At 36.9% G+C, this 72,089-nt stretch overlaps 1 protein-coding gene across 1 annotated transcript; it reads right to left on the bottom strand.

Annotated features, from left to right (window-relative positions):
- Positions 1-43,827: 43,827 nt before the first annotated feature.
- On the bottom strand, positions 43,828-45,711 carry LOC138888450 (uncharacterized). Its single transcript, XM_070170314.1, has 3 exons — positions 45,514-45,711; positions 45,095-45,189; positions 43,828-44,050 (listed from the first exon to the last, which is right to left on the bottom strand). The coding sequence occupies exons 1-3, from the start codon at positions 45,709-45,711 to the stop codon at positions 43,828-43,830; spliced, it is 516 nt and encodes a 171-aa protein (XP_070026415.1).
- Positions 45,712-72,089: the final 26,378 nt, after the last annotated feature.

Here is a 72,089-nt window from a genome sequence, read left to right as displayed (position 1 = left end):
ATCGTCGTTCACCTCCAGCCCGCCATGGCCGCTGCTTCTTCTTCTTTGTCAGTCACTGCTCAACACACACACACAGAAAGTCCGTCGACCATCTCAAATAGCCCCACCCCTCCATTCCCGTCGACGAACCACCATAACCCAACGTCCAGCTCCACCATGACCATGTCCCTCTCCAAACCACCAGGCCTGAGCTTCGTCTTCAACACCCTCACGACCAGCAGCTCTGTCACACGCACACATACAGTCCGTCGATGAAACCAACTAGCCTCACCATCGTTACCACCCCAGCTCCCCCACGACCTGAAACAGTCACTTCCCAGGCCGTCTCCAAACACCAGCCATCCGAGGTCATGCTCAGTCATACGTCGAGGCAGTACGTCAAGGTTCCGTTCGAGTCCGTGTCTGTTAGTCAAGCGTCGAAACAGTGTTGCGAACGAAGTTGTGTTTCATCGAAAGTTCAACATTGTTCGACGTCGGATCGTTAGCATAAAGGTCAGCCATAGTTCGTTCACGGATTTTTATTTCTTTTTCTTTGGTTTTGTTTTAATATGTGGTTTCATTTTCGATAAAATTTTCGCATGATATTCCTACTGCCTATTCGTTGAAATTGTGTGTGTGCGCATTTTGACGACTTTCCTACTGTTTTGAGTTCGATTGATGCTCAAGTTTAGTGATTTGGATTTACTTGTTTGTTCTGCTAAGTTTGTTTGGATATGAATCTGGCTTTGTTGAATTGTCTTAATGTCATTGATTGGGAGTTAGTTTCATATGTTTAAATTAGTCAATTGTTAGGATTTCTCAATTAAGATTGGTTATAGCTGCTATAGTTTGGTTAATTGACTTAGGAGGATTGAATATAGCTGATGGGGTAGAATGGTAATTTCAGTAGTTTCATGGGCATTTTTGGGATTTTAAGTTTTAAAAAATGATTAATTTGAGTGCTCTGTCCACTAAGTACTAATAATATTAAAATAATACATTGTTTAATACATAGTGGGGGACAAGACATATGGTAGTGTGAAATAATACATTATTTAATACATAGTGGGGGACAAGACATGTGGTAGTAGGAACTAATACATTTGTTTAATATAGTGGGGAACAAGGCATGCAAGTGTGTGGAACAAAACATAATGGTATGAAAAGCTTAAAAAAGATTGATTAAAATATGTTGCCCATACCTGTTTTGGGTTATAAATAGGGTCATTTGCAGACAAAAAAATAGGCTGGTTTTTGGAGGAAGAAAATCGTTTCTTTTCCAGTTTTTTTTAGAGTCTAGGCTGAATTTTTAACATTTAAAAGTTCAGTAATTTAAGAGTAAAAAACAGGCTGGTTTTGGAGAGGAGAAAAAAGATTCTGAAAATCTTAAAAGAGTGCTGGAGAATTTAAAAAGAGGAAAACAAAAAGAAAGAAAAGGTTTTTCATTGCATCTGTAGGAGTAACTCGAATTCGGGATAGTGAACCTGATTCCTTTTTGAATGCTTAATTGGTTCAGTGGTCTACGAGTTCAGTTTTGGGTTTAATACACGCGTGGTTGAGTCTGTTTGTGATGATGTTGGTTGTTGTTGTTTAGTCTTTTACAAACTTTTGGGGCTGTTCTATCGAGCTTGTTTGGTTTTCTTCAAATTTTTCTGAGCTTCGAACTTGGGTGACTTGCTGCAGTTGAGTTGCTGTTGATTGCTGGAATTGTTACTCGTTGCTGACCTCCATCTCTTCTTCTTGTATTGCCATTTCCAGGTACACAACTGTAACCTTGGTCATTTGTAAGCCGAAAACATAAGCATGAATATACATGAAGATTTGAAGTTTTAAGTTTGATCTAGCTTTTCTACTGATTTGTATATTAGGATATCTCATTCATTAATATCATGTAAATGCCTGCGGGATGTATAACTGGACAGTTCTTGTAATGATCTAATTTGTGAACTTTCAAACGAACTTTATATCATGTGTCTGTTCTTGTCCATTTCGAATATATAGTTGTAGTCTATAATATTTGGTTTGCTCTAGCTTGATTAGTAGGTAGTGTATTTTGAATGCATGTCCGTTAGAATCCGGCCTAATAGACTATTTAATTAATACAACACTCTAATTGTAATATCAATGGCTTGAGTTTGAGATTAGGAATAGACATCTATATTAGCTTTTTCTAACTATTGTTCTTCTAAAACCTGTAGTAATATACTTAATTAGATAAAATCACTTCACCTTTATGCGTGGCAAATTATTGAATATGGGTAGATAACTTAAATAAGTTTCATTAAGTGTTTAGTTCATTTAAAAATCGAAAGAGTGACGTGTTTTGTCGAAAGAGATCGACTGCCCGTATTTAGGCGGATTGGGCCTCCGCACTTGAATAAGATGGCCCAGGTTGGTGAATAGCCATGCCCGTCGACGTACTTAGGTTCTGATTTTAACGGGTGGTGCTCATGACCCAATTATAAAAGCTCTTAAAACCAGATAATTAACCAGGACTCCTCCTTTCATTTTAGAAACAAACTAAGTAGAACACCATAGATTACTTTAGGTTTGGCCCTCTAAAGATAGTAAAAATGAGATGAGCCTCGCCGAATAAACACATAAATGGCGGGGCTCTCACGATTGTACATATTAATTACTTAGAACTCGGGATCAACCGCTTAGCGAATTTCACGGCCTTCTTCCCAAAATAACAATGCGTTAGTCGCTTTAGGCGCATATTTAATAATGTTATCTTCTTAAACTCGGGTGCACATTTATGTGATCCAAATCCAAATCTCAACAGAGTTGAAATGTGTCAATAACCACGGGTGCATTGATGTGACGTGGTTCGAGATGTATTTTCACGATGTTGCAATTCTCGATAAAAATAATAATAATAAAAGCGATACACAGTTAAAATTTGCACATAGATTCAACATGTATTAAAAATCAGATAAATAAGCCGAATATGACAGTTGAGCGACCGTGCTAGAACCACGGAACTCGGGAATGCCTAACACCTTCTCCCGGGTTAACAGAATTCCTTATCCGGATTTCTGGTGCGCAGACTGTTAAACAGAGTCATTCTTTTCCTCGATTCGGGATTCAACCGGTGACTTGGGACACCACAAATCTCTCAAGTGGCGACTCTGAATCTTTAAATAAAATCCCGTTTCGATTGTCCTTTAATTGGAAAAACTCCCTCTGCGCCCCTTTGCGGTGGCGCTGGTAAAAAGGAGGTGTGACACTCGTGACCTCAATCAAACATGCCAAAAAGTCACATACCACTATTCAAACTTTTTTCAACCATCGGAACACTCAGAACAACATCAAAATATCAAAACACCCTTGAATTCAAGCCTAAGGATTTCCAAAACTTCCGAATTCCGCAAACGATCAAAAAGTCTATCCAACCTCATCCGAATGACCTAAAATTTTGCACATACATCCCAAATGACACAACAGACCTACTCCAATTTTCGGAATTCCATTCCGACCCCGATATCAAAATTTCCACTACCAACCGAAAAAACGCCAAAATTCCAATTTCGCCAATTCAAGCCTAAGTCTACCACGAACCTCCAAAATACATTCCGATCACACTCCCAAGTCCCAAATCACCTCGCGAAGCTATCCGAACCATAAAAATCAAGTTCCGAGATCTTTTACTCATAAGTCAACTTCTGGTTGACTTCTCCAACTAAAAGACCAACTTAAGAGACTAAGTGTCTCATTTTTCTACAAAACCACTCTGAACCCAAACTAACCAACACGATGCAATGAAGTACAGCTGAACAACACATAAAGAAGAAGAAATGGGGAAAACAGAGCGGTAACTCATGAAACGACCGATCGGGTCGTTACAGTTACCTATTATTATTATTATTATTATTATTATTATTATTATTATTATTACTATTATTATTATTATTATTATTATTATTATTATTATTATTATTATTATTATTATTATTATTATTATAATAATAATAAAAAAAGTATAAGGTCTCTTATTAAACTTTGACTTTAATACATTAATTTATGGAGCCGCCCTTACAATTAGATATACATAGTCGTTGTCATTATTTATATCTATATATTATTAAAAGTAAGAAGCTCTTAAGTTGAAATTTATATTACAAAATTACTCTTGCCTTATTAATTTAAATTTTGAATTAAAAAAATAGAAAATGGTCATATATGTCCCTCTTGTATCAAATATTAATTATATTTATCCTCTGTTATACTATTCGAAGGTATTTACCTTTGCCGTTATCCTTTTTAATATTTCTACCCCTCCTTTTAACGGAAAACTTTGGCTCCAATCTAAATTGGCACATGCCAAAAATCTGTTGATAACCCAATTAAATAGCTAAACCATATCCAAAATTCGAATCTTTCCTTCCAAAATAAATCAAACTATGTACCATCTTTTCTAGTATCATCAAGAAGAAATTTAGTGTTATAATCATCTTCAACATCTCCTTCTATCCCTACTCCTTCCATCCCTACTCCTTCCATCCCTTCTTCCTCGCCCCTACCCAAATATTGATAAACCTTTATTATGAAACGCGTTGAATCTTGGTCAATTCCATTCAAAATCTTAGCACCTCCTTAACACAAATATATGCCACTTCTATTTTAAGTATCTTGCTGCTGGCAACCATGATAAAATTTTCATTGACCATTTCCCAAAAAGTAATACAAATTCGTACATAAAATATTTAATATTCACTGAAAGCAATGTAACCCAGAAACCCAAAATGGGAAGATCCAATTAAATTTTCTAAAAGTAATTTATAAATGTTTTTTTTATTCAAAATCATATTCTTCCATGAATCTCGAATTAGGGTAATCGAAGAGCCAAAAAAAAATTAATTTCAGATTTTTAAACCATTTGGGTACACTTGAAAATCAATCAGCGCTTGGTAGTTGGTAAAAGGAGAAGAAAGAGAACTGACATGAGAGATGGGAGAGGAAAAGTCGGTGCATTTAGCGGAAACTATGAACGCCCAGGTATGGGAAAGTGGGAATGAAAAATATATATATTTTTTGGATCGGGTAAATGGGTAGGCAATTTCGAATATGGGTTAGCTATTTAATTGGTTATTAATAGATTTTTGCCACGTGTCAATTTAGAATGAAGCCTGAGTTGTCCGTCAAAAGGAGGGGCAAAAATATTAAAAAGGATAATGACAAAGACAAATACCTTCACAGAGGATAGATATAACTAATATTTGATAGTAGAGGGACAACTATGACCCTTTTCGGCAAAAAAAAAAAAATTACCTCTTACGATTGCACCGTTTCACTAGGATCCAAGAGTTGCATTGTTTAATTTTCTTGTTTTTAAAAACCCCGTGGCAATTTTGCCTCACTCTTCCTCTTTCCTGTTAAAGCAGCAAATTTGACATCTGAACTCTCCTTCACCAATTTCTCTTTTCTGTGTTACGCTTTCTTCCATATTTTGCTGTGCTTTTGGTTTCATTTCAGAATTTCTCCAATTAGTTTCACTTTGTTAATGGGATATGTGATATTGAATTTTTAGTGATTCTTCCTTCTTCCTTTTTTACCAATTTATATGTTAGTTTTCATGTTCTTTTTGCGCTGATCTGTTGGCTGATTTTGTATGACAATGGAGAAGTGGACAAGTTTACTCGTTTTATGGAGTGTTCTAGAGAAGTGGTTGATGCCATACATGACAGTCCAAATATTTAGAGTTTTGGTACTTCGGTACCATAGTACATAAATTGGTCAAACACCATTGGTCTTATTTTAATCACGAATCAACAAAAAAAAAAAAAAAACTTTATTGCTCTGTTTTGTAAAAATACGGTCTCTTACGTGTTATTCAATCTTGTCTGTACAATTTTGTGAATTTCACATGAAACAAATATTATGGAGTTGGTTTATCCAATGCGGGTATATGAGTCAAAATTGAAAATATGGATTCCTTGATCCTTATTTATCAAGAAACTCTTCTTTTATTCATGGTGTTAATTTCTATCGTGGCTTGAAGTACGACACTTGACAAATCATATTTGAAGGAAAGAAGTATTAGCATACAATTATTTAGCCCTCCCATAAATAATGTTGCTCGGTGGGCCGGGCCTGAACCGGACCGGACCGGGCCCGCGGTCCTAACGGGCCTGGTGGGCCTGGTGGGCCGGTCTTGGTGGGCCTCCTGAGCCCGTCACGGGCTGGTCTCCATGGGTGAGCCCACGAGCCCGGGACCGTTTAGCCCAGGACCGGCAGGCGGGCCTGGGCCGGTCCTGGCGGGCCTGGCGGGCCCAACGACTATTTTTCAAAAAAAAAAAAAAAAAAAAACTGCAACGGCCATATTTAAAATCTAGCCGTTTGGGCTGAAAATATGACCGTTTTTTAAGTTAAAAAAATGGCCATTTGGCCCCCAAACTTTATTTTAACCCCAAACTTTATATAATTACACTTTTCCCCATTTCTCAACTATAAATACCCCCTCATTCTTTCATTTTTATTCACCAATTCATCAATATCTCTCAATATCTCTCAATCTCTCTACTACAATTACTTAATTTATTGTTGAAATTTCGTGAAAAATTGTGAAGTTGTTGAATTGAAGTTTTCAAGTGTTCAACGATTTTCAATTTTCAAGAAGTTGTTCGGCAATCCGGTAAACTCGTTTCAACTCTTACGTTTTTAGAATATATTTTTGTGTGGTTTAGTTTGCATAATTATAATTAATATGGCATTTACTTTGAAAAAAATGTTTGGTAAAGGAAAAGATAAAACCGGTGAAAGTAGTGGCCAACCAACTACCCTTCCCCCGGCTCCCCGACCTAGAAAAGATAAGCAAGTTGAAAGTAGTCGCCAACCTAGACGTCCTCCTCCTTCCGTAATTCTTGATAGTGATCACCCTTGTTTTCAATTTACCGATAGTGAATTTTATCATAATGTTGCACCAGGTGATAGATTAGATGATGAAATTATGAATGCTCTTTATCCTAATGAAACCATCTTAGAAAATAATGAGGAAAATGAGGATGATGATGAAACTCAAGCACCGGATTTAGATGATACACCTACTAGTCCTCTTAATAACCCAAGTGATGCACCGGTCGACCCACCTGTAGAAACTCCTACTTTTAATAGAGAACCTGCTAAACGCTTAGAAACATCATTAGTTTGGAATTTTTTTACTCAAGTAAGAGAAAAAAATAAGGCTAAGTGTAAAACTTGTGGGAAATTAATGTCGCATAAATATGTAGGAGACCGTAGCGGCACAGGTAGTTTGACTAGGCACATAAAAACACACCCTAGAGATAAGGCTAGATTTTTTCAAATGAAAGCGCATCTAGAGGGGACAAGTGTAGATTCTGCGATTAACCCTAGTACAGGTTCAAATCTAGTTCAACCAGGAATTAACACTGTCACTGGAGGTATTTTATATTACGATCCAAATAGAGATCGTGAAGAATTAGCAAAGATGATTACTGTTATGTGCTTACCTTATACTTTTGCTTCTAATCCTAATTGGGTTCATTATATTAGAAGAGTGTTTAATCCTACTTATAAAGGTTGGCCTCGCGCAACAGTTAAGAGTGATATTTATAAATTCAAACATGAATATGAACAATATTTGCGTTATTTATTTACTCATATACCTAATCGGATTTCTATTACTACTGATATTGGTAGAAGTGGTAATGATTGTGATTACCTAACTGTTACAAGTCATTGGATAGATGAAGAATGGATAATGCAAAAACGCATAATTGCATATAGAATAATTAATTCGCGTCACACAGGTAAATTTATAGCTAACACTGTTGCAGATATTTGTAGATATTTTTGCTTTAGCGATAAAATAATGGCAATTTCAATGGATAATGCTTCTAGTAACACCAGTGCTATAGGCATGCTTACAACAACACTAAATCCTGCATTTACTAATATTTTCCATGTTAGATGTATTTGTCATATTTATCATTTAATTGTCGGTGATGGTATGCGAATATTAAACATAGAAATTGAAAAGGTTAGAATGGCTCTTAATTGGCTTTTTTATTCAAACCGTAGAAGTAGACTTAGAGAGTATTTTAAAAAATGTGATGAATATGGCCTTAGAGAAAGAAAGGTTCCTAAACCTTGCCCGACTAGATGGAATTGTATGTACGAAAGTTTAGTAGTAGCATATGAATATAGAAACCCAATTAATGCAACGTTTAATTCTCGGGTAGGTGGTGAAGATGATGATGAAATGCTTACCACTCAAGATTGGACTAATGTTAAAATTCTTTTAGATTTTTTAGAACATTTTCAAATTGCAACAAATGCATTTTCTGGGCAATATTATCCTACTATTTCAAACTGTTTAGTTTATATTGCAGCACTATCTGATTTGTTTGTTGAATTTAGTGAGGGTGGGGATATTTATGAACTTGCTATAAATGAAATGAAACAAAAGTTTAAAAAATATTTTTTTCCTATCCCTCCTATTTATGGTCTTGCTGCAATGCTAAATCCTACAATGAAATTGGGAGGTCCTCATTTTTGGTATTCAAATATTTATAAGGCTTTAGATCTTTCAAATGATATGTCATTTTTTGGTAATAAAATTTATTGCTTCTACCCATGAGCTTCTTTTCGCAATATTTCTTTGTCTATACTTAGAATTATTTATAAGCTACAATATATACATAATATACAATATATATACTACAAGAAAATATATTTATAAGCTACAATATATACATAAGATACAATATATATACTACAAGAAAATATATAAGAGAATATATATACATAAGATACAATATAATATACTACAAGAAAATATATTATGCTACAATATATACATAATATACAATATATATACTACAAGAAAATATATTATGCGAACATATATACATAAGATACAATATATATACATAAGATACAATATATTATGCGAATATATATACATAAGATAACCAGAGACCTTTTTAGCAGCTCTTAGAGATGCTAGAAATCTGAATTTCAGACAGTCTCTAATGAGTTCGATAGAATCTACAGTGGCCTATGGTCTGGTATATTTTAATACTCAACCCAATCTGCAATTATCTCTTTCTGATGTTAATATTCTTGATGCTTTGACTTTAAATGTGAAAACGCATGGTTATAATTATGCGCCTGGTTCTGAACTTATATGTCTGTCCTATAGGATTTATTTCAAACTATTATCTACTTTGAATCCTAGATGTAAGTTATACGATACTTCGGATCAGACCATATTGGTCGAAACCAATTTTGCAAAGTCCAAGGTTACCACTAGGAGACCTATCAGGTGGGAGGAAATTAATTTTCCAACTACATGGACTTTAAATTCAGTCATATCCCCAAGTCAGATTACTAACGACTTGTCAAATACTGAATTTTCGCATGTTACTCAAAATCCAGATGGTAGGATTTGTATTCAATTTGATGATAAGTCTACTATTTATAATAGACATTCATTTTCTAATCATAGACTTCTACCTGCTATTCAACATATTTCCCCTGTTGAACCAGTTTACGGTCCAGCTCGCAATCGTGCGGCTTCTTTACACACTATTGCTAGTGATAAGCCTGATCAAAAGGTTAAAAGGGTTGAAAGGGTTAAGATTAACCCTCAAACAAATATTGTTCAAGATAATGACAATATTTCAGATAAGGATATTCCTTCTTTATCCGAGATGGATTTCGACCCCAATAATATTTAATGATTCCACACCAAATTGATTTTAGCCCCGGTTCTCGGGCCCGTATTTATATTCAAAAGGAATTTTTTAGTGAAAAATGGAACCAGTTTAAAACATGGTTTTTTGATACTTATAGTAAAGATGATTTAAATAATATATCTCAAGAATTTTATGAAGCTTGTGCCTTGCATAATCAAATTATGTATTTTGTTCCTTGGTTTATAACAACTTATTTACCTCTTTATATAAAGGTATTAGAAAGATCTTATAAAGACGGGAGTGGTAATATTACTAAAGCAATTTATCCTCCTCAGGCTCCCTTTATTTTACCTAATAATACTGGTATTACTTTCACTGCCTTTCAAAAATTTATTGATGATAATGTGGCAGCTATTAGTATTGCAGAAATTAATAAATTGATTTCTCAAAACAATTATTTGGGTTTATATGTTAAAATTTTAGGAGAACATATTGGTTCTCTTGATAAAAAACTTGATGATTTGACTATTTTAATAAAAGAAATGGGTATTAAGAAAGGACCAACTGATATTGCCTCCACTTCAGGAAATAAAACAGTTGATCAAAACATTCTTACTCATATTCAAAGACCTCCTGAGATTCAGGATTTTAAATTTAAATCTCTTGATGACTTAGCTCAGCTTTTAGATAAAAAGCTTTCTGGTTTAAATATTAGACCTATTGATTTATCAAAAAAATTTGCTGATAAAATGGAGACCGTTTCTGATTATAAAACTGAGACTTGGTCAGAGTTTAATAAACTCAAAGGGATTGTTAAACAAAATCATAGGTATGCTGATAAACCAAGAATGCAGACCTATTATTATCCTCGTCCTACTCCTCAAGATGTGTTGATTGAGGAACGAGACTGGAATCAGACTAATACGTCTTATAACGGTTCCGAAATTTATGAATGGAATCTTGATGGTCTAACTGATAGACAATTAACCATTCTCGTACACAGAATGCTTATGTATTCGACTATCTGTAAAAGTGTTAAAAATACAGATAGAACTATTTGCAAAATGATTATTGCAGGATTTACTGGCCAACTTCGTGGCTGGTGGGATAATCATTTATCTGTAGAGGAAAAGGCTTTCGTTATAAATGCTACTGCAACCGACGAAGGTGTTGATAACATAGGAATGGCTCTAGTAGTGGGTAGAGAAGATGCAGTTTATACCCTTATACTTACAATTTTAGAGCATTTCAATGGTAGATTTACCTCAAATCATCAGACCGTCCGAACTTTACTTAATGGACTTAGATGTAAGACCCTTAGTGAATTTAGATGGTATAAAGATACTTTTATGAGTAGAGTTATGGAACTACCCGAGAATAGATATGAACACTGGAAAGCCAAGTTTATAGACGGCCTCCCTTCCTTATTTGCTGAAAGAGTGAGGAATGTGTTAAAGGGTAGTTGCGGAGAGATTCTGTATAATAATTATACCTATGATAAGCTTATAGTTGTTTGTACATAAGAAGGTCTTAAATTATGTAATGAGCTAAGACTTTCTAGACAGCTTAAGATAGATAAGCTTAAAGAAAGGTCCCAAGTAGGTGACTTTTGTACCCAGTTTGGTTTACCCGGAACTTCCACTCAAAATAGGAAGAAGAAAACCAAATATCATAGGTACCCTAACCCGGATAGCCCGTATAAGAAAAAGAGGTCTAGATATAGGCCTAAGGAAGAACGTGATACTAGAAAAGCGAACAGGAAATCTACTCGATTTGCGAAGAATAGATCCAAACGTGATCTCGCTGATATTAAGTGTTATAAGTGTGGAAAGTTTGGTCATATTTCTCCAAACTGCAAGCTTCAAAAGCTAAAAACCTTAGAACTCGATGATGAGTTACACGATAAGGTTTATGGCTTGTTATACACTTCGGGATCAGAATCTGACTATTACTCAGAGACTGAATCTGAAGCTGAAGTTGAGTTAATTGATTTTTCTGATAATAATAAAAATGTAGATATTTCTTGCACTACATGCAAAAATGATATTTGTGCTTGTGATAGTGATGAATTTTATAAATTGAAATCACAATTTGATGATCTTAATATAAAAACTATTACATCTGACAATGTAATAGAACTTTTAAAAGAAGTTACTGATGAAAAACTTCGTGAAAAAATTATTACTTTAGCTGCAAGTTCAAGTTCTAGTAGTTCAAAATCTGTTGAAAAATACAAAAACGAATTTGAACACTTTGCACCATATTCTTTATCTGAAATAAATAGAAGACTTCAAAAGTCCACTACTCCTAGTCGAGATACTTCTTTTGATGATTTAAAAGAAGAAATAGAAAATTTGAAAAGAGATATTAAGTCTCTTAAGCAAAATCAAATGATTTGCGATCACCGTATTACTCAAATTGAGAAGAATAATTCTCTACCTGAATCTTCGACTAAAGGATTTTCTGATTTTTCTAATGATAAAGGAAAAGAAATTTCTGATGAAAAATCTGATTTATTTTTAGGTATGATGCAAATTATTACTGCACACAAATGGTATATTAAATGTACTATTTTGATTGATAATAATTTTTCTATAACTGATATAGCTATGATTGATAGTGGTGCAGATGTAAGCTGCATTCAGGAAGGATTGATTCCTACTAGATATTTTCAAAAGACTACTCATTTGGTGAAATCCGCTTCTGGTCATGCTTTAGATATAGAGTACAAATTGCCTAATACTCATATTTGCCAGAATAAAGTCTGTATTCCACATTTCTTCTTTTTGGTAAAAAACCAGTTATACCCTCCAATCATACTTGGAACACCTTTTATTAATGCTATTTATCCGTTTAATAATATAGATGAACATGGTTTTTCTGCTAATTATCAAGATAAAAGGATAAAGCTATTCCTTTGTTACAGATCCCGTAACTAGAGATATTAATGCCTTGATTAATATGAAACAAAGGCATGTTGATTCATTACAATTAGAAATTCTTAGTATGAATATATTCGATACTATACAATCTGCAAAAGTTCAGCAGAAGATTAAATTGATTGCTGAAAAAATGGCCGTTGATGTTTGCGCCGATCACCCTAGTGCCTTTTGGAACAGGAAAAGGCATATTGTAACTCTTCCATACGAAGAAACCTTCTCTGAGGATGATATTCCTACTAAATCTCGACCTTGCCAGATGAATGCTGAGCTAGTTGAATTCTGCAAAAACGAGATTGATAGTTTGTTACAAAAGGGTTTGATAAAACCCTCAAAATCTCCTTGGTCATGTTCTGCCTTTTATGTTAATAATGCGGCAGAAAAGGAACGAGGTATTCCTCGCTTAGTTATAAATTATAAACCATTAAATAAACATCTAAAATGGATTAGGTATCCTATCCCTAATAAAAGGGACTTGCTATCTAGGTTATATGACGCCAATATATTTTCAAAATTTGATTTAAAATCTGGTTATTGGCAAATTCAAATATTTAAAGAGCATACTTATAGAACTGCTTTCAATGTTCCATTTGGACAATATGAATGGAATGTTATGCCATTTGGTTTAAAAAATGCCCCTTCTGAATTTCAAAAAATTATGAATGATATTTTTAACCCATATTTGAATTTTATCATCGTTTATATTGACGACATATTAGTGTTTTCCAAAACTTTGGAAATGCATATCAAGCATCTTGATATTTTCAAGAAAATTGTTATACAAAACGGTTTAGTAATTTCTAAATCTAAGATGAGTCTATTCCAAACAAATGTTCGTTTTCTAGGTCATAATATTTGCCAGGGAAAAATTACCCCAATACAAAGATCTATTGATTTTGCCTCAAAATTTCCTGATGTTATCACTGACAGGACTCAATTACAAAGATTTTTGGGAAGTCTGAATTATATATCCCCTTTTTATAAAAGTTTGTCACGAGATCTAGCCCCTCTATACGATCGGCTGAAGAAAGATCATAAACACCCTTGGACTAACCAACATACTGAGTTAGTCAAAAGTATTAAAGGGCGTGTTAAATCTTTACCTTGTTTAACCCTTGCCAATCCTACTTGGCAAAAGATTATCGAGACAGATGCGTCTAATGTTGGATATGGAGGGATTTTGAAACAAGTAAATCCCAATAATAAGAGTGAATACTTAATAAGATTTCACTCTGGTAAATGGACCGAAGCCCAGAAGAAATACGCTACTGTGGCGCATGAAATGTTAACAATTGTTAAGTGTGTATTAAAATTTCAAGACGACTTATACAACCAAAAGTTTTTGATAAAAACTGATGCTCAATCTGTTAAATACATGTTTGACAAAGATTTTAAGCACGATGCTTCAAAATTAATATTTGCTAGATGGCAGGCTCAGCTAGCACCTTTCGATTTTGAAATACAATACAAAAAAGGAATTGATAATTCCCTTCCGGATTTTCTATCCCGGGAATATTTAGAATAGATTATGAATTATTATACCATGTTTTTGGATGATAAGGTACTGATCACTATTCTTAAAGTGATTAAATTAAATAGAGACTTACAAGAAGTTATACTTGATATTATTATGGCTAACATTATTAAAACAAGGGAAGAAGAACACTCTAATTTTCAAGAAGTTATTGATATTCTTCAGTTAATTGAAAATGTGTGTCCCTTCGGTCAAGATGATATCAGCACTAGAATTATGCTATCCTTTTTAATTAATAATGATTTGCAATCACTTTTTAATTAATAATGATTTGCAATTTCCGCAGAATGGACCCTTCATGGGTCACCAGGGGCAGAGGTAGGGGAAGATCTTCCCCTAGTAGGACTTATTCTCAGGGATCGTCATACGGATCCTCATCAAACTCTCCAGTAATACAAAGAGGAAAAAAGAGTTTGATAAACTCAAAGGTGCCGCATACAGGAGAATCCTCAGGACATTCTATACATCTGGAAGATATTCCAGAAGATAGTCCGTTATATGGACATCTGCAGGCTTATTTAGCATCCAAAAAGCAAAGTGATACTTTTGCTTCAATTGCTAAAGAGGAAGACAATGACGATATCAAGTCATATGAAAAGTTACCAAAGAGAGAAATGATATTTCTCCTTGAAAACTCTGAGATTCAGAGAAAAGAAGAACCGTGGAAAATATTTCAGAGATATCTGATTAATGGATTATACTATCCGGGTGAATCATATAAAACCCGCACCTATTATGAAACTATCCTGATCAGTACAGGTAGTGCAGAATTCCAGCACTTTTCGGGTTATAACACGAATGAAAATGTTTATAACTTTTCAAAAGTCATTATCAAACAGATTATATCTGTTGAAGAATGGGGTATTTCAACAATGAAAGAAAGGCAGATAAGCCTTAATAAATCACCTATGAATTTCACTTATTGGGATTATATTCAAGCATTTGATAGGGTGCTTTATTATAACAATGAGAGACATAAGCATACTTGGTTTATCAAAGTATGCGCAAAGGTATTTACAGGACCTATCCCTAACTGGTTTTTAAACTGGTGGTCATACCACGGTCCTACTACCAAGATTTTGCCCGAACCATTTCTAAAGTTATACAAAGAATGGACAAAAGCTTCGCCGTTCTTAACAGAGTTATACCACGCAGATCATATCTGCTACCTAGAAAAAATTGATCAAATCTACTTCTTTATTGAATTTTCAATCCCCTGGATCCATAAATGGACTCCGGAATTAGGTTATACGGAAGAACAAATCCCTTGTTTATATAGGGTATTCTACAATAATTTTTGGGACAAATTGATGAAGACTGATCCCAAAACAAAGACGTTATATGGACAAGAATTATTAGATTCTATTAAAACACAAGTCCATTTATATGTAACGGCCCCTCAAAAGAGGATAATAGAAGAAAGCACTGTTAAACATATTGCTCGGAGAATATCAATCCAAGACGGAGATAAAATTGATTTGATAAATCAATACTTAGAAGGATTGAAAAGAAATCTGCTCCAATCACTAGATCAGTGCGAAAAATCAGACACTTCGATGAGAAGTGAAACGAGTGGTGATGACCTCGTAGAAGATACACAACCTATACAGCCAGAAATGATATTATCTGACAGAGATATCGACAAGGTGGAAGAATTCCTCCAACAAATGCACAATTTGGACAAAAAGAAGACTTGACAGCTTATCAGCCGCCAGGACCCACTTAAACAGTAGATACACTGTTCATCCACAGTAGAAACACTGTTTATCTACAGTAAAAACACTGTGTAGGGACCCAGATGTGGGACCCATTTTACTATTCAAGATTCTTTTTTTTGTTATATAAGGATGCTTCTTCATTTGAAGAAGGAGAGCCGAAAAACCCCCCTCTCTCTCTACTTTCTCTCTCTCTCTCTCAACCAACCCCCTTTGTAAACACTTAGTTCATAGCTTAGTTTATAGTTTGTAAATCAAGTTCAAGAATTAATAAAAGTTTTGAAGTTCATCTTCAGGGCCTTGCTTCTCGGCCTACAAGGTACATATTTTTATTCTTCTTTTTAGTATTTTTAGTCTCTCTCCCTAGCCGTGACTATGTCCGGCTAAACGGATTCATATCTATGTTGAAGAACTAATTTCTCTTGCATATTAACCATGAAGAATCCAGACTCTTTCAAAATATAAAGAAATTTTAATATAGTTTCTTGATTTGGTTCCAAGATGGTGGTACAGTCGGTTCTGGTACTACTCTTATTGGCTTTGCCTTAGTGGCTACGTCTAGCCAGCTGTGACATTAAAGCCCGCTGAAGTTGTCAAAAGGGCTACCTCTTTCACAGTTAGAACTGCTAGACACATGGGCTCAGTAAGAGTATGTATCGGGCTTAGACAGGCCCCTTGCTTGGGTAAAAGGATATAGATCCTTCCATACAGTCATTAAACTATAATAGAATTTCCGTATATTTCGAATCCTTATTGGTCGTGCGGACTACCGCCAACCTTTAAAGTGTACTAAAGCAGCTAGATCTGGATGGCCGTGCGGACTACCGCCCGCCTACCTAGATCCTGGTGTTAAATGTAGATCCTGGTGTTAAATGCTGGGCTTAGACAGGCCCCTTGCTTGGGTAAATGGATATAGATCCTTCCATACAGTCATTAAACTATAATAGAATTTCCGTATATTTCGAATCCTTATTGGTCGTGCGGACTACCGCCAACCTTTAAAGTGTACTAAAGCAGCTAGATCTGGATGGCCGTGCGGACTACCGCCCGCCTACCTAGATCCTGGTGTTAAATGGTATCAGAGCCTAGGAATTTTCATGGTAAATGTGTAATAGATATGAAAGATTCAACATAGATATGAAGCTTTTGGAATGGATCTGGGAGAAACAAGTACTAAAAGTACTAGACTTGAAGAGGTAGATATACCTCAAAACCTTGATTTATTAAATAAATGGACAATTCCTAAAGTTTCTATAAAAACCATTTATGATTATGGTTGGTTTGATAAACTTTCTTCTAAACAATTGATAAAAACGACTGAACAGTCTTTAGCATTAAATTCGTCTGAACAGACTATTCGTTTGTTAAACAAGCATGATATAGATTTATATAAACATCATTACCATTATGTGCATATTGGTATGGTTCAAATTGCATTTAAACCTTTAACCCTTAAAGGATTACCAGAGACCTTTTTAGCAGCTCTTAGAGATGCTAGAAATCTGAATTTCAGACAGTCTCTAATGGGTTCGATAGAATCTACAGTGGCCTATGGTCCGGTATATTTTAATACTCAACCCAATCTGCAATTATCTCTTTCTGATGTTAATATTCTTGATGCTTTGACTTTAAATGTGAAAACGCATGGTTATAATTATGCGCCTGGTTCTGAACTTATATGTCTGTCCTATAGGATTTATTTCAAACTATTATCTACTTTGAATCCTAGATGTAAGTTATACGATACTTCGGATCAGACCATATTGGTCGAAACCAATTTTGCAAAGTCCAAGGTTACCACTAGGAGACCTATCAGGTGGGAGGAAATTAATTTTCCAACTACATGGACTTTAAATTCAGTCATATCCCCAAGTCAGATTACTAACGACTTGTCAAATACTGAATTTTCGCATGTTACTCAAAATCCAGATGGTAGGATTTGTATTCAATTTGATGATAAGTCTACTATTTATAATAGACATTCATTTTCTAATCATAGACTTCTACCTGCTATTCAACATATTTCCCCTGTTGAACCAGTTTACGGTCCAGCTCGCAATCGTGCGGCTTCTTTACACACTATTGCTAGTGATAAGCCTGATCAAAAGGTTAAAAGGGTTGAAAGGGTTAAGATTAACCCTCAAACAAATATTGTTCAAGATAATGACAATATTTCAGATAAGGATATTCCTTCTTTATCCGAGATGGATTTCGACCCCAATAATATTTAATGATTCCACACCAAATTGATTTTAGCCCCGGTTCTCGGGCCCGTATTTATATTCAAAAGGAATTTTTTAGTGAAAAATGGAACCAGTTTAAAACATGGTTTTTTGATACTTATAGTAAAGATGATTTAAATAATATATCTCAAGAATTTTATGAAGCTTGTGCCTTGCATAATCAAATTATGTATTTTGTTCCTTGGTTTATAACAACTTATTTACCTCTTTATATAAAGGTATTAGAAAGATCTTATAAAGACGGGAGTGGTAATATTACTAAAGCAATTTATCCTCCTCAGGCTCCCTTTATTTTACCTAATAATACTGGTATTACTTTCACTGTCTTTCAAAAATTTATTGATGATAATGTGGCAGCTATTAGTATTGCAGAAATTAATAAATTGATTTCTCAAAACAATTATTTGGGTTTATATGTTAAAATTTTAGGAGAACATATTGGTTCTCTTGATAAAAAACTTGATGATTTGACTATTTTAATAAAAGAAATGGGTATTAAGAAAGGACCAACTGATATTGCCTCCACTTCAGGAAATAAAACAGTTGATCAAAACATTCTTACTCATATTCAAAGACCTCCTGAGATTCAGGATTTTAAATTTAAATCTCTTGATGACTTAGCTCAGCTTTTAGATAAAAAGCTTTCTGGTTTAAATATTAGACCTATTGATTTATCAAAAAATTTTGCTGATAAAATGGAGACCGTTTCTGATTATAAAACTGAGACTTGGTCAGAGTTTAATAAACTCAAAGGGATTGTTAAACAAAATCATAGGTATGCTGATAAACCAAGAATGCAGACCTATTATTATCCTCGTCCTACTCCTCAAGATGTGTTGATTGAGGAACGAGACTGGAATCAGACTAATACGTCTTATAACGGTTCCGAAATTTATGAATGGAATCTTGATGGTCTAACTGATAGACAATTAACCATTCTCGTACACAGAATGCTTATGTATTCGACTATCTGTAAAAGTGTTAAAAATACAGATAGAACTATTTGCAAAATGATTATTGCAGGATTTACTGGCCAACTTCGTGGCTGGTGGGATAATCATTTATCTGTAGAGGAAAAGGCTTTCGTTATAAATGCTACTGCAACCGACGAAGGTGTTGATAACATAGGAATGGCTCTAGTAGTGGGTAGAGAAGATGCAGTTTATACCCTTATACTTACAATTTTAGAGCATTTCAATGGTAGATTTACCTCAAATCATCAGACCGTCCGAACTTTACTTAATGGACTTAGATGTAAGACCCTTAGTGAATTTAGATGGTATAAAGATACTTTTATGAGTAGAGTTATGGAACTACCCGAGAATAGATATGAACACTGGAAAGCCAAGTTTATAGACGGCCTCCCTTCCTTATTTGCTGAAAGAGTGAGGAATGTGTTAAAGGGTAGTTGCGGAGAGATTCTGTATAATAATTATACCTATGATAAGCTTATAGTTGTTTGTACATAAGAAGGTCTTAAATTATGTAATGAGCTAAGACTTTCTAGACAGCTTAAGATAGATAAGCTTAAAGAAAGGTCCCAAGTAGGTGACTTTTGTACCCAGTTTGGTTTACCCGGAACTTCCACTCAAAATAGGAAGAAGAAAACCAAATATCATAGGTACCCTAACCCGGATAGCCCGTATAAGAAAAAGAGGTCTAGATATAGGCCTAAGGAAGAACGTGATACTAGAAAAGCGAACAGGAAATCTACTCGATTTGCGAAGAATAGATCCAAACGTGATCTCGCTGATATTAAGTGTTATAAGTGTGGAAAGTTTGGTCATATTTCTCCAAACTGCAAGCTTCAAAAGCTAAAAACCTTAGAACTCGATGATGAGTTACACGATAAGGTTTATGGCTTGTTATACACTTCGGGATCAGAATCTGACTATTACTCAGAGACTGAATCTGAAGCTGAAGTTGAGTTAATTGATTTTTCTGATAATAATAAAAATGTAGATATTTCTTGCACTACATGCAAAAATGATATTTGTGCTTGTGATAGTGATGAATTTTATAAATTGAAATCACAATTTGATGATCTTAATATAAAAACTATTACATCTGACAATGTAATAGAACTTTTAAAAGAAGTTACTGATGAAAAACTTCGTGAAAAAATTATTACTTTAGCTGCAAGTTCAAGTTCTAGTAGTTCAAAATCTGTTGAAAAATACAAAAACGAATTTGAACACTTTGCACCATATTCTTTATCTGAAATAAATAGAAGACTTCAAAAGTCCACTACTCCTAGTCGAGATACTTCTTTTGATGATTTAAAAGAAGAAATAGAAAATTTGAAAAGAGATATTAAGTCTCTTAAGCAAAATCAAATGATTTGCGATCACCGTATTACTCAAATTGAGAAGAATAATTCTCTACCTGAATCTTCGACTAAAGGATTTTCTGATTTTTCTAATGATAAAGGAAAAGAAATTTCTGATGAAAAATCTGATTTATTTTTAGGTATGATGCAAATTATTACTGCACACAAATGGTATATTAAATGTACTATTTTGATTGATAATAATTTTTCTATAACTGATATAGCTATGATTGATAGTGGTGCAGATGTAAGCTGCATTCAGGAAGGATTGATTCCTACTAGATATTTTCAAAAGACTACTCATTTGGTGAAATCCGCTTCTGGTCATGCTTTAGATATAGAGTACAAATTGCCTAATACTCATATTTGCCAGAATAAAGTCTGTATTCCACATTTCTTCTTTTTGGTAAAAAACCAGTTATACCCTCCAATCATACTTGGAACACCTTTTATTAATGCTATTTATCCGTTTAATAATATAGATGAACATGGTTTTTCTGCTAATTATCAAGATAAAAGGATAAGCTATTCCTTTGTTACAGATCCCGTAACTAGAGATATTAATGCCTTGATTAATATGAAACAAAGGCATGTTGATTCATTACAATTAGAAATTCTTAGTATGAATATATTCGATACTATACAATCTGCAAAAGTTCAGCAGAAGATTAAATTGATTGCTGAAAAAATGGCCGTTGATGTTTGCGCCGATCACCCTAGTGCCTTTTGGAACAGGAAAAGGCATATTGTAACTCTTCCATACGAAGAAACCTTCTCTGAGGATGATATTCCTACTAAATCTCGACCTTGCCAGATGAATGCTGAGCTAGTTGAATTCTGCAAAAACGAGATTGATAGTTTGTTACAAAAGGGTTTGATAAAACCCTCAAAATCTCCTTGGTCATGTTCTGCCTTTTATGTTAATAATGCGGCAGAAAAGGAACGAGGTATTCCTCGCTTAGTTATAAATTATAAACCATTAAATAAACATCTAAAATGGATTAGGTATCCTATCCCTAATAAAAGGGACTTGCTATCTAGGTTATATGACGCCAATATATTTTCAAAATTTGATTTAAAATCTGGTTATTGGCAAATTCAAATATTTAAAGAGCATACTTATAGAACTGCTTTCAATGTTCCATTTGGACAATATGAATGGAATGTTATGCCATTTGGTTTAAAAAATGCCCCTTCTGAATTTCAAAAAATTATGAATGATATTTTTAACCCATATTTGAATTTTATCATCGTTTATATTGACGACATATTAGTGTTTTCCAAAACTTTGGAAATGCATATCAAGCATCTTGATATTTTCAAGAAAATTGTTATACAAAACGGTTTAGTAATTTCTAAATCTAAGATGAGTCTATTCCAAACAAATGTTCGTTTTCTAGGTCATAATATTTGCCAGGGAAAAATTACCCCAATACAAAGATCTATTGATTTTGCCTCAAAATTTCCTGATGTTATCACTGACAGGACTCAATTACAAAGATTTTTGGGAAGTCTGAATTATATATCCCCTTTTTATAAAAGTTTGTCACGAGATCTAGCCCCTCTATACGATCGGCTGAAGAAAGATCATAAACACCCTTGGACTAACCAACATACTGAGTTAGTCAAAAGTATTAAAGGGCGTGTTAAATCTTTACCTTGTTTAACCCTTGCCAATCCTACTTGGCAAAAGATTATCGAGACAGATGCGTCTAATGTTGGATATGGAGGGATTTTGAAACAAGTAAATCCCAATAATAAGAGTGAATACTTAATAAGATTTCACTCTGGTAAATGGACCGAAGCCCAGAAGAAATACGCTACTGTGGCGCATGAAATGTTAACAATTGTTAAGTGTGTATTAAAATTTCAAGACGACTTATACAACCAAAAGTTTTTGATAAAAACTGATGCTCAATCTGTTAAATACATGTTTGACAAAGATTTTAAGCACGATGCTTCAAAATTAATATTTGCTAGATGGCAGGCTCAGCTAGCACCTTTCGATTTTGAAATACAATACAAAAAAGGAATTGATAATTCCCTTCCGGATTTTCTATCCCGGGAATATTTAGAATAGATTATGAATTATTATACCATGTTTTTTGATGATAAGGTACTGATCACTATTCTTAAAGTGATTAAATTAAATAGAGACTTACAAGAAGTTATACTTGATATTATTATGGCTAACATTATTAAAACAAGGGAAGAAGAACACTCTAATTTTCAAGAAGTTATTGATATTCTTCAGTTAATTGAAAATGTGTGTCCCTTCGGTCAAGATGATATCAGCACTAGAATTATGCTATCCTTTTTAATTAATAATGATTTGCAATCACTTTTTAATTAATAATGATTTGCAATTTCCGCAGAATGGACCCTTCATGGGTCACCAGGGGCAGAGGTAGGGGAAGATCTTCCCCTAGTAGGACTTATTCTCAGGGATCGTCATACGGATCCTCATCAAACTCTCCAGTAATACAAAGAGGAAAAAAGAGTTTGATAAACTCAAAGGTGCCGCATACAGGAGAATCCTCAGGACATTCTATACATCTGGAAGATATTCCAGAAGATAGTCCATTATATGGACATCTGCAGGCTTATTTAGCATCCAAAAAGCAAAGTGATACTTTTGCTTCAATTGCTAAAGAGGAAGACAATGACGATATCAAGTCATATGAAAAGTTACCAAAGAGAGAAATGATATTTCTCCTTGAAAACTCTGAGATTCAGAGAAAAGAAGAACCGTGGAAAATATTTCAGAGATATCTGATTAATGGATTATACTATCCGGGTGAATCATATAAAACTCGCACCTATTATGAAACTATCCTGATCAGTACAGGTAGTGCAGAATTCCAGCACTTTTCAGGTTATAACACGAATGAAAATGTTTATAACTTTTCAAAAGTCATTATCAAACAGATTATATCTGTTGAAGAATGGGGTATTTCAACAATGAAAGAAAGGCAGATAAGCCTTAATAAATCACCTATGAATTTCACTTATTGGGATTATATTCAAGCATTTGATAGGGTGCTTTATTATAACAATGAGAGACATAAGCATACTTGGTTTATCAAAGTATGCGCAAAGGTATTTACAGGACCTATCCCTAACTGGTTTTTAAACTGGTGGTCATACCACGGTCCTACTACCAAGATTTTGCCCGAACCATTTCTAAAGTTATACAAAGAATGGACAAAAGCTTCGCCGTTCTTAACAGATTTATATCACGCAGATCATATCTGCTACCTAGAAAAAATTGATCAAATCTACTTCTTTATTGAATTTTCAATCCCCTGGATCCATAAATGGACTCCGGAATTAGGTTATACGGAAGAACAAATCCCTTGTTTATATAGGGTATTCTACAATAATTTTTGGGACAAATTGATGAAGACTGATCCCAAAACAAAGACGTTATATGGACAAGAATTATTAGATTCTATTAAAACACAAGTCCATTTATATGTAACGGCCCCTCAAAAGAGGATAATAGAAGAAAGCACTGTTAAACATATTGCTCGGAGAATATCAATCCAAGACGGAGATAAAATTGATTTGATAAATCAATACTTAGAAGGATTGAAAAGAAATCTGCTCCAATCACTAGATCAGTGCGAAAAATCAGACACTTCGATGAGAAGTGAAACGAGTGGTGATGACCTCGTAGAAGATACACAACCTATACAGCCAGAAATGATATTATCTGACAGAGATATCGACAAGGTGGAAGAATTCCTCCAACAAATGCACAATTTGGACAAAAAGAAGACTTGACAGCTTATCAGCCGCCAGGACCCACTTAAACAGTAGATACACTGTTCATCCACAGTAGAAACACTGTTTATCTACAGTAAAAACACTGTGTAGGGACCCAGATGTGGGACCCATTTTACTATTCACGATTCTTTTTTTTGTTATATAAGGATGCTTCTTCATTTGAAGAAGGAGAGCCGAAAAACCCCCCTCTCTCTCTACTTTCTCTCTCTCTCTCTCAACCAACCCCCTTTGTAAACACTTAGTTCATAGCTTAGTTTATAGTTTGTAAATCAAGTTCAAGAATTAATAAAAGTTTTGAAGTTCATCTTCAGGGCCTTGCTTCTCGGCCTACAAGGTACATATTTTTATTCTTCTTTTTAGTATTTTTAGTCTCTCTCCCTAGCCGTGACTATGTCCGGCTAAACAGATTCATATCTATGTTGAAGAACTAATTTCTCTTGCATATTAACCATGAAGAATCCAGACTCTTTCAAAATATAAAGAAATTTTAATATAGTTTCTTGATTTGGTTCCAAGATGGTGGTACAGTCGGTTCTGGTACTACTCTTATTGGCTTTGCCTTAGTGGCTACGTCTAGCCAGCTGTGACATTAAAGCCCGCTGAAGTTGTCAAAAGGGCTACCTCTTTCACAGTTAGAACTGCTAGACACATGGGCTCAGTAAGAGTATGTATCGGGCTTAGACAGGCCCCTTGCTTGGGTAAAAGGATATAGATCCTTCCATACAGTCATTAAACTATAATAGAATTTCCGTATATTTCGAATCCTTATTGGTCGTGCGGACTACCGCCAACCTTTAAAGTGTACTAAAGCAGCTAGATCTGGATGGCCGTGCGGACTACCGCCCGCCTACCTAGATCCTGGTGTTAAATGGTATCAGAGCCTAGGAATTTTCATGGTAAATGTGTAATAGATATGAAAGATTCAACATAGATATGAAGCTTTTGGAATGGATCTGGGAGAAACAAGTACTAAAAGTACTAGACTTGAAGAGGTAGATATACCTCAAAACCTTGATTTATTAAATAAATGGACAATTCCTAAAGTTTCTATAAAAACCATTTATGATTATGGTTGGTTTGATAAACTTTCTTCTAAACAATTGATAAAAACGACTGAACAGTCTTTAGCATTAAATTCGTCTGAACAGACTATTCGTTTGTTAAACAAGCATGATATAGATTTATATAAACATCATTACCATTATGTGCATATTGGTATGGTTCAAATTGCATTTAAACCTTTAACCCTTAAAGGATTACCAGAGACCTTTTTAGCAGCTCTTAGAGATGCTAGAAATCTGAATTTCAGACAGTCTCTAATGGGTTCGATAGAATCTACAGTGGCCTATGGTCCGGTATATTTTAATACTCAACCCAATCTGCAACTATCTCTTTCTGATGTTAATATTCTTGATGCTTTGACTTTAAATGTGAAAACGCATGGTTATAATTATGCGCCTGGTTCTGAACTTATATGTCTGTCCTATAGGATTTATTTCAAACTATTATCTACTTTGAATCCTAGATGTAAGTTATACGATACTTCGGATCAGACCATATTGGTCGAAACCAATTTTGCAAAGTCCAAGGTTACCACTAGGAGACCTATCAGGTGGGAGGAAATTAATTTTCCAACTACATGGACTTTAAATTCAGTCATATCCCCAAGTCAGATTACTAACGACTTGTCAAATACTGAATTTTCGCATGTTACTCAAAATCCAGATGGTAGGATTTGTATTCAATTTGATGATAAGTCTACTATTTATAATAGACATTCATTTTCTAATCATAGACTTCTACCTGCTATTCAACATATTTCCCCTGTTGAACCAGTTTACGGTCCAGCTCGCAATCGTGCGGCTTCTTTACACACTATTGCTAGTGATAAGCCTGATCAAAAGGTTAAAAGGGTTGAAAGGGTTAAGATTAACCCTCAAACAAATATTGTTCAAGATAATGACAATATTTCAGATAAGGATATTCCTTCTTTATCCGAGATGGATTTCGACCCCAATAATATTTAATGATTCCACACCAAATTGATTTTAGCCCCGGTTCTCGGGCCCGTATTTATATTCAAAAGGAATTTTTTAGTGAAAAATGGAACCAGTTTAAAATATGGTTTTTTGATACTTATAGTAAAGATGATTTAAATAATATATCTCAAGAATTTTATGAAGCTTGTGCCTTGCATAATCAAATTATGTATTTTGTTCCTTGGTTTATAACAACATATTTACCTCTTTATATAAAGGTATTAGAAAGATCTTATAAAGACGGGAGTGGTAATATTACTAAAGCAATTTATCCTCCTCAGGCTCCCTTTATTTTACCTAATAATACTGGTATTACTTTCACTGCCTTTCAAAAATTTATTGATGATAATGTGGCAGCTATTAGTATTGCAGAAATTAATAAATTGATTTCTCAAAACAATTATTTGGGTTTATATGTTAAAATTTTAGGAGAACATATTGGTTCTCTTGATAAAAAACTTGATGATTTGACTATTTTAATAAAAGAAATGGGTACTAAGAAAGGACCAACTGATATTGCCTCCACTTCAGGAAGTAAAACAGTTGATCAAAACATTCTTACTCATATTCAAAGACCTCCTGAGATTCAGGATTTTAAATTTAAATCTCTTGATGACTTAGCTCAGCTTTTAGATAAAAAGCTTTCTGGTTTAAATATTAGACCTATTGATTTATCAAAAAAATTTGCTGATAAAATGGAGACCATTTCTGATTATAAAACTGAGACTTGGTCAGAGTTTAATAAACTCAAAGGGATTGTTAAACAAAATCATAGGTATGCTGATAAACCAAGAATGCAGACCTATTATTATCCTCGTCCTACTCCTCAAGATGTGTTGATTGAGGAACGAGACTGGAATCAGACTAATACGTCTTATAACGGTTCCGAAATTTATGAATGGAATCTTGATGGTCTAACTGATAGACAATTAACCATTCTCGTACACAGAATGCTTATGTATTCGACTATCTGTAAAAGTGTTAAAAATACAGATAGAACTATTTGCAAAATGATTATTGCAGGATTTACTGGCCAACTTCGTGGCTGGTGGGATAATCATTTATCTGTAGAGGAAAAGGCTTTCGTCATAAATGCTACTGCAACCGACGAAGGTGTTGATAACATAGGAATGGCTCTAGTAGTGGGTAGAGAAGATGCAGTTTATACCCTTATACTTACAATTTTAGAGCATTTCAATGGTAGATTTACCTCAAATCATCAGACCGTCCGAACTTTACTTAATGGACTTAGATGTAAGACCCTTAGTGAATTTAGATGGTATAAAGATACTTTTATGAGTAGAGTTATGGAACTACCCGAGAATAGATATGAACACTGGAAAGCCAAGTTTATAGACGGCCTCCCTTCCTTATTTGCTGAAAGAGTAAGGAATGTGTTAAAGGGTAGTTGCGGAGAGATTCTGTATAATAATTATACCTATGGTAAGCTTATAGGTGTTTGTACAGAAGAAGGTCTTAAATTATGTAATGAGCTAAGACTTTCTAGACAGCTTAAGATAGATAAGCTTAAAGAAAGGTCCCAAGTAGGTGACTTTTGTACCCAGTTTGGTTTACCCGGAACTTCCACTCAAAATAGGAAGAAGAAAACCAAATATCATAGGTACCCTAACCCGGATAGCCCGTATAAGAAAAAGAGGTCTAAATATAGGCCTAAGGAAGAACGTGATACTAGAAAAGCGAACAGGAAATCTACTCGATTTGCGAAGAATAGATCCAAACGTGATCTCGCTGATATTAAGTGTTATAAGTGTGGAAAGTTTGGTCATATTTCTCCAAACTGCAAGCTTCAAAAGCTAAAAACCTTAGAACTCGATGATGAGTTACACGATAAGGTTTATGGCTTGTTATACACTTCGGGATCAGAATCTGACTATTACTCAGAGACTGAATCTGAAGCTGAAGTTGAGTTAATTGATTTTTCTGATAATAATAAAAATGTAGATATTTCTTGCACTACATGCAAAAATGATATTTGTGCTTGTGATAGTGATGAATTTTATAAATTGAAATCACAATTTGATGATCTTAATATAAAAACTATTACATCTGACAATGTAATAGAACTTTTAAAAGAAGTTACTGATGAAAAACTTCGTGAAAAAATTATTACTTTAGCTGCAAGTTCAAGTTCTAGTAGTTCAAAATCTGTTGAAAAATACAAAAACGAATTTGAACACTTTGCACCATATTCTTTATCTGAAATAAATAGAAGACTTCAAAAGTCCACTACTCCTAGTCGAGATACTTCTTTTGATGATTTAAAAGAAGAAATAGAAAATTTGAAAAGAGATATTAAGTCTCTTAAGCAAAATCAAATGATTTGTGATCACCGTATTACTCAAATTGAGACAAATAATTCTCTACCTGAATCTTCGACTAAAGGATTTTCTGATTTTTCTAATGATAAAGGAAAAGAAATTTCTGATGAAAAATCTGATTTATTTTTAGGTATGATGCAAATTATTACTGCACACAAATGGTATATTAAATGTACTATTTTGATTGATAATAATTTTTCTATAACTGATATAGCTATGATTGATAGTGGTGCAGATGTAAGCTGCATTCAGGAAGGATTGATTCCTACTAGATATTTTCAAAAGACTACTCATTTGGTGAAATCCGCTTCTGGTCATGCTTTAGATATAGAGTACAAATTGCCTAATACTCATATTTGCCAGAATAAAGTCTGTATTCCACATTTCTTCTTTTTGGTAAAAAACCAGTTATACCCTCCAATCATACTTGGAACACCTTTTATTAATGCTATTTATCCGTTTAATAATATAGATGAACATGGTTTTTCTGCTAATTATCAAGATAAAAAGATAAGCTATTCCTTTGTTACAGATCCCGTAACTAGAGATATTAATGCCTTGATTAATATGAAACAAAGGCATGTTGATTCATTACAATTAGAAATTCTTAGTATGAATATATTCGATACTATACAATCTGCAAAAGTTCAGCAGAAGATTAAATTGATTGCTGAAAAAATGGCCGTTGATGTTTGCGCCGATCACCCTAGTGCCTTTTGGAACAGGAAAAGGCATATTGTAACTCTTCCATACGAAGAAACCTTCTCTGAGGATGATATTCCTACTAAATCTCGACCTTGCCAGATGAATGCTGAGCTAGTTGAATTCTGCAAAAACGAGATTGATAGTTTGTTACAAAAGGGTTTGATAAAACCCTCAAAATCTCCTTGGTCATGTTCTGCCTTTTATGTTAATAATGCGGCAGAAAAGGAACGAGGTATTCCTCGCTTAGTTATAAATTATAAACCATTAAATAAACATCTAAAATGGATTAGGTATCCTATCCCTAATAAAAGGGACTTGCTATCTAGGTTATATGACGCCAATATATTTTCAAAATTTGATTTAAAATCTGGTTATTGGCAAATTCAAATATTTAAAGAGCATACTTATAGAACTGCTTTCAATGTTCCATTTGGACAATATGAATGGAATGTTATGCCATTTGGTTTAAAAAATGCCCCTTCTGAATTTCAAAAAATTATGAATGATATTTTTAACCCATATTTGAATTTTATCATCGTTTATATTGACGACATATTAGTGTTTTCCAAAACTTTGGAAATGCATATCAAGCATCTTGATATTTTCAAGAAAATTGTTATACAAAACGGTTTAGTAATTTCTAAATCTAAGATGAGTCTATTCCAAACAAATGTTCGTTTTCTAGGTCATAATATTTGCCAGGGAAAAATTACCCCAATACAAAGATCTATTGATTTTGCCTCAAAATTTCCTGATGTTATCACTGACAGGACTCAATTACAAAGATTTTTGGGAAGTCTGAATTATATATCCCCTTTTTATAAAAGTTTGTCACGAGATCTAGCCCCTCTATACGATCGGCTGAAGAAAGATCATAAACACCCTTGGACTAACCAACATACTGAGTTAGTCAAAAGTATTAAAGGGCGTGTTAAATCTTTACCTTGTTTAACCCTTGCCAATCCTACTTGGCAAAAGATTATCGAGACAGATGCGTCTAATGTTGGATATGGAGGGATTTTGAAACAAGTAAATCCCAATAATAAGAGTGAATACTTAATAAGATTTCACTCTGGTAAATGGACCGAAGCCCAGAAGAAATACGCTACTGTGGCGCATGAAATGTTAACAATTGTTAAGTGTGTATTAAAATTTCAAGACGACTTATACAACCAAAAGTTTTTGATAAAAACTGATGCTCAATCTGTTAAATACATGTTTGACAAAGATTTTAAGCACGATGCTTCAAAATTAATATTTGCTAGATGGCAGGCTCAGCTAGCACCTTTCGATTTTGAAATACAATACAAAAAAGGAATTGATAATTCCCTTCCGGATTTTCTATCCCGGGAATATTTAGAATAGATTATGAATTATTATACCATGTTTTTTGATGATAAGGTACTGATCACTATTCTTAAAGTGATTAAATTAAATAGAGACTTACAAGAAGTTATACTTGATATTATTATGGCTAACATTATTAAAACAAGGGAAGAAGAACACTCTAATTTTCAAGAAGTTATTGATATTCTTCAGTTAATTGAAAATGTGTGTCCCTTCGGTCAAGATGATATCAGCACTAGAATTATGCTATCCTTTTTAATTAATAATGATTTGCAATCACTTTTTAATTAATAATGATTTGCAATTTCCGCAGAATGGACCCTTCATGGGTCACCAGGGGCAGAGGTAGGGGAAGATCTTCCCCTAGTAGGACTTATTCTCAGGGATCGTCATACGGATCCTCATCAAACTCTCCAGTAATACAAAGAGGAAAAAAGAGTTTGATAAACTCAAAGGTGCCGCATACAGGAGAATCCTCAGGACATTCTATACATCTGGAAGATATTCCAGAAGATAGTCCATTATATGGACATCTGCAGGCTTATTTAGCATCCAAAAAGCAAAGTGATACTTTTGCTTCAATTGCTAAAGAGGAAGACAATGACGATATCAAGTCATATGAAAAGTTACCAAAGAGAGAAATGATATTTCTCCTTGAAAACTCTGAGATTCAGAGAAAAGAAGAACCGTGGAAAATATTTCAGAGATATCTGATTAATGGATTATACTATCCGGGTGAATCATATAAAACCCGCACCTATTATGAAACTATCCTGATCAGTACAGGTAGTGCAGAATTCCAGCACTTTTCGGGTTATAACACGAATGAAAATGTTTATAACTTTTCAAAAGTCATTATCAAACAGATTATATCTGTTGAAGAATGGGGTATTTCAACAATGAAAGAAAGGCAGATAAGCCTTAATAAATCACCTATGAATTTCACTTATTGGGATTATATTCAAGCATTTGATAGGGTGCTTTATTATAACAATGAGAGACATAAGCATACTTGGTTTATCAAAGTATGCGCAAAGGTATTTACAGGACCTATCCCTAACTGGTTTTTAAACTGGTGGTCATACCACGGTCCTACTACCAAGATTTTGCCCGAACCATTTCTAAAGTTATACAAAGAATGGACAAAAGCTTCGCCGTTCTTAACAGAGTTATACCACGCAGATCATATCTGCTACCTAGAAAAAATTGATCAAATCTACTTCTTTATTGAATTTTCAATCCCCTGGATCCATAAATGGACTCCGGAATTAGGTTATACGGAAGAACAAATCCCTTGTTTATATAGGGTATTCTACAATAATTTTTGGGACAAATTGATGAAGACTGATCCCAAAACAAAGACGTTATATGGACAAGAATTATTAGATTCTATTAAAACACAAGTCCATTTATATGTAACGGCCCCTCAAAAGAGGATAATAGAAGAAAGCACTGTTAAACATATTGCTCGGAGAATATCAATCCAAGACGGAGATAAAATTGATTTGATAAATCAATACTTAGAAGGATTGAAAAGAAATCTGCTCCAATCACTAGATCAGTGCGAAAAATCAGACACTTCGATGAGAAGTGAAACGAGTGGTGATGACCTCGTAGAAGATACACAACCTATACAGCCAGAAATGATATTATCTGACAGAGATATCGACAAGGTGGAAGAATTCCTCCAACAAATGCACAATTTGGACAAAAAGAAGACTTGACAGCTTATCAGCCGCCAGGACCCACTTAAACAGTAGATACACTGTTCATCCACAGTAGAAACACTGTTTATCTACAGTAAAAACACTGTGTAGGGACCCAGATGTGGGACCCATTTTACTATTCAAGATTCTTTTTTTTGTTATATAAGGATGCTTCTTCATTTGAAGAAGGAGAGCCGAAAAACCCCCCTCTCTCTCTACTTTCTCTCTCTCTCTCTCTCTCAACCAACCCCCTTTGTAAACACTTAGTTCATAGCTTAGTTTATAGTTTGTAAATCAAGTTCAAGAATTAATAAAAGTTTTGAAGTTCATCTTCAGGGCCTTGCTTCTCGGCCTACAAGGTACATATTTTTATTCTTCTTTTTAGTATTTTTAGTCTCTCTCCCTAGCCGTGACTATGTCCGGCTAAACAGATTCATATCTATGTTGAAGAACTAATTTCTCTTGCATATTAACCATGAAGAATCCAGACTCTTTCAAAATATAAAGAAATTTTAATATAGTTTCTTGATTTGGTTCCAAGATGGTGGTACAGTCGGTTCTGGTACTACTCCTATTGGCTTTGCCTTAGTGGCTACGTCTAGCCAGCTGTGACATTAAAGCCCGCTGAAGTTGTCAAAAGGGCTACCTCTTTCACAGTTAGAACTGCTAGACACATGGGCTCAGTAAGAGTATGTATCGGGCTTAGACAGGCCCCTTGCTTGGGTAAAAAGATATAGATCCTTCCATACAGTCATTAAACTATAATAGAATTTTCGTATATTTCGAATCCTTATTGGTCGTGCGGACTACCGCCAACCTTTAAAGTGAACTAAAGCAGCTAGATCTGGATGGCCGTGCGGACTACCGCCCGCCTACCTAGATCCTGGTGTAAAATGGTATCAGAGCCTAGGAAATTTTCATGGTAAATGTGTAATAGATATGAAAGATTCAACATAGATATGAAGCTTTGGAATGGATCTGGGAGAAACAAGTACTAAAAGTACTAGACTTGAAGAGGTAGATATACCTCAAAACCTTGATTTATTAAATAAATGGACAATTCCTAAAGTTTCTATAAAAACCATTTATGATTATGGTTGGTTTGATAAACTTTCTTCTAAACAATTGATAAAAACGACTGAACAGTCTTTAGCATTAAATTCGTCTGAACAAACTATTCGTTTGTTAAACAAGCATGATATAGATTTATATAAACATCATTACCATTATGTGCATATTGGTATGGTTCAAATTGCATTTAAACCTTTAACCCTTAAAGGATTACCAGAGACCTTTTTAGCAGCTCTTAGAGATGCTAGAAATCTGAATTTCAGACAGTCTCTAATGGGTTCGATAGAATCTACAGTGGCCTATGGTCCAGTATATTTTAATACTCAACCCAATCTGCAACTATCTCTTTCTGATGTTAATATTCTTGATGCTTTGACTTTAAATGTGAAAACGCATGGTTATAATTATGCGCCTGGTTCTGAACTTATATGTCTGTCCTATAGGATTTATTTCAAACTATTATCTACTTTGAATCCTAGATGTAAGTTATACGATACTTCGGATCAGACCATATTGGTCGAAACCAATTTTGCAAAGTCCAAGGTTACCACTAGGAGACCTATCAGGTGGGAGGAAATTAATTTTCCAACTACATGGACTTTAAATTCAGTCATATCCCCAAGTCAGATTACTAACGACTTGTCAAATACTGAATTTTCGCATGTTACTCAAAATCCAGATGGTAGGATTTGTATTCAATTTGATGATAAGTCTACTATTTATAATAGACATTCATTTTCTAATCATAGACTTCTACCTGCTATTCAACATACTACAAGAAAATATATTATGCTACAATATATACATAATATACAATATATATACTACAAGAAAATATATTTATAAGCTACAATATATACATAAGATACAATATATATACTACAAGAAAATATATAAGAGAATATATATACATAAGATACAATATAATATACTACAAGAAAATATATTATGCTACAATATATACATAATATACAATATATATACTACAAGAAAATATATTTATAAGCTACAATATATACATAAGATACAATATATATACTACAAGAAAATATATAAGAGAATATATATACATAAGATACAATATAATATACTACAAGAAAATATATTATGCTACAATATATACATAATATACAATATATATACTACAAGAAAATATATTTATAAGCTACAATATATACATAAGATACAATATATATACTACAAGAAAATATATAAGAGAATATATATACATAAGATACAATATAATATACTTCAAGAAGTGATATTTATGCATGACAATTTAGTGTTTTACTATTGTTTTGTTATTTTCTTTTTCGTCAAGCACTTTAATAATTAGATATACATATATACTACATATATATTTTTAATATAGCCATGATACTACAAGAAATTGTCTAGAAAAAAAAAAAAGCCCGCTAGGCCCGCGAAGCCCACGAGCCCGGCCCGTTAAGCACAGGACCATGTGGGCTTAGGCCCGTCACGGGCCGGTTCCACCCATTAGGCCCACGAAGCCCGGGACCGCCAGGCCCGGGACTGCCAGAGCCCGGGACCACGAAGCCCGGGACCGCGAGGCCCGGCCCGTTAGGCCCACTAAGGCCCGGCCCCGGGACAAAATACAGCATTACCCATAAATGCCATTTTCAAGTAAGAACGAATTACCCTTAACCAATATTAAGGAGAAGGTATTTATTTACCAAACCAAAAAAAAATCATTACATTTATTAAAGATAAGACTTATCGCCATGGATTGTGAAGATTAAGTTACTATAGGGCTGAGGTTCATTAGAAACGCAACTCCTCAATCTCGAAATCTGTTGAATATTTATAATTTACAGTGAGTGTGGTACCTCCCATTGAAGGAGCAAAGGCATGTCAACTGAAAATAACTTAGTTTCAGTCATAGGCTCTATTTACTGTATCATGAAATAAGGAGCATTTTATTTTATTAAGAAGGTTAAGCATGTAGTGGAATCATATTTTGTTGTGATTGCTCCATGCATTACATGTATCTTCATCGATGTTTTCAATAAAAAAAATGGTACAAATAAAAGCTTAATATTTATAGGTGTGACCATAATAAGTAAAACAAAAGGAAAGAAAATTGTTAGTGCGGAAACATAAAACTGGGTTGTATTTAGCTATGAGTGTTTTTGTTAAATTAAAGTTTTAATCCATTTAAAAAAAGTTCGAACTGGTCTGGTCCTATTTGCTATATCCTTATACTCAATATATGCTCAATTGGTGAGCCTTAAATATTAATCCTATATAGGTACCAGAATTTCACTTTCCATTACAACACCACAAATTTTTATCTTAAGAAGTTATTTAAATTTTAAGCCAGGTTAATATGAACTATCAAGGATCATGTTTTATCATAATATTCTAATTCTAATATTTATGGCATCTATTGCATAGAATATCCTTCGAAATAGGAGAATTTTACATCAATTAGCAATCTTTACTTGCATCAGATTGCCACTGGTAGTCATACTTAAGCAGAGACGGATCATGCTGAACGCAAAACACAACACGAAATTGATGCTCGCTAGCCAAATATAGTATAATTTAATTATCGTCTCCACGGGAATTAAATTTAAATAATGTTCAAATAATTTCTAGCTTAACGCTATTAAGGATGATTAACACTTTGATTAGGATGATTAATAACTAAAGTTAACTATGAAACTAAAATAATTAACAATTGATCACAAAAAAACAAGAGTTGAGCAACACAAAAATATCAACGGGAGAAATAAGGGTTGTGACAGGATAGGTGTAAGATAGCTATTTGGGATCTAACTCTAGTTCAATTCATTCTAATGTTCTAATGATTCCCACGAATTCACTCGATGATTAGTTCAAACGTGTAGCCAAGTGTAACGATCCAGTCGGTCGTTTTGAGCTCTAGCGCGTCATTTAGTAGTTTGAGGCTATGAGCAGCTTCATTTCAGGTATTATGACTTGTACGCATGGTCGGAATTGAATTTCGGTAAGTTCAGAGTTGATTTGGAGAGAGAATTCTCATTTCGGAAGCTTTAAGTTGAAAGAATTGACTAAGATTGTATTTTTGAGCAAACGACCTCAGAATCGGGATTCGAAGGTTTTCGTATGATGATTTTGGACTTGGGAATACGCTCGGATCGGGTTTTGGAAGACTCAGGAACGTTTCGGCACCTATTGTGGAAGTTAGCATTTTTGGAAGAATTTTATAAGTTTGGGTTGAAGTGCATTTCAGTGTTATCAATGTTCGTTTGGGATTCTGAGTCTCGGAATAGCTCTGTATGGTGATTCTGGTATTGGGAGCGCGATCAGAAGTGAATTCAAAGGTCTGTGGGTCATTTTGGAGTCATTTGGCTAAAGTTGAAAATTTGGAGGTTTTTGAGAAGTTTGAGCGGAAGTGAACTTTTTGATATCGGGGTCGGATTCTGATTCCAGAAGTTGGAGTAGGTACGTAATGTCGAATATGACTTGCATGCAAAATTTGAGGTCAATCGGGCGTGATTTGATAGGTTTAGACATCGAAAGTAGAAGTTTGAAGTTCTAAAGTTCTTTAGGCTTGAATTGGAGTGCGATTCATGGTTTTAGTGTTGTTTGATGTGATTTGAGGCTTCGTGCAGGTTTGTGTCATGTTATGAGACTGAGTTGTGTGATTGAACGGGGTCCCGGGGGCCTCAGGTAAGTTTCGCGCATGCGGGAGGAGTTGGAAGCACACCAGATTTTTCTGGTATTCTTGGCACCAGTTGCAGGTCTCGCAAATGCGAGAAATTGTTCGCAAATGCGAACCTCGCATTTGCGATGAAACCCGACCCAGACAGTGTTCGCATTTGCGATACTTTGGCCGCATTTGCGATCCCAGCAGACGTTGCATTTGCGACTTTGTGATCGCATTTGCAATCCCAACAGCTGAGCCCAGGCTTCGCATTTGCGAACCTGGTGTCACAAATGCGACATCAGAGGGCTGTGTCCAGCTCTTTTAATATGGGATTTAGGTCATTATTTCATTTCACCTCATCCTCTTAGGCGATTTTGGGAGTTTTTTGAAGATGGTTTTCAGCTAGCACTTTGAGGTAAGTAATTTCTACACAACATGAGTTAAATACATAGATTATGGATAGATTAACATGTAAAAATTAGGAAAAATCAAGGGTTTAGGTGAGAACCTAGGGTTTTGACAAAAATGAGATTTAACTACGAAATTTATTATAGAATTTAGTAGAAATCATATATTCTTGATCGTTAGGTTATGGGTAACAACTTTCTTCAAGAATTTCCAGAATCCGGGCAAGTGAGCCCGGGGATAAATTTAGGAACCTTGCATTTAGGGTTGGAAAATTGGTTTAATAATTAGAATATGAACGTTTGAGCATGTATTGATTAGTTCTTACCCCATTTGAATAGTTTTGGATCGTTCGGCTCCGATTTGGAGGTTTGAGCGCGTTCTTGAATTAGAAAATAGGCTTTGGAGCGAGGTGAATCTCCTTTCTAATCTTGTAAGAGGGAATTATCCCCATAGGTGAATTAATTGGTTATGTGCTTCTATTTGTGGGGGCTACGTACGCACGAGATGACGAGAATCCATGCGTAGCTACTATTATACCTATGTCCGGGTAGTTTTAGGCTTACATCATGCCTTGATTGATATTGTTGTTGATTTATGTTTATTGTTTGCCCCGAGAAGAAGCGAGATTGAGTTTGCTTAGTAAATCTCTTGAAAGGAGTTAAAATTGAGGAATTTGAGATCTAAAAGGTTTTATTTGAACTTCGTATTTTTGAAATGAATTGAAGAAATATTATAATGACTTAAGAAATCTACGTGTAACCGCGTCGCATGTGCATTTCGCGAGCGGGGAAAATCTCTTTGAAAGCTTCACGTTGAAGTGACCTTATTTTGAAAGGAAATCAAGAAAAAGTATTTTGATTTCTTAATAAATTATATTGGCCGCGTTGCATGTATGATTTGCGAGCGGGGGGGGGGGATTTCATAAATTATATTTGACCGCGTCGCACGTTTGATTCACGAGCGGGGTATTTCCTTCTACTACTCTTATGGTATCGGGCCATTCGCCTTGGCAGGATTTATGTACCACACTCTTATGGGAGCGGGCCGTAAGCCTCGGCAGGTTAATAGATACATCTATGGTTCGCGCTGTTCGACCCTCGGCACTGCACCGTTTACTTTTATGTTGGATCTGGCCGTACGCCTCGGCATTTCCTATATATGTAGATCATCCTTACGGAATTCGTGCGTAACATTTAGCTAGAAGTTGGTGTACCTTGGGTGTTTTTTTTCCCTAATTGATTTATGACAACCTCTTGATAGTATCTACCATATCTATGTATGTGCTCCAGTTACGGAGGGAACTTGCTAGCTGAAAACTTGAGTAAAATAAAGAGGAAAGAGGATGTTAATATGTATCTTATACAAGCTTATTTCATATAATTGCCCTATTTCATACTTATTCACTTCTTTATTATAATGATATTATTGGACCATTAGTAAGTGTCAAAGTCGACCTTTCGTCACTACTTCTTCGAGGTTAGGTGGGATACTTACTGAGTAGGCATTATTTTTGTACTCATGCTACACTTGCTGTGCATTTTTGTTGCACAGGCACATGTACTCTAGTGGCCTGATGGACGTAGCAGCATGAATGATATAGAGACCTAGGTGAGCTGCATCTCTCGAGGCGACCCGCAGCCAACAAAGTCTCTTTCAGTGATATTTATTTTCTGTCCAAGTTTGTATTTCGGACAGCTATTGTACTTCATTAGAATTTTTAGTAATTGCTCATGCATTTGTGATATCGGGTTCTGGGATAACTAAGGGATTATTCAGTATTTAGGTTTGTTGAAGACATCATTATTTATTCAATGGAATTCTTTATTAATTTTTTAATGTTTAAAAAAGAATGATTTCAAAATAGTAAAATGAGAAATTTCTATTTATTTGGTGTTGGCTTACCTGACAGTGGTATCCGATGCCATTACGATCCTTATTGGATTTTGGATCGTGACACCAAGACTCCTCTCTCGATTAACTCTTAATTCTACGAGGTGAACTAATATAAGCATTGTGAAAATATGCAAGCACGCGTTAATAATTAGTCTTCAGGAGAATGTCTCTCAAATATTCTGCCAACTTGATTTAATCAACAATTCAACAAGCTCTTTCAATTACCTAAAAGAATCACTGAATTAAACCAAATAAAATAATGCAAAATATAATCACCAAACTATTCCTCTTTTAATTAAATAAACTGGTGAATAAAGTTGCAAGCAATTCAAAGCTCCATAAATGAATTCAATCAAAGAACTAGAGTTAAAATCCACATATATCAATCCAAATACCATATCTGTCAAACCTTAAGGTAAAATACTCCATAATCATGAAAAAATCATTACAAATAAAGTTGAATAATAAAAAAACATGAATTTAATCTAAACTCGGGTGTTGAGTTGAGGGAAAGAATGATGAATCCTTGTGCTTTGAGTTTCCAATGCTGTCATGGCCCGAATTTTCCACCGTCGGGATCGTGATGGCGCCTAATTCTTAGAATGCTAGGCAAGCCAACATGTACAATCCTAACACATTAATCATTAGCCAAAATAGTAATTAACCATAACTTAAACCAAAAAAATAAGAAGCGCGGAAATTTTGTAGCAGTTTAAAACACTAATTCACGACTACCCAAAAAGATCTGGTGTCACAATCCACGAACATCTAAGAGTTTTTACAAATATTGGTTTAAAAGAAATATATCTGTTAAGGAAATACAAGAAAATAAGGAAACTAGGATATAAGGACTCTAGGGTCTGCGAACGCCGACAGATCTACCTTGGGTCTTCTGTGGACTGAAGACAATAACCCAAACTCTGATCAGTGCGGTCCATACTGGGATCTGCATAGAAAGTGTAGAGTGAAGTATTAGTACAACCGACCCCATGTACTATAAGTGCCGAGGCTAACCTCGGCGAAGTAGTGACGAGGCTAAGACACGATATATAATATAAATCTGTGCAGTTAAATCTTATATGAGAAAACCATAATAACGGAAATCTAACAGATACTAACAGGAAGGAGGGGAACATGCTGAAGGGAATGGCAATTTCTAAAAATAGTATAGTACAAAAACACAGTAAATATCATGTTTTGAACCAATGGAAATAATAACATAGAAACATGTGCACGACATTACCCTTCGTGCTTTTACTCTCGTCCTTACCATAAGAAACAATAGAAATGGCACGGCATCACCCTTCGTGCAATAACTCTCTTATAACATGGCACGACATCACCCTTCGTGCATTATCAATATCAGAATATGGTACGATATCTCCCTTCGTGCATTAACACTCACAAAATATGACACGACCTCACCCTCCGTGCTTTATCATTCACTCACAAAACATTGCACAACATCACCCTTCGTGTTGTACACTCTTCCTCACCCAAACACAGAAACAATAGCAACCCAACAAGGGAATCATCATTAAACAGTCTCGTTTTAACATTTAACTTCATGTTATAAATCTCAACTTGAGTCAATACTCAACAAATATTCAATACCAGTAAAAACATAATAAGACTTGTTTAACATGAAGAATAATTCGTTTAAGCATGAACAATACGTATAAAGAAACACAACAGTCACAAATATAAGACTTACTCGTATGCTATGACCCGACAACAACGTATAGATACTCGTCACCTCACTTATAAGTCGTACTATAAACATGTAGCAAATAAGACAACAATACCTACTCCCTCAAGCTAAGGTTAGCCACAACACTTACCTCGATTCCACAGCTGATCTCAAAGCTCAATCATAGCTTTTCCTTTCACACAAGCCTCCGAACCAATAGAATCTAGAAAATTACCAACCAAACGATTCAATTTAAGCCTTAGGAACTACCCACAATAGTAAGGAATTCAATGTAGGTCATTTTTAAAAAAGTCAACAAAAGTCAACACCCGGGCCCGCTTGGTCCAAACCAGAAATTCAGACCAAAAACCGATTACCCATTCACCCTCGAGCCCGGATATACAATTGGTTTTGGAATCCGACCTCAATTTGAGGCCTAAATTCCCAAATTTTCGAAATTTCTAAGTTCTACCCAAAAATCCCCAATTCCACCATGAAAACCCTAGATACTAAGATGAAATCTTGTGAAGTAAAAGAGTGAAAGAAATGAGTTAAGAATCACTCACTTATGATTTGGGGAAGAAAAAGTATTTGGAAAATCACCACTTATGTTTTAGGTTTTTGAAAAAGTGAAAAATTAGATGAAAATCCCGTTTATATAGCCCTCTTTGATCCCCATTACGTGGGCTGCAAAAATGTGGGCGCGGCCGCGAACCTCACTGCGGTCCGTGAATTAATCGGCGCGGCCGCGAAAATTTAGCCTTACCCACCGCGGTCCACGAAGCCCTCTACTGCGGTTGCGAAATCCCACCGCGGTCTGCAAAGTTTCAAGCGCGGCCGCACTCCTAGGTTCAGAGACCTGCAACTCTGCAACTATCCTACACCATGTCTTTTCTAAGCCTAGACATCCCGTAGCCTATCCGAAACTCACAAAAGCCCTCGGAGCTCCAAATCAAACATGCACACAAGTCTTAACACATCATATGAACTTGCTCGGGCGATCACATCGCTAAAATAACACCCAAAACTACGGATTTAGCGTAAAAAACAATGAAATTTTGAAGAACACTTAAAGTTTCTATTATCACAACCTAGGGTCCGAATCAAGTCATATAAACTCCGTTTCTCACCAAATTTCATAGACATGACTTAAATACCATATTAAACCTGTACCGGGCTCCGGTAAACATTATTCAATTTCTAAAAATTATTATATTTTCAGTTTAACAATTTTTCTTCAAAAATTTATTTCTCGGGCTAGGGACCTCGAAATTCAATTCCGGGCATACACCCAAGTCCCATATTTTACTACGAACCCTCTGGGACCGTCAAGACACGGGTTCGGGTCCATTTACTCAAAATGTTGACCGAAGTCAACTTAAATTAATTTTAAAGGCAAAACTTAATATTTTCTAAAATTTTCACATAAAGGCTTTCCTGAAATGCGCCCGGACTGCGGCGCAAATTGAGGAGAAAGAAAATGGGATTTTGAAGGCCTCAGAACCCCGAATTGGGTTCTAAAACACGAGATGATCTTTTGGGTCATCACATTCTCTATCTCCAAAACAATCGTTCATCCTCAAATGAACATAGAAAAGTACCTGAGCTAGGGAAAAGATAGGGATATCTGCTCTGCATATCGGACTCGGACTCCTAGATGGTTGTCCCAACAGGCTAATCTCTCCACTGCACACAAACCGAAGGATAACTCTTCGATCTCAACTGACAATTCTGCCTGTCTAAAATGGCTACCGACTCCTCCTCGTAGTTCAAATCCTTATCCAGCTGGACAGTGCTGAAATCTAATACGTGGGATAGATCGCCGTGATACATTCGAAGTATGGGCACATGAAACATTGGATGTACCGCTAATAAGCATGGGGCAACGCAAGTCTATAAGCCACATCTCCCACTCAATCGAGAATCTCAAAAGGCCCAATGAACCTAGGGCTAACTTGCCCTTCTTCCCAAAATGCATCACACCCTTCATGGCTGACACCCGAAGTAACACTCTCTCTCCGACCATGAATGACACATCATGAACCTTACAGTCGGCATAACTCTTCTGCCTGGACTGAGCTGTACGAAGTCTATCCTGAAAGATCTTAACCTTATCCAAGGCATCCTGTACCAAATCAGTACCCAATAATCGAGCCTTCCCCGGATCAAACCATCCAACCAGTGATCAACATCGTCTACTATACAATGCCTCATAGGGAGCCATTTGGATGCTCAATTGATAAATGTTGTTATAGTCAAACTCCGCTAACGACAAAAACTGAACCCAAGAACTTCCAAAGTCAATGACACAGGCGCGAATCATATCCTCCAAGATCTGAATAGTACGCTTGAACTGTCCGTCCACCTGAGGATGAAATATTGTGATCAACTTGAACGCGTACCCAACTCACGTTGTACTGCCCTCCAAAAATACAAGGTAAACTGCGTACCTCAGTCAGAAATGATAGACATGGGCAAACCTTGAAGGCGAACGATCTCACGGATGTAAATCTCTGCCAACCACTCCAAAGAATAGGAAACTGCCATAAGAATGAAATGCACTGACTTAGTAAGCATATCTACAATAACCCAAAATTTGTCGAACTTCTTCTGAGTTCGTGGGAGTCCAACAACGAAGTCCATGGTGATACGCTTCCACTTCCACTCAGGTATCTCAATCTTCTGAGGCAAACTACCAGGTTTTTGATGCTCGTACTTTACTTGCTGACAATTCAAACACCGAGATACATATGCAACAATATCCTTCTTCATCCTCCTCTAACAATAATACTACCGCAAGTCCTGATACATCTTAGCGGCGCCTGAATGAATAGAATACCGGGAACTGTGATCCTCCTCCAGAATCAACTCACAATGTCCATCCACATTAGGCACACAAATACGATCCTGCATCCTCAAAACTCCATCATTTCCAACAGTGACCTGCTTGGCATCTCCATGCCACACTGTGCCCCTAAGGATAAGCAAATAAGGGTCATCATATTGCCGCTCCCTGATACGCTCAAATAAGGAAGACCAAGCGACTGTGCAAGCTAAAACACGACTGGGCTCAGAAACATCCAACCTCACGAGTTGATTGGCCAAGGCCTGAACATCTAATACAAGCGGTCTCTCACCGATTGGAATATACGCAAGGGTGCCAATACTTGCTGACTTCCTACTCAAAGCATCGGCCACCACATTGGCCTTCCCGGGATGATACAAGATGGTGATATCATAGTCTTTCAATAGCTCTAACTCTGCCTCAAATTGAGCTCCTTTTGCGTGAACAAGTACTGCAAACTCTTATGATCCGTGACCATCTCACACGACACGCCATATAGATAGTGCCTCCAAATCTTCAGCGCGTGAACAATGGATGCTAGCTCAAAATCATAAACTGCATAATTCTTCTCGTAAATTTTCAATTTTCGTGAAGCATATGCAATAACCTTGCCACCCTGCATCAATACCGCACCAAGTCCAATACGAGATGCGTCACAATAGTATAGGGCCTTGAACCCATGGGCAATACCAATACAGGTGTCGTAGTCAAAGTTGTCTTGAGCTTTTGAAAGCTCACCTCACACTCGTTCGACCACCTGAACGGGGCACCCTTATGGGTCAACCTGGTCATTGGGGCTGTTATGGATGAAATCCCCTCCACAAACAGACGGTAATAACTCGCCAAGCCCAAGAAACTCCAGATCTCTATAACTGATGTGGGTCTGGGCCAGTCCTTGACTACCTCAATCTTCTTAGGATCCACCTGAGTACCCTCTGCTGATACAACGTGACCCAAGAATGCAACTAAAATCAACTAAAACTCAAATTTCGAAAACTTAGCATATAGCTGGTTGTCTCTCAAAGTCTAAAGAACAATCCGAAGATGCTGCTCGTGCTCCTCGCAACTGCGGGAGTAGATCAAGATATCATCAATAAAAACAATCATGAAGGAATCCAGATAGGGCTTGAACACTCGGTTCATCAAATCCTAAAATCTGCTGGGGCATTTGTCAATCCAAATGACATCACTAGAAACTCATAATGCCCATACCGAGTGTGAAAAGTTGTCTTAGGGACATCGGATGCCCTAATCCTCAACTGATGGTAGCCAAAGCTCAAATAAACCTTTGAAAACACTTTGGCACCCTGAAATTGATCAAATAAGTCATCAATCATTGGCAAATGGATACTTGTTCTTGATGGTGACTTTGTTTAATTGCCGATAATCTATGCATATCCTCAATGATCCATCCTTTTACTTTACAAACAACATTGGCGTACCCCAAGGCGAGACACTGGGCCTAATGAAGCCCTTATCAAGCAAATCTTGCAATTGCTCCTTCAATTCCTTCAACTCTGGCGGGGCCATACGATATGGCGGAATAAAATGGGCTGAGTACCCGGAGCCAAATCAATGCAAAAGTCAATATCCCTGTCGGGTGGCATTCCTAGTAGGTCTACAGGTAATACCTCTAGAAACTCACGAACAACTGGTACGGAATCCATGGAAGGAACCTCCGTACTGGAATCACAAACATGAGCCAAATAAGCCAAACACCCTTTCTCGACCATACGCTGAGCCTTCATATAAGAAATGACCCTACTGCTAGAATAAACAGGAGTTCCTCTCCACTCTACTCGAGGCAACCCCGGCAAGGCTAAGGTCATAGTCTTGTCATGAAGTCCAATATGGCATGATAAGGTGACAACCAATCCATTCCCAAAATGACATCAAAATCAACCATGTCAAGAAGTAGGAGATCTACACGGGTCTCAAGACCCCCAATAATAACCACACACGAGCGATAGACATGATCTATAACAATATAATCACCCACAAGTGTAGACACATATATGAGAGCACTCAAAGAATCACGAGTTACAACTAAATACGAAGCAAAGTAAGATGACACATAGGAGTATGTAGACCCTGGGAGGATGGCCTCTACCAAAAGAATCCCTGTCTCCAGACGAGGCACCACTAAACCTACCAGAATGGCGAGGTCTCTTGTCAGACCCCTGACCACTCCCCTGAGCTAAAATCATCTCCACTCGCCTGGCCACATTGGCCGCATACTGGAAAGAAATCTCGCTCCCTGTCTCCTTAGCCATTTGCAATTTGATAGGTTGAGCGAGTCCCTCAATAAACCTTCTCACCATCTCTCTCTCTCTCTCTCTCTCTCTCTCTCTCTCTCTCTCTCGGTAGGAAGTATAAGAAGAGCATGACGAGCCAAATCAATAAACCTAGTCTCATACTGAGTGACAGTCATAGAACCCTGCTGAAGATGCTCGAACCGCCTGCGGTAGTCCTCTCTCTCAGTAACAGAAAGGAACTTCTCGAGAAATAATTGAGAGAACTGGTCCCAAGTCAAGGCAGCGACCCATTTGGTCTAGTGAACACAAAATCATTCCACCAACTCTTGGCGGACCCTATCATTTGGAATACAGCAAAGTCGATCCCATTGGTCTCTACTATCCCATGTTCTGCAACACCTCATGGCAGTGGTAAATATAATCCTGGGGGTCCTCAAAAGCTTCCCCACTGTAATGAACCGGAAAAAGCTTGGTGAACTTGTCTAACCTCAATAAAGCCTCGAAAGACATAATTGATCCACCAGAGGCCTGTGCCGCAATAGCTGACTGAACTACTCCAACTAGTTGAGCTGGTGGAGTCTAAAACTGAGGAGCCAACTGCTCCGGAGTGTGGGTAGCGGGAGTCTGTTCTCTTTCCCAGTCTGAGAGACAACTAGTGCTACGGGAAATGTACCGGTCTCAGCTGTTGATACCCAATTTTTTTCCATATATTTTTAATACATATATATACTTTTAAAATAGTACATATGCAGTTATAAGAATGCATAAACATTTTTATAATTTTTCTATAATTTTTAAAGCTCCAAATCAGTTTATTTCTTCTCTTTTATTTATAAAATATCCAATAATTATCCTTCAAATTACTTTTGTGATGATTTAGTCATCTAAATTCTTTATTTATGTCAACATAGTGTTTAAATATTCTTAGTGCATTTTTTGTAATTATATTTACATTTTTAGGCTAAAATTGCACATCTTTGCAATAATAGCCCATACTAATGCATAATTACATTATTGATGCATAAAATGGTCTTTTACATTTTTAAAATGTTAAATAACTATTTAAAATCATTTTAGTACATGAAAATACTTTTTCTAACTCATGTATTATTTTTATAAATTATGTAGTTATTAAAAGTGGCAATTTAAAAACTAACCTTTTTTTATTTCAATTTCAGCCTTATTTCAACCCAATACTAGCCCAATTTCCATTTAAATTTACCCAGACCAAACCCTGAAGACCCGATCTGGCCCCAAAACCCTTTAATATCGGCTGTTGATCATAAGATCAACGCCTACAAACAACCCTTACCCAAAATAAACCAAACGACCCCTCCCCCCAACCCCTTTCATTTTCCACCATCCGTTGCCCTGAAATCCCTCCCCTCTCTCAAATTCTCTCAAACCTAACCCTAATCAGAACTCACCATCACTCATCTATGGCTATCTATAGTGGTTTCTCACCACCCCTCGGGCCTATATTAGCCTTTCCCACGTTGGTATTGCCATCTCCAGGGCCCTCAAGGGATCAGCGTTAGTTGGCTTGCATCTATGGCTCCTTTCTCGCCTATTTTAGGTTGTTCCAGTGTGATTCTGAGTAAGATCGTCCTACATCGACTATGATCTATGGGTTTCTAAGCATGTTTCTTCACCTCTATGTTGTTCTCCTCGAAAACCCTAATTTCTTTCTTCTGAACCTCTTAGATATGTACAAATCTGAGATGATTTAGACTTGTTTCATACGAGTTTTACAATAATCTTGTGATTCTTTACAAGAATCATGTGATTTAGAATATTTTTCATTTTCCCTAAATTAGGGTTTCTGGAAATGTCTTTTCCAAAATATTTGATGATTTTTGAGTGTTTAATCTTCTGCTTCTTATGTATTTGACTGATTTTGTAAGTTTACTACAACCTTAACTCGCTTGTACTGAAAACACTAATTTTTTGATATTTCTTTGTTTGGATTCTGAGTACCGGTGTACTGATTGTGTTCTTGCCTTGGTTCTTGTGATTTCTCTTTGGCCATTTGAATGTCTCGTGGTTTTCTTGTCCTAATATGCATCTACTGAATTTCTTAGTTCAACCTTTCATTGATTTTATATGTTTGTGTTCATCCTAACTATTCATCTTGAATCAGTGTCGATTTAACTATTTGTTGTGTTAAAATTATGTGTTAAATCCTGACTATTCATTTCTTACCTTATTTTATTCTACGTTCTTTTCTTCAACTAGTATGTCTTTGGTTAAATTTTGAAATCCAAATCCTATGTGTTTCATTCCTGCACTAGTTCATCAGCTATGAATCTAACTTGTATCATGCTTGCTTCTTTGCCTTGCATGTCTAAACTTTGTCATTTTCAATGCATGATTAGCATATCTACACTTCACCTAATTATTTGATACTTAACCATTCTGTTTGTGAATATCTGTTCAATCCCTCAATTATGTGATCATGTTGGCTATTTGATTATCCTTACATGTATGTTCAATCCTATTCAAGATATGTCAGGCTTACTGTATTACAACTGTGATCTATATCTTAACTACTTACTGTCTATGACTAGCATGCTAAGTCTTTAAGACCCTAAGTGTTTTATGCAGTTTGTTGACTATATGTTTCCTCTATACCCTATCTATGTACCCTAATGTGACTCTTCTATGCCCCAATCACTTTATCCCCATGTGAGATCTGTTTGTTCAGTGTTTCTGAATCTGGATGTTTTATGACCAATTGATTGTCTACTGTTTTTAAAAAGAGTTTTGGTACTCTTCTCAAACTGTCCTTTACCACCAAACTATTTATTGTTTCAGAAAACCTTTTCACTTCTAAAGTCATTTCTATACTATTTTCAAAACCTTTTCAAAACTATGTCAAACACTCTCACTTTACTCTTAGAATATTAGGTCTTGCCCCTCTAATATGTGTACTGCCTTGAGATCCTTGAGATCTCTTTGAACTCTGGCATGTCAGAGCTGGCCTTTCTACATTGTACCTAAATCAGTTATTATTTGAGAAAAGGTCTAGGTGTGAGCACTACGTGGGATTCTTAAAGTCCTTAGGGAACTCTGATACACCTAGACATGAAATTGGCTATGGAACTTTGGCATTTGAGGCTATGAGAGGCTTGGAAGTCATTTGGGCCTACTGTAGGCTCCATATAGATTAATTTTCCATTTATGTAAATTTGTCATTCAATTCATTGGTCTGCAATAATTATTGTAAACAAACAGTGGGGTGATTAGTGAAAAATGGAGGGTAGTTATATATGTTGGGTAAAATTGGGTAGATACCATGCCTATAGGGTCCATGTTGATTCAAATGTATTTGTTATGTTTGCTTTACTTCCACACAATTAGAATACATGCCTATAGGATCTAAAATGGCTTTAATAATAAAGATCATGCATATAGGGTCAAAATCAGCTATATAGAAGTCATGCCTATAGGAGTTTGACTTTGGTTAAATGAATGTTGTTTGTTTACCTTGCTTAACTAGAAATCATGCCTATAGGACTTAAAACAGTTCAGTTAGAAAGTCAGTTCAATTCATTGGTTATATATTCTAAAGTGGATTAATTAACTAAATCTGTCCGGTTCTTAAAAAGTTTTTCAAACGCTGCCTCAATTAATACCGCTAAAAAACATATCTATAGGATCGCAAGTTGTCCATTTAAAAATTGTTCACTATTTTACTGCATAGATATCATGCTCTTAGGACATCACTATCATGCGTTTAGGCAAGCCTATAGGGCGATTAAAATCCTGCAACTATAAAACTACTCTTTGTTATTTGAAACTGCTCACATTCAGCAGGTCTAAAATTAGTAGGCAAGTTGAATAGGTCTTTGACACTTTTGTCTTAATTCAATGTTGTATAATCTATTCTCACCTAGATATCATGTTCTAGGGGTCTTCTCTTAAATACTTGAAACTATTGTTTGAGACGTGCACTTACTTGTTATGTTTGTGGGGGTAAATGTGAGCCTGTACTTGTTCTCTTTAAATGCAGTCCTAATTGTTTTTGATTGACGCCTAGACTTTTATCTTTTAAGACCTTAGGATGTTCTAGAAATACCTAAATTAGAGGTCCTAAATACCTCCAGGGCCACGGGGAAGGGACGGGTAGTGCACGCATAGGACATCTATCAAGGTTATTAGAACGCTTTAGGCTACGACCAAGGGGAGGAAATTGGGTAGTAAGGATATGATGATTACGCGCTAATATCACGTGTAGCCCCTCATTGAGCAGTGATTACCGGGCATTATATGGGGTGATCCTGTAGGCTAACCAACCTAGGACCCCTTTTCCCCAATTCTCGTTGTTCAAATAAATTTACTTTTCTTTATATATGTGCAACTTGTTCAAACCTTTTTCTTTTATTTCATTACTTGAATCATACATGTGCTTAGAATGTCAAAACATGCCTTTACTTGCAAGTACATGTTAAAACTCTTTGTATGTTAAAATCTAATTCACGAAGTTTAAGTTCGATCGGGACTCACCGTTGTGGACCGAGAGGGGTGCCTAACACCTTCCCCTCAAGGTTATTTCGAGCCCTTACCCTAAATCTCTGGTAATACAAACTAGTCTAGGAGTTAATTGCTCTAGGTGCCCTAACGTACCATAATCCTTTAGGTGGCGACACTTCAAATACCCAAATCCCAAAAGGAAATGAGTTATTACCTCCATGAATGTTGAAACCCAAAATTTTCTCTGCGGAGGAAAAAGGGGGCGTGACAACATGGCGACTCTGTTAGGGATACCTTTAGGCTCTTACCATGACGAACTTATCTATTGTGAATTAGTCCAAGCATGCCTTATTCTGTATCCTTTCCCCTTATTTGAATGTAACTGTCTATTTTTTTAAAAAGAATTTATGATTTCTTTTATTCCTGAAATTTACTTATCTCCTTGTTTTCTTTTTCTGTAACCGTCTTTCAATTATTTAAATACTGCATTTATTATTCCTACGTGCAAATACTTGACTACATGCTATTTATTTCTGCGTAAATCATGCTCCACATCATATTCCACTCGTGGGTATTAAATCCTATAGCAACGCTTGATGAGCGGTTGCGCTCTTCCTATTTATTACCCTTAAATTTGGAAAGGCTTATTTGCGATAAAACTAGTCGATCAGCGGTGCAGTCGACGGTTCCGTGCCTTTCCCCCTCAAGTTGTCCGCTTGAGGGTACCAGTCTAGACCCCCATAGTAACCTTACCCTAATTGAAATTATGCATGCATCATGGTCAAACCTAGTCGGATTAATATGTTATTCACATAATAATCCTTTAAGATAAGCCTTATCCAAAAGTCCACCGGGGTTTCCATAATCCCAACGGACATAACCACATCATGTGCGTTAATTTGGAGAACTAAATGCCAATATGCTAATCATAAATGTATAAATAGTCGAGTCTGGTGGGGGGAAAAGGGCCTAACTTTTTCCGTTTTGCAGAAAATGAGGCACGAGATCCCCAAATTCGGTATAGTTAGCAACATTCCACCATTGCTACTAGACTGGTGGGGGGACCTTTCCTCAAGTGACAAGAAACATGTAAGAAAGCACTAAATTGCCTTCTCTCCTAGACATTCAGCCAAACAATAGGTTGATCGAGGCTGCCACTTTATTCTTGGACAGTGAAAGGGCTATGTTCTATTTCAGCAACATAGAGATGACTCCACTCCTAGAGGAAATTGGGGGACTTGCGGGATTGACTTGGGATAGCCCTTGGTTGTTAGTACCAGAGAACCGTACAGGTAGGGGGTTCCTAAAGATGATGGGTTTGAAGGAAAATGCTGACTTGGGATGCCTGGAGAAGTCCTACATACCCTTCGAGTACTTGTACGAGAGATATGGCAATAACAAGTCCTACCGTACCTTCCATGACGAGATTTCTATCACTTCTCTAGGCCACATCCATTGCAGAGTGTTCGTGTTCATTGTGTGTTTCTTGGGCCTGATAGTGTTCCCAATGAAAAGGGAAAGAATCCATACTAGATTGTCCATGGTCGCCAAGACTTTGATGGAGGGGATCAATGGGCAAACATACACTATAGTCCCCATGATCATAGCCGACATCTACAGGGCTCTTGAGCGCTATCAAAGAGGGGTAAAGCATTTTGATGGTTGTAACCTGTTGCTACAGTTATGGTTATTAGAACATCTTCAAAAAGATCACTATCACCAAGAATTTTTGCGAAGGGCTTGGAACGACCATATTGCCTTCCATCACCCCAAGTGGATGACTTATATACCGAACCGGTTTGCTCAGACGGAAAGTTCCAAAGAGTAGGTAGAGTTCTTTGACAATCTGACCGAGGAATAGGTGCAGTGGATGTTTGAATGGTTCACAACAGACGAATTCATCATCAGATCCAGGGACGCTCCACACTAAGTGTTGATTGGGTTGAGAGGGATATACCCTTATGTCCCTATCCGAGTCATGAGGCAAGCAAGCAAAAAACAGGTTGTACCCAAGATCGCCAAAATGAGCCATTTTAGAGTAGACTTTCAGGATGATGATGTCCCTTACAAGTGCCAAGCTCAGCAAATGTGGCACTACAAGATTATTATGGAAAAGAACACCATTGAGCCAGACAGGTATCATGCGGGGTGTGAACCTCTCTACCCAACATGGTTAGAGGATAATCTGAAGGGGATAGTGATGCTAGGAACTGGTCGAGGGAACATGATCATAGACGAAGAAGCTGAGGCTCAAGTCAAATACAACAAGTTGCGTAAGAGGGTCCACAACTCTGAGTGTGAGCACCGAGAAATACATGAGAGAAACATGAGGTTGATCGCCGAATGGAAAGAAATGGCTGTCACTTCCAACAGAAAGTTAGAATATCTAGAGCGAGGATTAGTGAAATTGGAGGGTAAAGTCATAAAGAGGATTGGGGATTGTTAGAATGCTGAAGGAAGTGAAGGAGGACATCTGGCCAGAGCCTACCTGCTACTAGGACTGCGCGAGCTAGGGAACCTGTACGATGGAGTCAAGAAGATTGAATCTGGGGAAGGTCCTTCTGGGACCAAGTAGGCTAGATTTATTTGCTTTCCTAAATGTAATAAGGCCAAGTACCAGTTATGACATACTTGTCTATTATCTTAGTGTCATTTCAGGATTCGTCTATTTTTATATTATGAAATGAAGTATTTACTGGCGTCTAAAGTTCTCCAAATCTATTTGTCGCTAGGCCTATCTCGGGCACAACGAGGTTCCCAAATTAGGACACAAATTTACACTCCTGGAATATGTTTTTAAATACTGCAAACATTTCAGAATCTTCACTGACTTGTCTACCTTTTTGTTTTTTCTTTATTCTTTATTCCCATCCCCTAAGGTTGGTTCGCTCATACTGGCATCATCAGCATATCACACCAGATCTAAAGGCCTTCCGCCTCCTCCTCCTCCAAGCAATACAAAAGGCAAAGGAAAAGCAAAATGGACGACCTAAGTGGTATCCGAAAGGAGAATGTTGAGAACGCAGAAACTTCAGATGGACGAAGTACTCCGGCACCAAATGACCAAGTCTTGAGAGTGGAACAAAAAATATTGGAATTACAAGGAGAGCTTGAGCAGGTTCGCAACTTGGCAAACTTGTCACTTACCCTGAATGTCCCTGACATCAACCAACAGAACACAAAGAACACAATACCTCCCCAAAACATGCAAAATCAACATCCACAAAACCCTCCTACACCGCCTTAATACGCAACTCCACCCTAAAATCTCATTCCCCTACCAATAACAACTCCGCCACAACACCACCATCAACCAATTCATTACCCACCAACCGCCACTTACCACACTCCCCAAAACACAGCACAACCGATTTTCGATCCTCAAAACTCTACTAATGACCGCCATTACACCCAGGCACCGGGAACTCACCAAAACAACCCCATATACGTGGAAACCATGCCTCACCCTATCTAATCAATCTCCTATACCCCGGAATCCTTTGATAAGGACATGATCATTCAAAACATGACTGATGAACTCAAAAAGTTGATAAGCCGAGTTCAAGGTGTCAAAGGTGGCAAAGGAATAAAAGGTTTGAACTATGAGGACCTATACATACAGCCATATGTAGAACTTCCAGAGGGATACAAACCTCCCAAGTTCGAGATATTTGACGGTATAGGTGATCCCAGGGTTTATTTGAGGACCTATTGTGACAAGCTTGTCGGGGTCAGGAAAGACGAAAAGATCTGAATGAAACTCTCTACTAGGAGCCTTACTAGAGATGCTTTGTCTTGGTACATCAGCCAGGATCCCAAGAAATGGTCCAATTGGGTGAGTATGGCATCGAATTTCATGGACCGGTTTAGGTTCAATACAGAGAACGCACCAGACATTTTATACATCTAGAATCTTAAGAAGAAACCCATCGTTACCCGATTCCGCGAGTATGCTACTTGTTAGAGGTCAGAAGCGGCCAAATTAGGCCATCTTTGGACGAGGAATAGATGAACAAATTCTTCGTCAGAGCACAGGATCTGCAGTACTATGAAAGATTGATGGTTATTGAAAACCATAAGTTCTCCGATATCATCAAGCTTGGGGAAATAATTGAGGAGGGAATCAAAAGCGGGATGGTAATGAATTTTGAGGCATTGCAGGCCACAAACAAGGCGCTACAATCAGGCGGCATATCAAAGAAGAGAGACGTTGGGGCAAAAATGGTGGCCCAGGGCCCAAAATCTCCACTTACCTATCAAACACCTCCACCCACATATCAAACACCTCCACCCACATATCAAGCATCACTGTATAAATATCAGCCTTCATCTCCTAGATATTCCTAACCAGCCACTGTCCATCACACCTATAACTCCCAACCATCCCATTTCTAATCACCCCCAACTCGCCAAAACTTTCCAAGACCAAGACCCAATTTCGACCGCAAGCCACCCAGATAATAAACCGCCATTGCTGAACCCATCGACCAACTGTATAAAAGGTTGAAAGTCGCTGGTTATATCACCTTCATTCCTGTTGTGGCATTAGAGAATCCATCCCAATGGGTCAATCCGAACAAAACTTGTGCATACCACTCCGGTATGAAGGGGCACACCACTGATGAGTGCCGAACATTGAAGGATAAGATCCAGACACTAATTGACAACAAGGTCATACAGGCAAAGGAAGTCGCAGCCAATGTCCGCAACAACCCCTCCCTGATCATAGAGGTGGTGGGGTACATGTGATAGAGACGAAAGAAGAATGGGACCTTGAGGGGTCGATTGGGCTTATTCGAGAAGGAGATGACATTAAAGTTGCAGTCACACTTACTCCTATTGTGGTACAGACTCAGTCACTAATCGAGGTCGAGGTAGCTACATCGATTCCATTTGAGGTAGAGGTACCTCCACCTGCGGCCACCCCCGCTCCATTTGAAGTAGAAGTGGTCACACCTTTCACAGTGACAGTATCAACCATACCTCCCTCAAAAGCAATACCCTAAGATTACGTTGCCGAAGCTCGGCGAAAGGGAAAGGCAAAAATGGAGGAATCCGATACTGCACAAGGAATGACTAGGACTGGAAGAGTCTATACACCTGAACATTTGGGAGGACCAAGTAAGGATGCCACTACTAGGCAGCCTGTCATTGAAACATGGCTAGATGACCTGTGGAGGAAAGTACAAGCAAACGAGTATTCCGTCATTGACCATCTGAACAAAACCCCAGCTCAGATATACATCCTGTCACTGTTGCAAAATTCAGAGGCACATAAGAATGCTTTAATGAAAGTGTTGAGTCAAGCTTATGTACCCAATAACATCACCGGCGGAGAGATGGCCAATATGGTAGGGCAAGTACTGGAAAGTCAAATGATCATCTTCCACTAAGATGAGCTACCACCTGAAGGGTTGAATCACAACCGAGCATTGCATATCACAGTGCAATTTGAAGATAAATTCATTTCTAGGGTCTTGGACACTCTGAAAAGGCTGGACAACGGTTTTCATAAAATACAGGTAGGAAGCATGAACGTGAAAGCTTTCGATGGGTCTCAAAGGGCCACGATCGGGGAAATTAACCTTTACTTGCAGATGGGGCCAACTTGGTTTGACGTCGAGTTTTAGGTGCTCGGCATACCGGCCTCGTATAATCTTCTGTTGGGCCGACCATGGATCCATGCCGCTGGGGCCGTGGCTTCCACACTACATCAAGCCGTGAAATTTGAATGGAATCATCAGGAGGTGATCATTCACGGAGATGGGAGTAACCCCATTTACACCAGTCAAACCATTCCGGTCATTGGACATAAAAGAAGGCTAGGAAGGGAAACCTATCATCACATTGAATGTGTCAATGCCATCGAGAAAGATAAATGGTGGAGAAGTAAAATAGAAAGCATATTGGCATGGTCTGGGTATGAGCCCGACAAAGGGTTGGGGAAGAATCTCCAAGGTATCACAAAACCAATACGGCTGAAGGGTCATGGAACTAACTTTGGGCTCGGGTATCAGTACACATGACAAGAGTATAATGATTGGTCGCCTCCATGGTGCAGGCCATATTACCCTCTCGAGCAACCAGTGCCACATCTAGATCAAGCTTTTCACCAAGCTGATACAATATGGGGAACTGCAGAAGAGGAAGCATTAGCTGGGTTGAAGAATCAGTTCCGAAGCAATATGGTTCAAATAAATTTACTTTCCTTTATATCTATGCAACTTGTTTAAACCTTTTCTTTTATTTCATTACTTGAATCATACATGTGCTTAGAATGTCATAACATGCCTTTACTTGCAAGTACGTGTTAAAATTGTTTGTGTGTTAAAATGACTAATTCACGATGTTTAAGTTCAGTTGGGACCCACCATTGTGGACCGAGAGGGGTGCCTAACACCTTCCTCTTAAGGTTATTTCGAGCTCTTACCCTAAATCTTTGGTAATGCAAACTAGTCTAAGAGTTAATTGCTCTAGGTGCCCTAACGCACCATAATCCGTTAGGTGGCGACTCTTCAAATACCCAAATCCCAAAAGGAAATGAGTATTACCCCCATGAATGTCAAAACCCGGACTTTTCTCCATGGAGGAAAAAAGGGGGCGCGACATCAGCTACACTCTCCATCAGGCACACTAGATAGACCAAAGGATCCTGAAGCACTAGGGTGGCTATGAACCCCTCCAGGACATGAGTTGGTCCTGCTGGAACTGTCTGGGCGGGAGCCTCCTCATCAAACTCCACCTGAGGCTCCGTTACTGGTGTTTTTGCTCGAGCTCTGGGCTGGGACCTACCCCTGACTCGGCCTCTGGAACGGCCTCGACCTCGTCCTCTCCCCCTTGTAGGAGTTTCCCTGGGGGCTCAAGCTTCTAGTCAGCTAATGAAACAGTACGTGTTCTCTCCATCTACAAAAGAACCAGAGTAGAAGGTTCAATTAGCATTGAGAAATCAAATCGCATGACAGAGAAGAATAGAAGTGAAATTGTTCCTAACTTTATAGCCTCTGCGGGATAAGCACAGACATTTCCGTACTGATCCCTTAGACTCTACTAAGCTTGTTCGCGAATTGTGAGACCTAGGCAACCTAGTGCTCTGATACCAACTTGTCACGACCCAAATTTGTGACGACCCGGCTGATCGTCTTAAGAAATTACACCTCGATACCCTATTAACTGCTTTCCCCAAGTTTAATTATGCTATTTTGATTTGTCAGGATGTTCGGTTTTGAGTTTTGGAGAGTTTTGGGACACTTAGTCCCTAAATGAGAGCTTAAGTATTAGAAAGTTGACCGTAGTTGGAACAGTGTGAAGATGGTCTTGGAATGGAAATCTAATGGTTCTGTTAGCTTCATTAGGTGATTTCGGGCTTAGGGGCATGATCAGATTGTATTTTACAGGTCCGTAGCTAATTTAGGCTTGGAATGCCGAAAGTTGAATTTTTGAAGTTTCCGATCCGATAGTGAGATTTTGATCCGAGGGTCAGAATGGAATTCCGAAAGTTGGAGTAGCTCTGTAGTATTGAATGTGATGTGTATGAAAAATTTTAGGTCATTCGGAAGAGATTTGATAGACCTTTTGATCAAAAGCGTATATTAAGAATTTTGGAGTTCTTAGGCTTGAAATCCATGGTTAATTCGAGGTTCCGGTGTTGTTTTAGGTGTTCTAAGGATTGGTACAAGTTTGGATAGTTGTTTGTGGCTTGTTGGTGCCTTTGGTTGAGGTCCTAGAGGCCTCAGGATGATTTTGGATGGTTGACAGAAGAAATTTTGGGAGTTGGAAAGTTGTAGCTTTAGCTGATATCTGTCATAACTGCACCTGCGGTTTAGGTTCAACAAGTGCGGAGCCGTAGAAGCGGCTAATAAATCACAGAACCGAAAAAAGGGAGGGCCAGCATAGATCGTAGAAGCGGACGCTCCATCGTAGAAGAGGACTCCTTGTCCGCAGATGCGGAAACTGCCGCAGAAGCGAGATCTCTTCTCGCACCTGCGGGACTGCAGGTGCGGCTCATCTGATCGCAGATGCGAAACTTGATGGACAGAATGTTTTAAGTTCTGAAAAGGGACTTCGTCCCATTTTCCATTTTTACAAATTTGGAACTCCGGATAGGCGATTTTTGGGAGATTTTTGAGAGAGACAATGGGGCAAGTGTTCTTAACTTAATTTTGGTTAGATTACTCGAATCTATTACTAGTTTTGGCATTAAATCTGTGAATTTAGTTGGAAGAGTTTCAAAACCCTCTCGGATAGATTTGATGATTTGAGGGTCGAAATGTTATGGAATTTGGATAATTTTGGTATGGTTAGACTTGTGAGAGTGCGAGGCTTCTGGAAATATAAATTTTACCCAATTCCAAGACATGGGCCCGAGGGGCGTTTTTGTCATTTTTTATAATTTTTGCGAATTAGCTTAGACTTTAATTGTAGAATCAGTTACTTGAAGTGTTATTTACATTATGAAATTGAATTGAATAGATTTGGGCCATTTGGAGTCGAGTACTCGTGGCAAAAGCGTGGTTTCAGATTGATTTTTGAGCTGGTTCGAGGTAAGGGGCTTGTCTAACCTTGTGTGGGGGACCTTCCCCTTTAGATATGATATATTTAATAATTGAAATGCCTTGTACGTAAGGTGACGAGCGCGTACTTGAGCTAATTGTTGAAAATCCAATTTTTGTTAAGTATTTCAATTGAGTTCTTTTTCCTGTTTTATTCTACTTGTGAATTTAGCATGTTGCTAGTTTAGAAAAGCATGTTTAATTGACTTAATTGCCTATTTGCTTAAACTGCCCTAATTGCATTGCGTGAAGCATGTTAGGCTAGAATTAACTATTTACTTGGTACAAAATTTAGCTTAATTAGGTATTCTTGTTTTGCTGCTATGTGTTTTTACTTTGGGACTACGGGACGGCATCCCGGGAGATCCCCTGTACGTATTTATGATTTGAACTGAGGTGCGGGATACCAAGAGATCCCTGGCATGTATATTGAGGATACCAAGAGACCCTAGGGATACCAAGAGATCCCTATCATACATTGAGGATACCAAGAGATCCTCGGAATACTAAGAGATCCCTATCATACATTGAGGATACCAAGAGATCCTCGGGATACTAAGAGATCCCTAGCATCTATTGAGGATACTGAAAGATCCTCGGGATACCAAGAGATCCCTAGAATCTATTGAAGATACCGAGAGATCCTCGGGATACCAAGAGATCCCTATCATACATTGAGAATAACAAGAGATCATCGGGATACCAAGTGATCCCTAGCGTATATTGAGGATACTGAGAGATCCTCGGGATACCAAGAGATCCCTATCATACTTTGAGGATACTAAGAGATCCCTAGCATACATTGAGGATACCGAGAGATCCTCGCGATACCAAGAGATCCCTGGTATATATTGAGGGTACTAAGAGATCCTCGGGATACTAAGAGATTCCCTGTTATCATCCTTGTTATGAGTGGTACTTCCTGGTGTTTGCCATTATTTTTTTTTCCATTATTGTACTCCTTATTATCCTGTGTAGATTCTTACTGTAGATTTTAAACTGTACTGCTTATCTTATACTGTCATGTCTCATATTCTTTCTTTTATCTCTGTAGGGCCTTGACCTTCCTCATCACTACCCAACCGAGGTTAGGCTTGTCACTTACTGAGTACCGTTGTGGTGTACTCATGCCTCTTCTGTGCATGTTTTTCATGTGCATATCTAGGTACCGCTACTCAGGCCTACCATCCTTGAGGAGGCGACTGCTCTAGTGACTTCGAGGTACATCTGTCGCATCCGCAGACCAAGAAGTCCTTTTCTATTCCTGCTTTTAGTATTTAGCCCTTCTGTATTTTTCTGTTCTTATTAGAAATTCCGGAGTTAGAGCTATGTAGTGTTTCTCTTAGCTTGTGATTCATGGTATGTATTGGTATTGAGAGTTAAACATGGTGTGAACCGAGCGGCACATTTAAACATTGTTACTACTTTATTTCTATTTTAAATTGTTTACTTCTGCAAATTTTGGTTTTTCTTCTGCAAATTAGGCTTACCTAGTCATAGAGACTAGGTGTCGTCACGATGGTTCACGAAGGGCGAACTGGGGTCGTGACAGAATTTCCCACTATCGGGATCGTGATGGCACCTAACTCTTAGAATGCTAGGCAAGCCAACAGATACAGTCCTAACACATTAATCATTAGCCAAAACAGTAAATAACCATAACTTAAACCAAACAAATAATAAGTGCGGAAATTTTATAGCAGTTTAAAACACTAATTCACGACTACCCAAAAGATTTGGTGTCACAACCCACGAACTTCTAAGAGTTTCTACAAATACTGGTTTAAAAGAAATACATCTGTTCTAGAAATATAGGAAAACAGGGAAACTAGGATATAAGGAAGGGGACTCTAGGGTCTGCGAACGCCGATAGATCTACCTTGGGTCTCCTGTGGATTGAAGGCAGCAACACAAACTTTGATCAGTGCGGTCCAGTATCGGGATCTTCATAGAAAGTGTAGAGTACAATATAAGTACAACCGACCCAATGTACTGGTAAGTGTCGAGCCTAACCTCGGCGAAGTAGTAACGAGGCTAGGACACGACATATAATATAAACCTGTGCAGTTAAATCATATATGAAAAAATCATAATAACGGAAATCTAACATATACTAACAGGAATGGGGGAAACATGCTGAGAGGATTGTCAATTTCTGAAAATAGTACAGTACAAAAACACAGTAAATATCATGCTTTGAACCAACAGAAATAATAACATAGCAACATGTGCACGACATCACCCTTCGTGCTTTTACTCTCGACATTACCATAAGAAACAACAGAAACGGCATGACATCACCCTTCATGTATTAACTCTCTCATAACATGGCACGACATCACCCTTCGTACATTATCAATATCAGAATATGGCATGGCATCACCCTTTGTGCTTTATCATTCACTCACAAAACATTGCACGACATCACCCTTCGTGCTTTACACTCTTCCTTGCCCAAACACAGAAACAATAGCAACCCAACAAGGGAATCATCATTAAACATCCTCGTTTTCAACATTTAACTTCATGATATAAATCTCAACTTGAGTTAATACTCAAAAAATATTCAATACCAGTAAAAACATAATAAGACTTGTTTAACATGAAGAATAATCCGTTTAAGAATGAACATTACGTATAAAGAAACACAACAGTCACAAATATAAGACTCACTCGCATGCTATGACCCAACAACAATGTATAGATACTCGTCACCTCACCTATAAGTCGTACTCAACAACTAAACATGCACTCCCTCTGTTTCAGTTTATGTGAACCTATTTCCTTTTTGATCCGTTCCAAAAACAATGACCCATTTCTAAATTTGGATACAGTTTACTTAAACTTATAATTCTACCCTTAGTGAGAAGCATTTATAACCACACAAATACTCGGGGCCCTTTTTTGACTTGTTTAGGACCACAAATTCCAAAAGTCTTTATTTTTTCTTAAACTCCGTGCCTAATCAAATAGTTTCACATAAATTGGAACGGAGGGAGTAGCAAATAAGGCAACAATACCTACTCCCTCGGGCTAAGGTTAGCCACAACATTTACCTCGATTCTATAGCCGATCTCAAAACTCAATCACAACTTTTCCTTTTACACAAGCCTCTGAACCAATAGAATCTAGCAAATTACCAACCAAACGATTCAATTTAAGCCCTAGGAACTACCCACGATAGCAAGGAATTCAATGCAGGTCATTTTTGAAAAAGTCAACACCCGGGCCCGCTTGGTCCAAACCCGAAATACAGACCAAAACTCGATTACTCATTCATCCCTGATCCCAGATATACAATTGGTTTTGGAATCTAACCTCAATTTGAGTCCTAAATTCCCAAATTTTTGAAAATCCTTAGTTCTACTCGAAAATCCCCAATTCCACCATGAAAACCCTAGATTCTAAGATAAAATCTTGCAAAAAGAAGTAAAAGAGTGAAAAAAATGAGTTAAGAATCACTTACTTATGATTTGGGGAAGAAAAGGTATTTGAAAAATCTCCTCTTATGTTTTAGAGTTTTGAAAAAGTGAAAAAATGGATGAAAATTCCCATTTATATAGCCCTCTCTAATCCCCATTACGCAGACCGTGAAAATATGGGTGCAGCCGGGAACCTCACCGTGGTCCGTGAATGAATGGGCGCGGCCATGAAAATTTGGCCTTACTCACCGCAGTCCGCGAAGTCCTCCACCGCGGTCGCGAAATCCCACCGCGGTCCGCGTAGTTTCCAGCGCGGCCGCACTCTTAGGTTCAGAGACCTGCAACTCTGCAACTATCCTACACCAGGTCTTTTCTAAACCTAGACATCCCTTAGCCTATCCGAAACTCACTCGAGCCCTCAGGGCTCCAAACCAAATATATACACAAATCATAACACATCATATGCACTTCTAGGCGATCAAATCGCTAAAATAACACCCAAAACTACGGATTTAGCATCAAAATCAATGAAATTCTCAAGAATACTTAAAGTTTCTATTTTCACAACAGAGGGTCTGAATCACGTCATATAAACTCCGTTTCTCACCGAATTTCACAGGCATGACTTAAATACCATATTAAACTTGTACCGGGCTGCGGAACCAAAAATACGGGCCCGATACCAACAAGATCAAACATTATTCAATTTCTAAAAACCATTATATTTTTAATTTTTCTTCAAAAATTCATTTCTTTGGCTAGGGACCTCCGAATTCAATTTCTGCATACACCCAAGTCCCATATTTTACTACGAACCCTCCGGGACCGTCAGGACACGGGTCCGGGTTCATTTACTCAAAATGTTGACCAAAGTCAACTTAAATCAATTTTAAAGGAAAAACTTAGTATTTACTCAAGTTCACATAAAGGCTTTCCAGAAACGCGTCCGAACTGTAAACGCAAAACTGCAAACGCAAATCGAGGAGAAAAAATGGGATTTTGAAGGCCTCGGAACCCTGAACTGGGTTCTAAAACACGAGATGACCTTTTGGGTCATCACATATGCTCTTTCAATCTCCCGTATGATAAAAGTCCTCTAAAATCGTATTTTTAATGTATTTATACCATGTAGGAATGGACCCGAATGAAACTATCTTTTCCAAGCTGAAGTGGGACAACACTCTACGAAAAATACACAGGCGAAGCACACCTCGCGTCGCCCCATGCGTCGTGCCAGAGGGAAAGTTCACATAGAAGGGTTTTTTTCACTCTGCAGGAATTTTGCACTAGCACCTTGTGCCCTGTGGCGCGGTAGTGCATTTTTTTCAGAGTTATTTTTACTCAATTTTTAACATCTAGACTTGATCCTCGATCCTCGAACACGATCTCGGCATAATTATTTGGGCTCCTACTCATACTTCATAGCTCTAAATCATCCATTTTAGCTTCAAACTTGCTTCTTCAGCCGAAATCACATCCTATATAGCATAAAATACGTAATAAGTACAAAGTACTAACAATTAGGCTCAAATACAATCAAAGGGAAGTAATTAGAGCGTAAAATGTAGCTAAAACAAGAGTTCCCAGCCTACCATAAACATCCCACACTTAAACCATTGCTCGTCCTCGAGCAATCAAACTACACTTGACCTCGAGACTGCCTTTTCATTAAATAATTTCCCTAACTCATCATGCTAAGAATATTTAAAACAGACTAAGCACCCTATCGTAACATCCTAGCCTCAAGACTCAACTTACAAGCACCACATATTTTTCACAAACCTACTCAGTCACTCTAATATAGAGGCCAAAGATATTACCACATACAATCATTCACAAGTCATGTGTCATCACACAATCAATAGAGAGTAGTTCCACACACAATATAGTTCAAGAACAATTAAGAAATCAAGATAGAAAGAATTCACTCACTCTCAGAAATAAGATTCATGTGCCACAAAAGACGTACCATAGGCTTGCCCGTATGTAATACTCTACTTATTGAGTTCATTCAGTTAAAGATCAAGTAGGACTTTATTTGGTTGTAATGTAGGATGTGAGACGAGTATGATACATTTGGGTATAGTGACCACCTCCCTGAGCACTTTAATACATATACATTAATAATTTAAACCCTACACTTGTGTTGAACCAAATTCTATCCTTCACACATAATAACACCAAGCTCTCAATTTTTTTAAGCACAAATATAGCAAGAGTTATCACTAGCAAGGAACATTTTTTTCTCCACAAAATACATAAAAACACAAGACTTTTTTTCTTATCTTCTGATTTATTTTCTTTCAAACAATTCTCCTTTTTTCTTTTATAATTCCCTACCATTGGTTCTCATTTTTTTTCAAAATAGTGCACATTTCTCCTATTATTCTCAGTTCCACTCAAAAAATCCAACCATACCTCTGTATTGGAGAAAATCAATATTACACTTGGAAGTAATTATGTGGTTGACGTAGCAAGACACGTAGATCATTAAGAAAGTGACAACTGGAGAAAAGTACTTAAAGAGATGCGAGTCCTAATAGGTACGAGCAAGGCATCTAAAAGACAAGAAGAAACGATCGCTCGGGTCTCTTCATAATTTGAAGAGATACCGACAGAATGAACCAAGATAGCAAAAAGTACAAATTCGTTAACCTTCAATTAATGAGCATGAATAATTAGAAATGTTACAGAATCTTTATGGGACAATTACAGTTGCCAATTATAACGTTTCATTAATATCATTAATTTCTCATTATGACTCGATTATAAGAGGGGAAAACGTTGTACTTGGAAAGGGCTATAAAATGGAGAGAAATAACATTTGTATGGACACACTGATTATTATTGGAGTATACTTATTTACATTGCTTTACATTGATTACTCTTCTACTTCTCATTCTAATTTTCCTTTATCATTGCACAAATATTTCTTTATTTGATTATCAGTAGCCCGAGTTCTTCTAAAAATAAGCTTTGACCGAAATTCCTATTTTTTGGTTAAACAAATTGGTTCTGTTACCGGAAATCTGATAATCTTTTACTTTCCAAATCAATCCTTCTGCCAAAAAATCATGTCGACCGCCAATGACAACAACCAACAAAACTAAGAAAATCAGCAACATCAGTTGAATCAGCAAATTCAACAAGGTGATGGAACTCCAGCCCCCTCACCGCAAAACTCTCCTCGACAATCTAAAAAGGGGACTCCTGATAGATCTGAATCGAATATGAATGACCAGCATGAGGACAATCAAGCTACTGATGCACCATTAAAGCAATTAATCGCCCAACAGGTCAGCAGTGCCCTTCAAGCTTTTGTCAACAGGTTGCCAGCTGTGCTACCAACTACACCTCCAAATAACACCACAACCATAGAAAATCCCCGCTCGGGACTTGTTAACTCAGACAACGGAGGAACTCCCAGCAAATCTCGTGATAGAGGGTCAGGTAACCTAGTTAATTCTGATTTACAAAGTTTAGTACTAATTTTGCAAAAATAGCTCAAGGAGCAAAGCAATCGCATAAAGCAAATAACTGGAGTACCGCCCGTAATCAAGGGAATAGATATGGAGAAATACTCTCAACAACTTTGGAAGCCAAGTGCCGCTCCTTTGCCAATTCCAAAGAAATTCAAGATGACCGATATCCTGAAATACGATGGAACGACTGATCTACGGGATAATGTAACTGCATTTACAACTAGCGTAAAGGGCAACGACTTGACCAAGCAAGAAATTGAATCAGTGTTGGTCAAAAAATTTGGAGAAACACTCACGAAGGGAGTGCTAACATGGTATTCTCTTTTACCTGAAAATTATATTGATTCTTTTGTTGAGCTTGCAGATTCATTTATAAAAGCACATTCGGGAGCTCAAAAGTTGAAAAAAGAATGGAGGACATTTTCAAAATAAAACAAGGAGATATGGAGCTACTCAGGGAATTCGTAGATAGATTCCAGCGTGAAAGGATGATGTTGCCATATGTACTTGATAACTGGGCGGCTATGGCTTTTGCCAGTAATCTGAATGAAAAAAGTTCGGAAGCTACGAGGAGACTCAAATAAAGCTTACGAGAATTTCCTGCAACAACTTGGAATGATGTTTACAATAGATACATCAGAAAGCTGCAGATAGAAGAAGATACTATCATTTAGTCTCAAAAAAATGAAAGAATAATGTCAAGATGGGCTGAAACTGAAAAAAGTCCGGTAAAAACAGGTACGAACCTTATATGGGAAGGGATTCATGTTCAAAATAGGAAAACCCAAGTTATGATCCTAGATCAAGGGATAGAGAATCAGGTTTGTCATCAAGGTTCAGAAAGGAGCGAAACATGCGAGATAAGCGAGACGATGACAGAGGTTCAAAAGCAAAAATTGGCGGCTACAGTTTTAATGTTAGCACATCCGAGTTGGTGGCTGTTTTAAGAAACATGGGAGATAAGGTACGATGGCAAAAAGAAATGAGATCAAACCCAAACAGGAGAAATCTCGATTTTTGGTGCGAATTTCACAATGATCACGGTCATAAAATGGCAGATTGCAGATTACTACAAGGTGAAGTAGAGCATCTATTAAAACAAGGTTACTTATTGAATTGTTTAGTGAAAATGGAAAGCAAGCATATATAAAGAATAGGCAAGATCCGCCGAAACCTCCATCACTAAAAAGAACGGTTAGTGGCATAAGTGGGGGGGGAGGAGATCAATGGCGTAACATACACGGCAGCAAAGAATATGTCAAAAATAACAGTCACCCATGGAAAACGAGTTCGTCAAGTTTTGGAAGAAGACAGTATAACATTTGATGATGCAGATGCAGATGGCGCGCTGACCCCACACAATGATGCACTGTTAATATCTTTACTTGTACATGACACTAATGTAAAGCGAGTCTTGATTGATCTAGGTAGTTCTGTGAATATCATTCTGTTGAGAGTAGTAAACGAGATGCAAGCCAATGATAAGTTGATACCTAAGGCACAAACCTTGTTTGGTTTTGACAACTCGAGCGTTGTAACAAAAAGGGGAGATAATACTCACCACATTCGTAGAAAGAGTAGTCAAAGACACCAAATTTCAAGTGGTAGAAATGGATATGGCTTACAATATGATTCTCGGCAGACCATGGATTCACGAAATGGATGTTGTTCCGTCTACCCTACATCAACTTATCAAGTTTCCTTCACAATGGGGAATACGACAGATCTGTGGTGACCAACATGTTTCTCGAAGCATTAACTCAGTGGCAGACTCAAGTGCGAAAAGCAATGAAAAATAGCAATTACAGAATTCAGTTGAGAATTTAGCAACGCAAGCTTCAACTGTAGATGGACAAACAGATGTAGACTCAAGGCCCGATACTATTCAAGAACCAGAAGAAAATAAGAACATCAAAACAACAATCAAGGAACTGGAAGCTGTGGTGTTGTTTATGCATACGGATAGAAAAGTCTACATTGGAGCCAACCTCAGCCCGTAGATGAAAAGTAAGTTAATTGATTTTTTAAAAGCTAACGCAGATTGCTTTACTTTGTCGCATTCAGATATGACAGGTATACCACTGAAGGTAATGACCCATAAGCTGAATGAAGATCCAATATATCCACCTATCAAACAAAAGAAAAGGAAACAAGGGTCCTTTAAGAATCCGGTGATTCAGGATAAAGTACAAAAGCTCTTAAAAATTGGGTCTATCTGTGAGGTAAAATATCCTGATTGGTTAGTAATACTGTAGTAGTGACCAAAACGAATGGTAAGTGGAGAGTTTGTGTAGACTATACTAATTTAAATAAAGTTTTTCCTAAAGATTCTTTTCCATTACCGCACATAAATCAACTAATTGATGCTACTGCAAGACATGGGCTATTAAGTTTTTATATGCCTATTCAGGATATAACCAGATAAAGATGGATCCTCTAGATGAGGAAAAAACTTCCTTTATTACAGATAGGGGGACTTATTATTATAAAGTTATGCCATTCGGTCTAAAGAATGTTGGTGCCACGTATTAGAGGCTAGTGACCAAGATGTTTCAAGAACATTTAGGAAAAACTATGGAAGTCTACATAGATGATATGCTATTCAAATCACAACAAGCAAGGGATCATATTCAACACCTGTCAGATACGTTTGAGATTGTCCACAAATTCAACATGAAGTTAAATCTTGAGAAATGTGCATTTGGTGTATCGTCAGGTAAGTTCTTGGGATTCCTTATTTCTAACCATGGCATTGAAGTAAATCCTGCGCAGATTAAGGCTATTGAAGAAATACCAGATATACTCACAAGCAAAAAAGAAGTGCAGAGGTTGACAGGTAGAATAGCAGCATTGGGAAGATTTATTTCCAAATCATCGGAAAAATGCTTTAAGTTCTTTTCAGCGTTGAAAAAACAAAGTCAATTTGAATGGTCTGAAGAATGTCAACAAGCATTAAAAATTTAAAAGCGTACTTGTCAAACCCACCATTGCTAGCCAAACCAAAGGACGGGAAAAAACTACTCATTTACTTCGTTGTTTCGGAAGTGGCGTTAAGTGCCGTATTAGTTCGAGAGGACCAAGGTAAACAATCTCCAATTTACTATGTTATCAAGTCTTTATTGGATGCTGAAACTCGATATCCTCATTTAGAAAAACTTGCACTAGCATTAATTATGGCATCTAGAAAATTAAGACCTTATTTTCAATGTCATCCCATCTCTGTTGTAACTGCCTACCCCTTACATAACATATTACATAAACAAGAGTTATCATGTAGGTTAGCCAAATGGGCTATAGAACTAAGTGAATATGACATCACATATCAATCTAGAACTTCAATAAAGTCACAGGTTAGCAAATTTTATGGCAGATTATAGCCCAGGGATGGTAGTAGAGGCAGAAAAAGAACTGCAGGTATTTAACGGGTCTAATCTAGCTGTGATTGCAGGTCTAGAATTGGCACAAGAGCTCGGAATAGATCAGGTCATAATCTAAAGCGATTCGCAACTCGTAGTTAACCAAATGTAGGGGACTTATATAGCTAGAGAGGCGAGGATGCAGCAATATCTGGAAAAGCTAAGGGACTTAGTTAGACAATTCCAAACTTGGAAAATTGTGCAAATAACAAGAGAAGAGAATGTCGAGGCAGACGCATTAGCTAATCTTGCATCCCCTGCAGAAGTAACAAATGAAAAGAACGCTTTTGTAATACATCTTTTTCATTCAGTACTCGACCAAGATAAAAATGAGGTAAATTTCAATAATTTAACTTGAGATTAGAGAAACGAGATTGTCAATCTTTTTCAGTATGGAATACTACCTGAAGATAAGAAAAAGGCTCAGGCACTTCGTCGAAAGGCTGCTCATTATTGTTTAGATCGGACAATCTATGTCAAAAAATGTTCGGTGGCCCTCTAGCAAGATGTCTCGGACCTTCTCAAATAGAAAAGGTGATGAAGGAAATACACGAGGGACATTATGGAAATCATGCCGAAGGAAGATCTTTGGTATAAACTATAATTAGAGCAGGCTATTACTGGCCAAAAATGGAAGAAGAGATGGAAAATTTTGTGGCTAAATGTGACAAGTGCCAAAGGTATGGTAACAACATGCATCGACCAGCAGAGTTGTTACACCTAGGTATTGCACCGTAGCCTTTTATGAAGTGGAAGATGGATATCGTGGGTCCACTACCACAAGCCAAAGGCAAGGTATGATTTCTATTAGTGCTCACTGATTATTTTACTAAATGGGTAGAAGCATGAGCCTTCAAACAGGTACGAGAAAAAGAGGTCAGAGACTTCATATGGCGAAACATCATATGCCGGTTTGGGGGTTCCAAAAGAGATCGTGTGCGATAATGGCCCCCAATTCATAGGTGCACAAATCACAGAATTCTTTCAAAGTTGGCAAATTAAAAGGATTACCTCAACACCTTATCATCCAGTGGACAATGGAAAGCTGAATCAACAAATAAAGTTATTATTAATAACTTGAAGAAAAGACTAGAGGAGTCAAAAGGCAAGTGGCCAGAGGTGTTACCTGGAGTCTTATGGGCATACCGAACAACAGAAAAAACAAGTACGTGAGAGACACCATTCTCACTTGTATATGGTGCCTAAGCTTTAGTTCCACTTGAAATAGGGGAGCCAAGTATGAGATATGTACAAACAACCAAAGAGTCAAATGAAGAGGAGATGTGGGTAAATCTTGATTTACTTGAAGAAAGAAGAGAAACAGCTTTGATAAGGATGGCTGCGAAAAATCAAGTTATTGAGCGATATTACAATCGGAAAGCTCGTCTTAGATACTTCAAGATTGGGGACTACGTACTCAATAAAGTTTTCCAATCCACAAGAGCGGCCAATGCATGAAAGTTGAACCCAAATTAGGAAGGACCTTACAAGGTTCGAGGTATCGCAGGAAAAAGGTGCGTATGAACTTGAAACCATGGATGGCAAGGTTCTACCCTCAAGTTGGAATGTTGTTCATCTGAAGAAGTACTATTCTAATTAAAGGATATACCTACGATTAGGCAAAAAGCTAGCCCATTCCAAATGATAAAATTATACCTGAAAGACACGAGGAAGAAACATAACTTCCGGTCTAGGGTTACAACTATTCTGATGGAAATATAAAGGTCTAAGCAGTCTTCATCTAAGTTATACCTCCGAGTCCCGTATGTTTTTCCTTTTCAGGAAAAGGACCGCGTGGAAGGAATAATCAAGTGCTCGAGATCTCATACTTCAAAGCCCAAACACTTGGGGACTATATAATATATGTATAAGGAATGAAAAGAAGACTGGAACAATTACAATTCAAGTCAAGCCTAAAGTCTACCAGCAAATCAAAAGTTCAGAGCAAAGCCACGAGCCAAAAACACAAGCCTTATTCAAAAACCTATGAAGAATACATTGGATGTAAATTCCAAAATCATACGAATGTTTAGGTTAAAGGCAATATTTATTTATGAGTTATCAAGATATACCCTTGAAATTTGAATCAGCAAATCTGTTGTGAAGAAAACAGTTATGAAAGAATTATAGATGATACTTAAACACATGTAAAGTATTAAAGTTTGAATGATATAAAACTTTCCTCAAAGTTATTCAAAGAAACATGTGTGTTCCTATTTCTTCTTTCATAAGTTTACACCATTATGAAGTTGGGACGTCTTCTTCATTAAGTGTCGTATATAAAAGGCCCCTCTTTTATAATTCATGCTTATTCGAAAAGTCATGAAATCTAAAGAGTATTTCTAAATGTAAAAGTTAAAATAGTAAAGGGTAAAGCAAAAACCCAAACATTAGAGTTAAGTGGAAAATAAATCCCCAAACTAATAAAGTAGAAGGCAAGGGCAAACTACTAAGAGAGTAGAACAGAAACTTGATATAAAGGTTTCATAAAAGTTGGTCAAAGAACTTCATAATACCATGGTTAAAACTAAGTATGAACTTAATTCTAACTAGATTGTCTTTACAAAAAGCCCTAAAACGGACTAGGGGAAAAACCTTTCAAACATCACC

Source organism: Nicotiana sylvestris, chromosome 3 (assembly GCF_000393655.2).
Source record: "Nicotiana sylvestris chromosome 3, ASM39365v2, whole genome shotgun sequence".
In the NCBI taxonomy this organism is placed as follows: Eukaryota; Viridiplantae; Streptophyta; class Magnoliopsida; order Solanales; family Solanaceae; genus Nicotiana; species Nicotiana sylvestris.
The sequence above is the reverse complement of the archived record's forward strand: the minus strand, read 5'-3'. Positions and strand labels throughout refer to the sequence as shown.

Bases quoted from the DNA above. Each gene is read 5' to 3' on its own strand.
- LOC138888450 (XM_070170314.1), bottom strand. From the start codon at position 45,711: ATGACCTTAGCCTTGCCGGGGTTGCCTCGAGTAGAGTGGAGAGGAACT. The intron at 45,190-45,513 runs GTATTACCTGTA...GATCAATTTCAG, and splicing joins TTGTTCGTGAGTTTCTAGAG to GGTGCCAAAGTGTTTTCAAA. The intron at 44,051-45,094 runs GTATGGGCATTA...TGAGCGTATCAG, and splicing joins AAGACAACTTTTCACACTCG to GGAGCGGCAATATGATGACC.